Source organism: Capsicum annuum, chromosome 4 (genome assembly GCF_002878395.1).
Source record: "Capsicum annuum cultivar UCD-10X-F1 chromosome 4, UCD10Xv1.1, whole genome shotgun sequence".
NCBI lineage: Eukaryota > Viridiplantae > Streptophyta > Magnoliopsida > Solanales > Solanaceae > Capsicum > Capsicum annuum.
The window spans coordinates 124,348,772-124,420,860 of NC_061114.1; the positions used below are offsets into that span (position 1 = coordinate 124,348,772).

Sequence of the window (72,089 nt, forward strand, 5' to 3'; positions counted from 1 at the left end):
TCTTAACTGAAACACTCATGAGGATGAGAAAAATAACTTTTAATTTGAGGAACTTATAACACACTAGTGAGCTCCTCTCAAGCCCCTTGTTTCACTTTTGAAGTTCCTAATAGTAATTTTGATAGCAATATCTTGGGAGGAAATCAAAACTATCTAATCATGTTATCTCAAGAATAAGTCACAGATGGAGAATTTTAGAGTAAAAAATGAATCGACAGAAGTTTTTGAGAGAACAACTTTACAGCACGATCTAGAGTATGAAAGAAAAAAAAGTTTTCTTAAATGTCCAAATAGCCTCTAAAATAAAAGTACAGATGTCTTCGTACCATTCTGCAAGACTCTATTAGAAACGGCTTTACAGACAACCCTAGGACACTTGAACTCTGTGCTTTGATACCAAGTTTGTAACGACTTGAGACTACCCCCTAGTCATCACACGGTGCTTAGGACCACAAGTAATCCTAAGAGAACCCTTATAATGGCATTACTCATGAGTAATTGAATAAAATAAATAAGTTTGAAAGAATAATGTGGAATATAAATCTTTATCTGAACATCTTCAAAACAAACTATTAAAATAATTACTACTCTAATTATATAAAACAAGACTGGAATCCAATACATCAACTCTACTGACTGTTTATAAAGCCTTTACTAGTATTGACTATAGGTTGTCGGGACATAACCCCCAACTATCCCAAATCAATATGACTAAATAAATAAAATAATATACTACTCAAACTAAAGTTGACTCGAGTCTTTGAATCAAAAGAACACATCATATGTTGACTGAAAGTTGCAAGCTGTCTGATTATAATGTGTGCGCTACAACTGGTACCTACATTATGAGACAATGTAGCACATAGACGTATATATGGATCAGTACTTTTGGAATATACTGAGCATGTGGGGGGTGAATGCATAAGTGAAACAATAACTAAAAATATTCATAAACTTTAAAATAATGCATACTAAGTGCAAATGACTCACCTTATCTTGAATAAAACATGTACTGCAAAATAATAAAGCATGAGTATATAGAGCGAAGATAATCTTTGTGAGTCATGATACTTAGTTATAAAAGCTATACTTTTAATCTTTCAATTGGGAGTTACTTCTAACGTACATAAACCACGTGAGTTGTTATGGAGTCCAACGTCTTACCCGCATTGGGGAGAGTTATTCAAACCTTGTCATCGAAATAGAACCTTATCATAAGTGATCACTAACTTATCCCACTATGAGCACTTAAAACCTATGGAGGCTCGTAGTAGTGAGGCATGAGACCTTGGAATTATACCTAACTAGGTGCTAAATACTACTCCCATACTTATCGCTCAGAACTTTAGAAAATCCACCTTAAAATTGCACAAGGGTTTATAATGAAAACCATTTATACTTCTTTTCCTTTAAATCTCAAACTATATGAACAATGTGGATTCCTTATCTTAGCTTAGGATCAAAAGATCAATTTCTTTCTTGAATCTTGGTAAATAATCATCAAAGAGGCTTAAAATTATAATCTTCTTGAAATATCAATACTAAATCTTAGGGCTTAAAACCCATGCTTTAAACTTACGCAAATTCATAGTAAAATATCATGCTCAATATACTTGTTAAAATACTTCAACAATATCAAGATACTGAAATCAAGAATCACAATATCAGGCTTAAAACTCAATTGGAAAATCTGTAAAATCATATCACACGTATAAAGATGTGAAAATAGACATGCAATTCAACATTTAAATCACTTGTAACATCATGATATTTAAATAATCAAAATTCATGTAAATTCAATTTTAAAAACTAGTTTTGGGCACAAGGATGAAAGGAGTATCCTTGTTCATAACCCCACATACCTTAATAGGTTGATTTGGTGTAGAAAATTTGACTTTGAAATCCTAGGAGATGATCTTGAAAGTTTTCTTGAGATTCTTGAATTATGGAACTAAATTCTTGGTTTCTTTCTTAAAGAGGATGAATTGGATTCTTGTATTCTTGGGGATAAATCCTAATCTTGAAACTTTTTCTTGGGAATTCTTGGATTGAAAGGCTTGAATTCTTACGTTAAAGAAAAACCCTAATTTCTCCTTGATCTTGAGAGTGGAGAGGATTATGAGTGATTATAAACTGATATTTTATCAGTTAATAGTGTTTAATGCTTTATTTACGTCATGGGAGGTGAGGTAAAAGATCAAAATACCCCTCCAAATCCAAATAGGAATTGTAGAATTTCATGAGTGATGACTTGGGCTGATAAGTCATCACTTAGGTGACAACCCGTCACCCTAGGTCATCAAATGGAAGATGGAATTGATGTTTTTCTGCCTAAGGCTGATGACTTGGGCTGATAAATCGTCACATAGGTGACAGCCCGTCAGCTCAGGTCGTCACTTTATTGACAGGCTGACATGCTGGAATAAATTGAGCATAACTTTCTTCTCCGATATTGGATTAAGGTGAAACCAAGTGAGTTGGAAAGAAGACTCAATGACCTTTTATTTGATATATAGTAGGACCTATAACTCTTGATATACCAGAAGTCATGGTTGATGGAAGTTTACCTAAGCAGAGACATTCACTAAAACTTAATCGATAGAAAAATTCTCAACTCGTCTCTGGGTTAGGAGATATTTGCGACCTCAATTCATATCCAAAGGTATTCCCACACTAGATAATTGATTATCATATATATATATATATATATATATATTAACAAGGAATAATTGGGTTTGGGTTTATATGCATAGGAGCAATGATTTGAATTCTAGCCCTAAAAATGCAGGGTGTTACAATAGTACCGTGATTTTCAAAGGAGTTATGCGTGTAGCTGATGACAAGTTCTTACGGTTGACAATTTATTCCATAATAGTTGATGATTGAGTTCACAAAATCATCATATAATACATCCCCTTAGACTGTCATCGCTATCGTCTCTAACATTTAACCCTCTTTTCAATGCCAAATATATCAATTATTTTTCTCAATCTATTCACCATAACAATCCACCTCTATTATTATTGTTGATCCCTCCTTTAGTGGAACCTAAAGACATTTGTTAAAAAAGTTAATAATGACATTATGATAAAATTAATAATGATTGTATTGTATATACAACAACATAAAACATTATATACACTACATTGCCATTTCAATGTTGCAATAGATGAGACATCTGTTGGATTAAGCTTTAGATTTTTTTTCCCAGAATAGGAACATGCATCCCAATAGATGAGTCATATATTGCAATAGGTAATTAATTTGTTGCAATAAATGAGTGATCTCTTACAACAGATGTTTCACCTATTAGGATTCATGTTATAGTACTATCGAACCTAAAGTCGATTCAATAAATGAGTCATCTATTGGACCACGTGACTCATTTGTAACAACAGCTGACTCACCTATTGGGATTTATACTACAATACTATATAAGCTGAAGTAGATTCCAATAGATAAGTCATCTGTTGTAATAGATAACTAATCTATTGCAATAGATTACTTACTTATTACAACAGATAACACATTTATTGGAATCAACTTCAGGTTCTATAGTTCTATAACATGAATCCTAACAGGTGAGTCATCTGTTGCAATAGATAACTCATTTATTGGAACAAATTACTTACTTGTTGCAATATATGACTTATAACATAAATCCAACAGATGTATCATTTGTTCAACAAATGACTAATATGTCGTAACAATGACTCACATGTTGCAACAGATGACTCATCTATTGGATTCATGTTCAGGTCCTATCCATTATCGAAAAAATAGAAGTAGCAGTATACCCATAGAGAGATTCAACTAAATTATAATTTAACTTACCAAAATCAGCTATGAAGTAATGCCCAAGTGATATACGAACAAAATATGACCAAAAAATTTGGGCAAGTAGTAGCATTAGCAGTAAAACCAACAATGGTCAATAAGAAGAAGATGATGATGATGAGACAAAGAAGAATTGATAATGAAGAAGATGATGATGGTAATGAAGAATGAGATGATGAATAAAGCAAGCAAAGAAGCAGCAAGCAACAATAAAGTGAAGAGAGAAAAAAATAATAAATGCAAAGAGAGAGAAATGCTTATTTTTTCCCTCATTTTCTAGTTATATTAGGGGTTACATTGGATCAAAGTGTAAATTAAAAAACTTATGGTCCATTTTCAACTTTCCTAATCCATATCAAATAATTGTCACCTACACTCAATTATTAAAACTCGAGTCACCTACATCTCATTTTCAAACTCTTTTGTCACCTTTAAATCAAACCCCCTAGTCACGGACTACCCTGCGATGATGATGATAATGACTGCAATTGGTATCGCTGCTTCATTATGAAATTCAAGAAGAAAAACAAGTCTGAACATAATTAAAATATGAGAAACAATGGGAGTTAGAAACAATAAGACAAGGGCAAACTTTCTCACAACTCATCACATCAGTGGTTATTGGATGCAATAACTGTATGTCCTGAATAAATAAGGGGTATAATTGAAAAAATGGTCATTTGCTCACAATGGTGTACGAGTTATCTAGGGATATTCTTCACAAATTTGATGAGCATTGCACAGATTATGTGCTCTGATCCATTAGGAAGAGGCTTATTATTGACGTTTGTCCTTACACGGCTACATTAATGTTGAATAATATTCCTAAGCAAATTAGTGATTTAGAACACTCTTGAATCCGAAACCCTAAGTTTTTTGAATTTGCAAGAATCGGTTATGGAATTGACTAAAATGAGAAGTGCTGCCATATATGATGCCATTACATGGAGTGGGGCCATATTATGAAAAGGACTATCATATACAGAGTAATTTAACCATGTCATAGAATATTTTATGTTATATCATTTGTACTTTCGGTACATAAAATTTGTATATTACAACACCAACTTCAACTTGAGTTCAAGTATAAACAAGAACACAATGAAGTATATCAAATACCCTCAACACAATATCAAAATGACCTTTGCAAGAGGTGCATTTTATTTTGCAGAAATTAAGATGAACAGAAAATAGCCAAGTCGTCCGAATTCACGGATTTTCCTTAAGAAAGTAATCCCCCTCACTGTACTCGAGGTTGTGGAATTTTTCCTCCCAGGATAAAATGGCTAACATACCAACAGTAATGGTACCTCAAATGGTTGGAATATCTTGGAACTCACAGAACTTTTTGAGTGATCACACAGAATATTTTTGACACAAGAAGAGAGTTTTTAATCTAAAAATTTTGTATCAAAACCTGTGAAGGAAAGCAAGTTTATATAGCCTAGCAGATGCCTCTTTGAAAAGGTGGCATTGGTTCACTTAAATGGTGTGATGTTTCTGAAAATGCATGTCTGCAGCATTTTTATTGAAGCAGTATACCATTTTACCAAACAGTGCACCTGTTCAAAATAGTGCATCACTTCATTGAAAAATTACATCTGTTCAGTCAAAATAGAAATAGTATATTAGTTCAGTGTATGCATCAGTTCAGTTGAAAAAAAACAGTGCATCAGTTCAAAAACAGCGCATCAGTTCAGTCGAAATAGTACATCAATTCTGTCGAAACATTGCATCTGTTACTGTTACTACATGCATATAAATGAAGTATTGATTAGATTTTCTCAAATAAACTTTGTCCAAAAATATTGATCCCATCGATCGATCATTTGACAAATCTAAATCCAAATCCAAATCCAAATCCGAAACCAAAGCCGAGCGAGTGACAACGACGATGGTGCGAGAAATCTCTTATTCTTGCCTCACTTATCATGTGGAGTAAGCATTCATCATTATAAACACTCCAAAGTTCTCTTATCCCACCAATATGGGAGAATTAGTGAACTTTCCAATTTTGGGAGTAAACCTTCCAAATTGGTATCTCCTCTTCTCCACTATTTTTTTCTCCATTTTCCATTCATACTTCTATGAACCCAAAAATCCCTCACATAAATAGGGAATGGCTATTTTTTGTAAAACTTTTATGGAAAAGTATGTGATCATCAAGCAAAGACTGATTCCATCTGGATAAGTAGGCTTCCCTTTGAACTTTCCATAGTGAACATGCATCGGATGCACTCGGTCAATTGGTAGATTTGATATCTTTGAACCGTCGAGCTTTAATGTATACCTAGAAAACACATGTCACACAACTAGCATTTTAATGTTTATGGTTTTTACGGTTTTGTTCTTTTCATCCATGTACACGTCCCAGTTTTCATGAGAGCTTAGAGAATAGGCCTTTACTAACATTCTCCTTAAAGCAGCTTCCACTTCACCCTCACATAGGTAATTTCTAAATATTAAATCCTGTAGATTAAACTATTTGGTCAAATTTACCAAATTTAGATAATCATTAAAAGACTTTTCACCTGAAGTCTTATCCTTATTTACTAAATATTGTCTACATTATGAGAATGGGTTGGGTATTTGACAATGTTGAACCTGTCAGACACAACTTTGTTTGATCTCCTTGAACCTAGCTCTTGGGATCTCCAGTCTGCTAGGTAGAGTTACTGCCATGCTGACTTGTTCTAGGCCTTAAACCCATTCCCTTGGATGTCCTTTTCTACTCCTTCTCTAGCTAGGCCTTTTGTAAGTGGATCGACACATTATCCTTTGACTTTACATAGTCTATAGTGATAATTCCACTAGAGAGAAGTTCTCTAATGGTATTATGTCTTCATCTTATATGATGAGATTTACCGTTATACACCATGATCCCTGCCCTACCTATTGTCGCTTGGCTATCACAATGTATACATACTAGTGCCACTGGCTTGGGCTAATACAGAATATCTTCCAAGAAATTCTGAAGTCATTCTGCTTCTTCACCAGCTTTATCTAATGCGATAAATTCAGATTCCATTATAGAGCGAGCGATACAAGTCTGTTTGGATAATTTCCAAGAGACTGCTCCTCTACCGATAGTAAATACATATCCACTTATGGAATTTACTTCGTTCGATCCAGTGATCCAATTTGCATCACTATATTCTTCAAGTACTGTAGGATATTTATTATAATACAAAGCACAATTTTGAGTGTATTTAAGATACCCCAAAACTCTTTTCATTGCTATCTAATGAGTTTTGTTGGGATTACTCATGTACCGACTCAATTTACTAATAGCACATTCTATGTATGGTCATGTATAGTTCATTATATACATTAAACATCCCAATACTCTTGCGTACTCCAATTGTGAGTCACTTTCACCTTCATTCTTTCGAAGTGCAAAGCTCGCATCCAATGGAGTCTTGGCAATACCAAATTCCATATACTTGAACTTGTCAAGTACATTTTTGATATAATGATACTGTGACAATGCCAACCCTTGTGAAGTTTAATGGATTTTTATACCTAAGATTACATCTGCAACTCCAAGGTCTTTCATATCAAACTTGCTCTCGAGCATTCGTTTGTTGTATTTATGTCAGAAATATCTCTACTGAAGATCAACATATCATCCACATATAAACATACAATGACTTATTGATTTGGAGTGTCTTTAATATAAACACATTTATCACATTTATTTATTTTGAATCTATTTGCCAACATGGTTTGGTCAAACTTCGCATGCCATTATTTTGGTGCTTGCTTTAGTCTATATAATGACTTGATAATTTTACACACCTTGTTTTTTTCCCTGGAACCACAAAACCCTCAGGTTATTCTATGTAAATTTCTTTCTCTAATTCTCCATTTAGGAAAGTGGTTTTAACATCCATTTAATGGATTTCAAGACCATATACCGCAGCCAAGGTAATTAACATTTGAATTGATGTTATCCTTGTTACTGGCGAGTATGTATCAAAGTAATCAAGGCCTTCTTTTTGTTTGAAGCCTTTTACTACAAGTCTTGCCTTGTATTTGTCAATAGTACCATCCGTTTTATCTTCCGTTTAAAGATCCATTTAGAACCTAAAGGTTTATTTTCGGGAGGAAGATCAACCAATTCTCATGTATGGTTTCTTAAGATTGAATCAATCTCACTATTGACTACCTCTTTCTAAAAGGATGAATTTGAAGATGTCATCGCTTTCTTAAATATTTGAGGCTCATTTTCTAAGAGAAATCTTACAAAATCTGATCCAAATGATGTAGACGTTCTTTGACGTGTACTACATCTTGGATTTTCTTCATTATGTTCATTCTCAACTGGTTCATTACGAGGTCATTTAGACCCCCCACTAGACTATTCGTGTCTAGTTTTATACGGATAAATGTTTTCAAAGAATTCAGCATTGTCTGATTCAATTACCATATTTTCATTAATATTTGGATGTTTGGATTTATGAACCAAAAAATCAAAATGCTTTACTGCTTTTAGCATATCCTATAAAAACACAGTCTACCATCTTAGGTCCTATCTTAACCCTTTTAGGCACAAGAACTTGGATCTTTGCTAGACACCCCCACACTTTGAAATATTTCAAATTAGGTTTTCTTTCTTTCCCCTTTTCATAAGGAATTGATTGTGTCTTACTATGGGGAACTCTATTGAGTATACGGTTGGCCATAAGGATAGCCTCCCCCCACAAGTTTTGCAGTAAACCAGAACTTATAAGTAAGGCATTCATCATTATTATTTAGCAAGTAGACATAACAATATCTAGTGCAATCATCAATATTGATTTTTTTCTTTTTGTAATTCCATTATATTGAGGTGAATCTGGGGCTGTAGTTTGATGGATTATTCCATTCTCTACACATATTTTTGCAAAGGTAGATACATATTCTCCGCCCTTATCACTTCTTATCATTTTAATATTTTTGTCTAACTGATTTTCAACTTCAGTTTTATATTGTCTAAACACATCTATTGCTTCATCCTTATTATTTAGCAAGTAGACATAACAATATCTAGTGCAATCATCAATAAAAGTTATGAAATACTTTTTCCCACCACGTGATGGTATTGACTTTATATCACAAATGTCAGTGTGTATTAAGTCTAAGGGATTGGAATTCCCTTCAACGGACTTATAAGGATGCTTTGCATACTTCGATTCCACACACGTTTGACACTTTGATTTATTGCACTCAAAGTTTGGCAAAACTTCTAAGTTAATCAATTTTCATAATGTTTTATAATTAACATGATCTAAAAGTTCATGCCATAAATCATAAGACTCAAGTAAATAAGAAGAATTTGAACTTTTACTTATTTCAACAGTCATTACATTCATCTTATAAAGGCCTTCGGTCAGATAGCCTTTTCCTACATACATTTCTCCTTTGCTAATTACAAGTTTCCCATAAACGGTTACACATTTGAATCTGTTCTTGTCTAGAAGTGAAACAAAAATTAAATTCCTACGTAACTCCAAAACATACAAGACATTGTTAAGTGTCAAGACCTTTTCGGAAGTTATCTTTAAGCAAATTTTTCCTTATCCTTCTACCTTAGCCATAGCGGAGTTAGCCATGTAGATTATTTTTCTACTCGAGCTAGAGTGAATGACGAAAATAACTCCTTGTTGGCACATACATGGCGGGTGGCACCAGAATCCATCCATCATTTGCGAGGATTCCCCGTCAAGTTGCATTCTAAGATCATAGCACACAGATCATCGCATTATTTATTGGATTCAATCATATTTGTTTGATCCTTCTTCTTGCCTTTCTTTCGGGCACAAAAATCTGTGGACTTGTGGCTAATCTTACCACAGTTGAAGCATTTTCCCTTGAACTTTTTCTTGGGTTGATTGCTTCCTTTTTCAGCTTTCTTTCTTTTCTTGGAATTATTTTGGTCATCTTCTACAATATGTGCTCCATTAATTGTAGAATTCCCCTTTAACCTTCTCTCAACTATTATCCTCTTCAATACGAAGTCGGACAATAAGATCTTCAACAGTCATCTTCTTACGTTTATGCTTTAAGTAGTTTTTGAAGTCTTTCCACAAAGGTGGTAGCTTCTCAACTATCGCTGCTACTTGGAAAGCATCATTTACAATTAAACCTACAAAACAGTTTATGTGATTATTAAGAAGATTTTAAATTTGTTTAACTATGGTATTTTTCAAAGATATACCGTCTTCTAGGAGATCATGTATGATGACTTACAACTCCTGTACTTGAGAGATACCAGATTTGCTATCTATCATTTTGAAGTCCAGGAACCGTGCAACAAGGAATTTCTTAATTCCCGCATCCTCCATCTTATATTTTTGTTCAAGCGCCACCTATAGTTCCTTTGATGTCTTAGTTCCACTATAAACATTGTAGAGGTCATCTTGGAGACCACTCAGAATATAATTCTTGGAAAGGAAGTTCGAATGTTTCCAAGCTTCTATAATAATGAAGTGGTCTTTATTCAAGGTTTCCTAGGGCACCTCAATAGCGTCTTCGCTAGTGAATCGTTGCAGACATAAAGTGGTGAGGTAAAAGAACATCTTTTGCTACCACCTCTTGAAATCAATGCCAAAAAATTTTCTGGGCTTCTCTGCCGATTTCATTGTTGGCAGAGAATTTGTGCGACTTGATGTGGCAATATTAGTTGCCCCCACAGGCGGTGTCGCATCCATCATTTGACTTTTAGTTGCCATTTTTCTGTCACCACAAGACAAAAAATACTTAGTATTTTCAGAATACTACTTATAAAAATTAAAAAAAAAATTATCCTTTGTTTCTAGTTAACAATGAAGTTTTTATAGCTTCCAATTGTCAACCGAATGATCTTTAACTTGTGACGAAGTTTTATGACTTCAAATCACTAGTTAAGTTCAGGCAAAGAGAAAGTTAAAACTTTAATCTCCAAAAACAAGCAATACAAATTTGTAATAGTACTTATTTCCTTAAGATTGTTATATCATTTGTACTTTGGGTACACAGAATCTATCTATTACAACACCAAATTCAACTTGAGTTCAAGTATAAACAAGAACACAATGAAGTATATCAAATACCCTCAACACAAGATCAAAATGACCTTTCCAAGAGGTGTATTTTATTTTACAGAAATTAAGATAAATAGAAAATAGCCAAGTCGTCCGCATTCACGGATTTTCCTTAAGGAAATAATCCCCCTCACTATACTCGAGGTTGTGGAATTTTTCCTCCCAGGATAAAATAACTAACAGACCAAAAGTACCGGTACCTCAAACGGTTGGAATATCTTCGAACTCACAGAACGTTTTAAGTGATCACACGAAATATTTTTAACATAAGAAAAGATTTTTAATCTAAAAATTTTGTATCAAAACCAGTAAAGGAAATCAGGTTTATATAGCCTAGCAGATGCCTCTTCGGAAAGGTGGCATTGGATCACTTAAATGGTGTGATATTTCTGAAAATGCATGTCTGCATCATTTTTGCTGAAGCAGTATACCATTTAACTAAATAGTGCACCTGTTCGAAATGGTGTATCACTTCATTGAAGAATTGCATCTGTTCATTCAAAACAGAAACAATATATCAATTCAGTGTATGCATCAGTTCAGTCGAAAAGAAACAGTACATCAGTTCAGAAATGGCGCATCAGTTCAGTAGAAACAGTGCATTAGTTCTGTCAAAACATTGCATCTGTTACTGTTACTGCATGCATATAAATGGAGTATTTATCAAATTTTTTCAAATAAAGTTTGTCCAAAAATATTGATCTCATCGATCAATCGTTTTCCAAATTCAAATCCAAATCCAAATCTAAATCTAAATCTAAATCCGAAGCCGAGCAAACGACGATGACGGCGACGACGCGAGGCATCTCTTATTTCTTGCCTCACTTATCATGTGGAGTAAGTATTCATCATTATAAACACTCCAAAGTTCCCTTATCCCACCAATATGGGAGAATTAGAGAACTTTCTAATTTTGGGAGTACACCTTCCAAATTGGTGTCTCCTCTTCTCCACTATTTTTTTCTCTATTTTCCATTCACACTTCTATGAACCCAACATTTCAGATGATCTTGAGTTGCATCAATGAATCAAAAAAAAACTTGGAAGAGGTGAATATGGTTGAGCCAACAAAGGCTCCTTATACTTTTAAAGCCACGTCGACGTTCAATTTTGATCATAAATACGTGTATGATTTTGATCAATGGGATATATTGTGGGACTCTGATAACATAGATCAAATAATATAGTGAACCCGAGGTTAAGGATCAACAACACATACGTGAACCAGTTAACTTTACTTTATTCTATTATTATTATATTCTTTTTCAAGTTCTATAAATCTTTTCTTGTACATGATTGATTATTTGTTAAGTCCTTCCCTTCCTTCAAGATGCCTCTTTATTAAATATCTCTACTTTTATCATATGTTATAGTATTAGTTTTAAGTCATTAGCCTTCAGTCAGAAGTTAATAAAACACAACAAATACCAATGTATTAGAGCAAGGAGTTATTGAGAAAATAACAATACCAACAAATAGTTTTGCATAAATATGAGAGAAATTTGTCTTTAGCTCCAAATACTAACATCTACAGCATTTCTATTCTCTTATGATGGATAGTGTGGTTAATCCAAGATGTGATTAAATAAATCCTGCTAAGCACTAGAGGAAACAAGCAATAAAAGATTTATGACAGAAAAGAAAATAAAAAATAAATAAGGGGACAAAGAATGATACGGGTGCAAAGAGCTCAAGACCATTCACAAGGAGCCAAGCTCGGGAGTTACGAAATATTCAAGGAATGTTCATGAAGATGGACGTGTGTGATTTTTTTATGAGTCTATCGTGATTGTGTTATGAGTCTATCCAAGGGATTACATATGTTGAAGTGTGAAGAAGAGCTTTAAATACTCCAAGGTCATCCCTTCTTTACATTCCAAGGCCACCCCTTTTTGTTAAGGGTGTTATGGTCATTTCATTTTGTACTAATACTATAAATAGTCTCTTATTAGGTCATTTTCTCTTTAGCTTATTATTTATATTGAATAACATCTTCTCTCTTTTGAGATTAAGTACCAAAACCGAAACTAGGACAAGTGTAGATTCACTTATGTTAATCTTTTGGCTTAGAAATGTGGGTTCTTAAGGTGAATTGCTTCCCTCTTGGGTTCACGTAAGAACTCGGTGTTGTTTATATGAGTCTTAGGAGTTTTAATGTTTGATACACTCTTAGGTTCTTAGTGCTAGTTGAATCTTATATCAAGTTACCTATCCTTTTACTTTCTTGCATTAGTTTGATGATTTTGTTCTTGTTATCTTGAAATTAGGTTGTCTTTGTTTCCTTAGTATAGTTTTCTATTATTATTATTGTGTGTTTGTAGTAGATCTCGTATCATTTGGTATCAATAGAAAGGTTTGATTTTGTTCCAACAAAATCAATCTTTGGATTGTTACTTACAAAATCAACAAAACATAGTTGTTCCCCTTGGCCTAAACTTTGAACCTAGATCTAGGAGATTTTTGTGTGTTTTGTTTGTTTCTAGTGTTATACCCTTCTTCACTAACACTAATAGATTCTAGATCTATATTTTGAGCTAATTCTGAGTTGTTCTCAAATTTTGGAAGGTTGTTGTTGAGGATTTGAGCTTGAACATGTGTTGTTGATGTTTGGTTGTTCAACGTGAACCTAGATCTTCAAATTACACTCACTTCTAAGGTAATATGCTTAGGGTGCAAGTTTGAATGTTCTTAGTGTTCTTCACCTTCTTCATATCTTGTTAAAGAAGAATCTTTAAAAGTGGTTGTTTGATCTAAAAAAGTGGAGAAAGAGGGTGTAGTCCTTGTTTGTCTTAAAACATATCCCAAGACCATCCAAAAAAAGAAAGGAGTCAAAAGGACTTCAAACGGAATAGTCCTTGTTTGTCTTAAAACATATTCCAAGGTCATCCAATAGAAGAAAGGAGACAAAAGGGCTTCAAAAAAGCATTTTACCAAAAGGTAGAAATGAAAGTACAAGGTGGTGACCACAACAAAGTCAAACTCTTTTGAGTTTGAAAAAGGCTCCAAGTCTTATTGTTTTTCCCTCCCAAAGCCGATTCCCACTCTTCCAAATTGAAGATTGATCAAATACAAATTGGAGACAAGAAAAAAATTTTCAAACTTTCAACAACCTTCAATGTTCAATCCAAGGCTGCCATGTCATCAACCTTCAAAGATTACCTTAGGCTCAAATTTTGGATTCTTGGTTTCTTTTCCTTGTTTCTTTGGTTTCATATCTTGATCCTAGTACTAATTGACAACTAGTAATCACCTACTAGGTTGTGAATTAATTTTGAATATTTTTTCTTCGTGTTTGCATTCTTTGTGTACTTTCATCATTTTTGATTTATTGTAGTTTTTTGGCTAAAGTTCGAACAAGATTTATTTGACACTTTCAAACGAAGATCTATTCCGGACAAGAGTAGAACTCAGCCCTCAACGTCTCACGGATTACAAGACAACTTTCAACACTTGTGAAGCCAAGTGTGAGGTAACCAAAGGTGTGAGAGTGTGGTGAGGATAATTTTTTAGCTAACTTGTTTGTTGTTTTGTAGGTGTCTTCTTAGGTACAATGGCAACCAAAGGAACAACTTCTCAAACCGTGGGCAACAATGATATTAGTACTATCTTGGCCTCTATTGAATCTCTCAGCCGAAGTATGGAAAAGAAACAAACTGATATGACTTCGGTGAAGGGGAATGTATTATCACTGAAAAGGGAAGTGTCAACAATGAGTAGGAGGTTGGATCAATTGGAGAGTCAAAGGAACTCCCATCCTTCTACTCCTCAACACTACCATGTTTCTTCAAGTGAACATGATCAAAACACCTCCACTACCATTACCCTTGAAACCTTCCATAAAATGTTCAATCTACCAAGACCACCACAAAATGCCACAAAATCGATATCTCAATAAAATATTTCATCCTCAACCCCATCAAGTCCAACAAGGACTTGGAAGCCAAATTCCACCACCAAACCTAAATCCTTGAATCCAAACTCCACTTAACCAAAGGCCTCATCCTCCACCAAATCTAATTCCATCATTCCAAGCTCCACTTAATCAAAACCCAAGCTCCACTTAATCAAAACCAACTCATTGATGTAGAGGAATAGGGAAGAGAGGAACAACACGAGGGGTATAGAGCTTATGATGATGCCTACATGATGGAAAAAAAGATGAGAGGTAGAAGTATGGATCAAAGGGGATACCGAGGGCATGGAGGAAGAGCTGGTCAATGGAACCAACAAGGAAACCGCCACCAAGATAGAGATTTGGGTATCAATTCCATCAAAGTTAGTCTTCCAATTTTCAAAGGTGAGAGTGATCCCGAAGTGTATCTTGCATGGGAGTTCACTTATGATAAGCTCTTCCAAGTTAATGATCTCTCCGAAGAAAGGAAGAGTAGCTTTGTTATAGCTCACTTTGAAGGATATGACAACACATAGTGGGAGTATGTCAAAAGGTTTGGAAATAAACTGAATGAGGTACAGCCCCCTCCATGGTATTAGTTGAAGTACCTTATGAGGCAAAGGTACTTACCGGAGAGTTATAGACATGAGCTTCTTGCCAAGTTGTACAATTTGAGGTAAGGTAGCAAGAGTGTCATTGCTTACTATGATGAGTTCCAACAATTAATGTTGAAGCTTGATCACTGAGGAGAGAAAGTGAGTCATAAAATCATATGCTTCAAGGTCGGGTTGAACAAAGACACCTCTACATGCAGACTCTTCACAAGTTTGACACTATAGATGGTATTTTGCCAGAGGCATTAGAGATTGAAAGGGAGATCAATTTGAGGTCGACTTACAAGTCTAAGGGTCATCAATAATCCTCGGGTTGGTCTAAGAGCAAAGATGTGGCTCAAGCTACCTCGGGTTGGCATAAGAAAAAAGATTAACCACTATGCAACCCGAGACCAAGGCAGTCCACAAATATCCTCTATAAAATGAAGGTAATAAGTATCCTACTCCTAATCTTAAGGGGTTCCAATGCTTTAAGTGTCAAGGGTGAAGGCATAAGGAAAATTAATGTCCAAACTAAAGAAATATAATCCTTAGGGAAGGGACATTGTACTATCTTGGAGAGGGAGTGGGGATTGAAACGGATGAGAATGAGGTCGAGCCTCAAGATAGAGAGCAGGTCGAGGATGATATGCAAGAAGAAGGTGATGAAGAGGACACTTGGCCGCAAGATGGTGAGTGTCAAGTTCCAAAATTTGTGGTAAGATAAATCATAGTAAGTATGGCTTTAGATGATCTAAGTCAAAGGGAGAATCTATTACATACTAAGTGTTCTATCAAAGGAGGTATGTGCACAATGGTTATTGATAGTGGTAGCTGTACTAATGTTGCTAGTGTGACTATGGTTAATTTTTTGAAACTACCCACTACTACACGCACAAATCCTTACAAACTTCAATAGTTGAATGATTGTGGAGAATTAAAGGTAACTTGGCAATGTGTGATTCGGTTCAAGGTAGGAAATTACCAAGATGAGGTGCTTTGTGATATGATCCCTATGCAAGCTTGTCACTTATTGTTAGGTAGACCTTAGCAATATGATCAGTCTACCAAGCATAATAGGAGAACTAACCTGAACTCTCTTAAACTCAATGGCTGAAAGTTTCTCCTCTCTTACCATCTCAAGTGAATGAAGTACATCAACAATTGAAGGAGTTGAAGGGGAAGGGGGAAATGCCGAGAAGAGAGGGGAAATCAAGAGTAGAAAAGGTGAAGGAAGGGAGGAAGTGAATAGAACAAAGGGAAAAGAGACTATGGTGATGTTGTCTAGGAAGAGGGACCTCTTTAAGGAGCATGATGACGCAACACCCATGCTTCTCCTATGCTTTTAATACTAACCCCTCTACTTCTTCTATTTCCCATTCTAATTCTCTTGTGTTGCAGGATTTTGAAGATGTATTCCCAAAGGAACTTCTGTAAGGGTTACCCCCACTTTGGGGCATTGAACATAAAATAGACTTTGTGCTAGGCTCACAATTTCCTAACAAACCCGCTTATCAAAGTAACCCCACGGATATCAAAGAACTTCAAAGGCAAGTTGAGGAACTCCTCAACGGGGGACACATCAAGGAGAGTATGAGTCCGTATGCAGTTCCAGTGTTGTTGATGCCAAAGAAAGATGGAACATGGCGTATATGTGTGGACTGTCGATCTATCAACAAGATCACAGAAAGTATCGACATCCTATTCCTCGACTGAATGGTTTTTGTGTGTTTTCAAAAATTGATCTTAGGAATGGCTATCACCAAATTAGAATGCAATCGGGTGATGAATGGAAGACCGCCTTCAAGACTAAGTTTGGTCTCTATGAATGGATGGTCATGCCATTCGGCCTTACTAATGCTCCTAGTACTTTCATGCGGTTAGTGAATCATATGATGAAAGCGTTTATTGAAAAGATTGTTGTGATGCATTTTGATGATGTCTTGGTTTATAGAAAATCCCTTGAAGAGCATGTTTTACATTTGCAAAGTGTATTTGAAGTCCTTAGAAAGGAAAAGTTGTATGCTAACCTTGAGAAGTGTTCTTTTGGTGTGAATGAAGTTGTGTTCTTGAGATTTGTTGTAAGTTCAAGAGGAGTCGAGGTGGATGAATCCAAGGTAGACGTTATACAGAATTGGCCAACTCCAAAATTCATTCGTGAAATCCTAAGCTTCCCTAAGTTGGCTAGTTTTTATAGGTGGTTTGTCAAAGGGTTTAGTACCATTGCCGCTCCCTTGACCGAGGTCATCCGAAAGAACCAACCTTTCAAGTGAGGTGATGAGCAAGCTAAGGCCTTTGAAACCTTGAAAGCTATGTTTATTTCCACCCTTTTGTTGCAATTACCCAACTTTGATAAGATGTTTGAAGTTGAATGTGATGCAAGTAGGAATAGGTGTCGTCTTAATGCAAGATCTTAAACCTATTGCCTATTTTAGTGAGAAGCTCAAGGGCGCAACTCTAAATTATTCCACTTGTGATCTAAAGTTATACGCCTTGATTAGATCTTTGGATAATTGGCAACATTACTTGTGGTTCTTAGAGCTTGTATAATCTTATATCAAGTTACCTATCCTTTTTACTTTCTTGCATTAGTTTGATGATTTTGTTCTTGTTATCTTGAAATCGGGTTGCTTTTGTTTCCTTAGTATAGTTTTCTATTATTATTGTGTGTTTGTAGTAGATCTCGTATCAGAGAAGAAGCTTGCATGGATGCTAGAAACACAAAGCTCTAAATATGACACTGTCGTCGACTGTACCTCTATAACAAGTTGTGTCTGCAATTGTACAAGCACACTAGCTAAATCATGTGAAAGTACACATTTTACAGCAAACATCCCTTAAGTATTGATTGAGTGAGTAAAATAAACTAAACAAGAAAATCTCATATTGGCATAATTTGTATCTTCTTCATTTTTCGCAGTTGTCGTATGATGCAAGCATCTAAGAACCTCCATGGCGAAAGAGAAGAACTGATCTATACAGAGCAGCAACATGCAGGAAACAGATGAACATGATAATCAGATCATCTAGCAAACCTATTATACCCAAAAACCCTGCAAAAAGAGCAGTCATAAACTGAACAACGTGGCATTAATCATTATCAGAGAGAAAATTCAGCCATTACCTTCTGGGATAAGGTCTACAGGGCTAAGGACGTATATACCACTTAAAAACACCTGCAAATTAAATAAATAACACTTTAGACAATCTATGTATGAAATAGTGTGGGGAAAAGGTGATCGTTTACACTTCCATCCTCCGCATAGGGTTCGATAAATTCATGCACATTTACCCCCAATTAGAAGCTTTAACTGTGCCAAGTTGCTTAGGATAATTGAATTCAAGCCGACTACTATAAAAGGTTCCATTTTAGTCTAACACTCCGGGAAGAATACACGGAAAGGGGCTCTATTTTTCATAAGATCCAAATTGACTGTCGACTCCTAAGAAGAATGGTCAACATAAACATCAAACAGTACTAACTGTTCTAGTGTTTAATAAAGTGGCAATTTATGAATTTTATTATCAAGATATATCAGTAGTCTGCCAGCTTTCAGAACCTTATGTAAACCAGATCTATCACCTTAAGATTTGTAGTACACACCATCTAGGAAATTTCATGCATTTTACAAGAATAGGTTTGTTGTCTACTATGATTAACAACCATTTCAGCTTAATCTAATTTGAAAGACAACTGAAATCACATATACCTCATGGGTTGCACATATACTCCCTCAATGTCTCCAACTAGTATCTAACATCATCATCATTCTGTAATGAAGTGGCATGCAGACAGCAGAGATGTGCGAAACCCACTCTCTGCCAGAATGCTTGAAGGAAAGCAAATGATTACCCTCCTCTCTAACCCCAGTGTAATTCTATCATCACATTCCAGATGATAACGTACAATATACAGGGCCTTGCTATATCTTAGATCATGACAAAAATAATAAAAATTCTATGCATCTTGCTGTTAACTGAGAAGCTCGTAAAGTTTTGAGTAAGAAAATAAGTTGAGATCAAATGGAACTGCTCTACATGGATAGACCAGCTACCAATCTAGTTAAGGAAACTAAAGGTAATGAAGTATAGTGTATAACAAAGAAGAGAACTGGAATAGCAATCCAATAGATGGTGCATAATTGGGTACTTAACTGCCAAATAAACACGTGCCCTGATGACAAACGGAAGAGATCTTTGAGGATCTGTCATATCTCGCAGTAATCTCCGGAGGAGAAAGGGAAGATCTTGCATTCTCTGTCAAAACAAAGATCATATATTATTTTTTAAATGAATTCAACATTTGTGGTCAGTTTACGTGTCAATATGTACAAAAGGACTAACAAATGTTAATTCTTATGAGAAAGGTAAACTACATGGGCTATAAACACACATATTTCAGGCAAGTTATGAGTGAAAAGAAGTGCTAGAAAAAAAGAAAAAACCCTTAATGGAGAATGGCTCTCTTCCTTATATATATATATATATACCGCATATTTCAGGAAAGTTGTAGAGTGTAAATTAGAATCTTAATGGACCCTAAATCTGTAGCTAACTACAACCAAATCAAAAAATTAATACTCCTTAGATCTCCTCTACTGGTTCCTGCAGACTGTAAGGATGCGAATAGCGACCAGTGCATTATCTTTTTGCCCTTGCTTGTGTAACAAGCCCACATACATTTTTTTTTCGATAACCGTGGTGTCCAGGACAGCTTGCGTGCAAGACCACATACATAAGCACATAGCTTTAAGCATATAGTACTACAAATCTGAGCTCAGCAGTGACCAGAGCATTATTCTTCAAGGAGATAAAAATGGCTATGCTTTAAGCACAAAGCACTGCAAATCTGAGCTCAGCAGTGACCAGAGCATTATTCTCCGAAGAAGACAAAATGGCTATGCTTTAAGAACATGGCACTGCAAATTTGTTGCACGCATAAATAGAGCTAGACCAGAACATAAATAAATTATTAGCCGGGTACACTAGTAGTCTGGTACAATGATCTAACCTGTGTTGCTCGTACCCTTCAACAATGTTAGCAGGTGCGTGTCAAATTCTCCAAAAAATAGTGTAATTTTGGAGAATCCGGCACGGATACGGCATCAAAAGTGAAGAGTACGTGCAACTTAGGATCCAACAGAAACTCACACTGAAAACCAGTTTCCAACCAAGTACTCCTAAACTTTCAACCTGTACCTGCTTCAAGTTGTTCAAGAATCAACCAACAATTTTAGCTACAGTTTCATGATTGCAGTAAACCCAAGAGAGCAATCCCCTGCCAAATATGAAAATGAACAAAAAGAGAATGGAAAAAATCCTAAATAGAACAGTAGTTGCTGATAAAGAGTATAGCAGTGAATCATGCCAAAGGAAAGAAATACATGGGTAACAAATGAAATACCTGGAGAAGGCCATTGGCATGTTGGCCAAAATGGCGGTTATATTGTTCAACTCTTCGTAAAACCTCCGGAACTCCAAGATCTTGATGCAACCTTGATGCAGACTCACTAGGAACCAACAAGGTAATCGGGCGGCGGCATAATGGACATTTACATGCTTGAAGGGCGGATCCATGATCCCAAACTTGTAGAATACAGCTAGCTGGAAAGGAGGGAGCCAAGGTAGAATTTCATATGCTCAAAATGTGTGATGTAACTACAATCTCCATTGCTAGAATGAATAAGGTAGCACATTCCAAATGAAAACTTTTACTCGACACTAGTGCATGATGCTTTCAATTCTCGGCATACTTAATTAAGCTTGTTTTGAACATTTTAGTTGCACAAAAGTCCTTTAGGCAAAGTATCATTAGTCTAATTACCTGATAACCTTATTGTGAAGAGTCCACATCGGAAAACGGATGGGTAATTGGTCTTCTTATATGGACTTGGGCAATCCTCTCGTCATGAGCTAGCATTAAGGGTTGAGTTAGGTCCAAGATTCATTCTTTACATTGTATCAGAGCCAGGCCCATCCCAAATTTTTGTTCAACGATGTTGGACCTCCATATTATATTGTCCACGCTCCAGTGAAAAAGGTCAACACGTGCGGGGCAATGTTAGGAGTCCCACATCAGAAAAAGATGGGAAATTTGTCTCTTTATATGGACTTGAGCAATCTTCCCCTTATGAGCTAACTTTTGGGGTTGAGTTAGATCCAAGATCCATTCTTTACACTAATCACAGACTAGAAAATACCATTCCAAGCTAAATGTAGTTTTATAAAGACCAGCCTATTGATTCAATAACACACCAAGAGTAAGGTCTCATTTGTTTGCATTTAAAGGAAGTCTGAATCTGAATCATTAAGACTATAATCCATTAAGTGTGTTTGTTTTTCTTTAAATTCTATCACTTAATAGCTCTTAACCAATCTGATTATATATCTATCCCTCAGATATATATCTAAAAGAAAGTCTGAAGGTCATTTAGCATTTTTTTAATTATGATTTGTGGTGTTTTACAAGAAGTTGACATTTTCTTTGACAAACCGACAACGGTCTCTTTGATCTCATTAATGTAGCATCCTTTTTTTCCGGTTAACCATTAATGCAGCATTTCATATTCTTAAATAGACACATTATTTATAGTTTAGATATATTACATATTTTATATTATACCAAGTTAGTGATCCTTATTATGTTATATTAATATTTTCTCAAATGTATTATTGATGTAATATTTTATTCTTGTATTGCTCAAATTTTGTTTGTGGGATTATATTCGTTATGTTGTTATTGTTGTTGTATTGTTTAAATTTAATATTTAATAACTTTTTCAGCATATTCGAATTTTAAGAAAATAAACAAATCTTAATTGCTCACTGTTAAAATTATCAAATACAATCATCATGCTGCCAACTATTACACCACCACCATTTCAAATCATATCCACTATCACTAGCGAACATAAATATTTTATTTATTAAAATGATATTTTTCTAACATTTAATTATTATTTTATTTGAACTACGTATTTATTATATTCATAAATAAATTATGCACATTCAAATGTTGAAATACAAACAGTCTTGGTCAAATACAGTATTCAGATTGAGACAACATCTGAATCATCCAGATGTTTATACTTATTCAGACCTCTTAATCTTAATAAAAACAAATGCAACCTCAGCCCTAAACTGCATAAGGAAATATTACCGATTCCTTTCCTATTTTTTACAAAGAGAACATTGATAAAAAGAGACATCAGAATTCTCAGACCATCTTCACACTTCACAGACCCTAATTCTTTACAAACTCTGATCGGCTACTGGACTTAAGCAATTCCTAAAGCCCATCCGCGTTTTGCCTTTCATAAATAATATTTTACTACTTGATTAAAAGAAATTCCGCAAAGGTCTTCAATAGATGTGAATATAGGTTACAAAACATACTTTTCAACCAGAGCATAACAATTGACAAAACAAAAACAAAGGAAAAGGAGGACGAAAAAGCCAAACATAGTGTCAAACTATTTTAGGCCAAGAACTACAAGCTATAATTGGGTAAGATTTAGAAACTTGATGATCATTTATAGGTTGAAGTATTTTAAGGGGTAGTTAAACTATATAATCATCTATCCGAAACAACCTCTCTACCTTCAAGGTAGGGGGTAAGGTTTGCATACACACTACCCTCTCCAGACCCCACCTGTGGGAAGTGGGATTACACTGGGCTTTTTGTTGTTGTTGTTTTTGTTTTGTACGAGACACATTAGAGAAGAAAACCAACCATTTCAAATATATATTTTGTAAGCAGCAAATACTCTATGCAGATACATAAATAAAACAAAGATTTGTAGTTTTAGTCATCTAGTGTCCTGCTAAAATAGCCAATCAGTCTTTTCCTGCTCATCTTCGAATGCCGGTTATAGTAAATAATGTTCAAAATGTTGAAAACTAACAGTTATTCACTCAATCCAGAAAACTTGACCCATTTGTTATTAAAAAAATCCAGAAATTCTACTTCCACCGTGATTTTCTCAAGTAATGGCTGGATTTAAAATCTAGAAATTTTGCTCAGATCTGATGATTTTTAAAAACTAAATTCAAAGATTGGTAAGTTTTGACACTTGTATCTCCAATCAAGTCTCAATTATTTGGGAGAAGAGGAGTCTGTCTTTCATGCCCCATGCATTACTTTAGCTTATTATCTTTTAAGTAGGATAAGGCAGTTTAATGCATTTAAAATTTTTGTAACTGGATAAACCAGAAGTATCCCCTAATCACATGTCCTCCCCAGTCTCCACTGACATAGCCCAACCCAAGAATCTAGATTTTGATGCAACCCCATTAATCCATGAAATGTGCTACAACTTTAACATCCAATTCTGTTTCTACTTTATTGCCCATTTTAGTCAATGGCAAGAAATACACTGTGCCACTGGCAAAATTTCCTAACTTGGATGTCAAGAAGTCTCACATCCAAAAGATGAAGGTGGTAGAGATGAGAATGCTTCGGTGGATGTGTGGGTGTACTAGAAAAGATAGGATTAGAAATGAGGTTATTCAAAATAAGATGGGTGTGGCTTCGGTGGAAGCCAAGATAAGGGAAGCTAAGTTGAGGTGGTTCGGTCATGTGATGCGAGGGAGCACGGATGCCCCAATGCGGAGTGTGAGAGGTTGGCTAGGGATGGTTTCAAACGAGGTAGAGGTAGACCGAAGAAATATTAGAGGGAGGTGATTAGACATGACAGGGAGCAGCTTCAGCTTACCGAGGATATGATCCTGGATAGGAAGTTGTGGAGGAGGCGAATTAGAGTAGAAGGTTAGTCAGAGTTAGGAGGTTGGTTGTTTTGAGTGTATACTTGAAGTATCTTGCTTTAGGTATTATTGATGGTGTTATTTTCCATTGTATCTTGTTTTATTGCTATTCCTTATCTTATCTTAGATTGTTTTATTTTATTCTTATCTTATCTTGCTTTAGGTTGTTTTATTGTTTTATTTTGAGCAGGTGGTCTATCGGAAACAACCTTTCTATCTCACTTTGAGGAAGTGGTATGGACTGCGTACACTTACCCTTCTCAGATCCCACTTGGTGGGAATATACTGGGTATTATGTTGTTGTTGATATTAAATGGTTGGTTATGGTTTTTCATAGTTTTAATTATGCCCTATGTGCATTAATGGTCGTTGTGGATAATTGGATTGCATGGGAATGGCTTAATGGTAATTGGAATTAGTTTTGGTTATACAATGCCCCCAATGTGTTTGACAAAATGCATATAATAATGTTTTCATTGCGTTGAGTATTTCTAATGGAACTCTTGCTTGTTTTAAAACTTGATAAAGGAATTATGCATGGTTTAAATGATTTGGAAAGGTAAATGGCTAAATGGTTATGCTTGTGGGGTACATGGAATCCCCAAGTGGTTTAATATGGTAAATGAAAGGGCACTTGGAAGTCTCCTTAAACCTATATAAGGTTGGCTATGGATAGTACGTGCAAGTATAGTCGGTATGACGATACCACCACTAAATGGTCTTGGTTAATAAATGGTAAATGGATTAATTGGTTGGTTGGTAATGGTTTTAATTGGACAATAATGGCAGAATATATAGCAAAGCCGTGGAAGGTGGAGGTCCTGAGGGTACCAAAACTGGAAACTCATATTTGCCGATGTGAGGTTGGTCTTGGTGACCGTGTGCATGATGTCACACTATATTTTGGGGGATGTACTAGTCATCCCAGGTTTTCTTCCCTGGTCGTGCGGCTTCACGCAATCAGCAGGCGAAGCTGAACCTATATAGCCCGTGGATGGTTTAGGACGGCAAAGCTACACAGCCAGGTAAAGGTTTTAAAGGCATGCTAAACCCGATCCCTTTCCCGGCATGGTTATATATATATATATATAATCTAATAAAAGGGAATGGGGTAGGAGAAGCAGGCACGTCTCCGTCAACATGTCTGCTTCTTCTGCTTGTTTCTCCTATTTGTTTCGTGAGTTGCTTTCTTTGTAATTTTATTATAAAATCTCTAATTAATTATTATAAATTTATTTATGTATTAGAAAATTAATAATATTTAATAAAAAAGTAAAATAGATATTTATGACACGTCTACTTCAGCTACTTCACCAAGTATTTTTGTATAGTAATTTTGTTATATCGCTTCTAATTAGACATGTTTGTTTCGTTGTTTCAATCGTGATTTTACTATGTCACTCCTAATTAATTATTATGACCATTTAAAATTTTGCACAAGTATTTTTTACAATAACTTTGCTATATCACTACTAATTAGTTGTGAGTCATTAAGACATGTCTGCTACGCTGCTTCAATTATAACTTTATTATATCACTCATAATTAATTATTATGGTCATCTAAGCATTTGAAAATTACATAAAAAATATTATAAATTACAATAGTAAACAATTTAAAATATCTAAGAAAATAATTTGTTATATATTTTTTAAAAAAATATATTATAAAATACTATAAATCACAATAATTAAAATAAAGGCCTGTGCATTAGTAACTAGTATATATATAACCAATAAAATGGAGCTGTTCGCAAACAGGGTGTGGATGCTGAATATTTATTCACTTAATCAGTGAAATAATCATCATCATACCAATAGTATAGATCATCATCTCTATCCACATACGAATAGTCATGGATAGACTATTGTTCCTGAACAAGATAATCGATAATTTTTTCAAGAATTTTTTCTTGTAAATCTTTATTTAATTTTGTTACCTTTAAAATAGTAATTAATGTTTTTTCATTTAAGAAAATAGTATAATAACCATTAGGCAGTATAAAGAATGTATTTCTTTAGTGAAATTTTGAGTCTATTGTACTCTCTAAATTGTCTTTTCCTTTCAGAATTGTCTCTCTCGAGGGCTTTGAATAACAAAATATTTAACTTGTTGATTTTTGATTTGCTAATTTTGGAGTTATTTGAAATATTTTTCCAACGTTTGAGAAACTTTCTCAGATTATAACTCCAATTTGTTATAGCTTCCTCAAACCTTTTGATAATTATTTTGGCTTCCCAAAATTCTTTTCTAAGATTTATTAATTTTGGTTGTATAATTTTTATAATGATAAATATAAACAATTCATGATTTTTTATTCCCTTTAGGTACTTCGTAACATATATTATGTATGCATTTATAAAGTAGATATGAAAACAAAGTTTTCCAATGCTAATATGTTCATGAAATAATAGAGTTTATGTATATACCTTTCGACTATCTTTAAATTGGTTGTATTAACACTGCAGTGTTTCTCTTTCCGGATATGAAGAACTATTTACCTATTGCGACTCACTGTCTCAGGCTACTGTGCCGTTCTTCTTCCGTCGAGGCTGAAGATCCCAACCTTCATTTATCACCAACATAAAAATTGACAAAGTTATATAAAACCAACTTTTGTTTCATGAAAATATTCCAACATAAGAAAAATCTTTAATAAGATCTTTCTTTATACCTACACACAAACTATAATTACTTTTCCCTGACGGGAGAAGTGCTTTACTTACTCATATAGAAGATACCTAGCATTTTCTAAGAAAAAAATATTCAGTGAAATGTAGTCTGTCTTCTATGAGTTTTCTCTCTCCTTTTATAGGTACGAGGAGGGGTAGAATTACAATATTTATTTTTCTTAGGATCATCCTTCAGAAATCTTTTATTTATCTTTTGGTCCCTCATCATCTTAGTAGGATAAGATAAGAGATAAGATTCTTCTTTCCGTTGATTAGCTGCTTTTTTACCATGGGGTCCATTTCTCTTCATCTTTTTGTCGTCTGGTACCGACAATTATGTTGACGCAATTGTTTTACGTCTTTTCTTTCATTGCTGGCTTTATCTTTATAGTTGTGGATTACATTTCTTCAAACATTGATGAGCTTTCGCTATCATTCTTCTAAAGATGTCCATGTTCCAAGAATTTGCATGCCATATTCAATGTTGCTAGAGTGGCTGGAAATTGATGTGTTTCGAATTCAGCAATTTTATCCCTTAGAACTACTGATCTTGATTTTCCTTTGGTCATAAGGATCCAGTGTGTATCTCTATTTAGTACCTTGTAATTTTCTTCATACTTATTTTTAAGGATGTGATATACGGCTTTCATCCCTAAAGCTCTCCTGGTTTGGATTCATTTTTTGCTGAAATATGGAATCTTTTTATCAACTCCTGTGGCGCTGATATTAAATTCTCTTAATTTTTCCACCGTTATGTAGTTAAAAGTGAGAAAATATAATTGATCATCTTGAGATTCCATAGCTATGTTGTAGACTCTGCAATAGACTGCTTCCTCTTCGGCGTAATTTCTTATTGAACTAGTCAGATGTATTCGTAGTCCTTCCAGTTCAGATAAATCTCATTTTGAATAAACACGATCTAAATAACCGAATTCAAATAATTTGGCTGTGAAATCAGCCGATCCTCCTGGAAATATAGAAATCCTTGGATATAAGCTCTTTATTTCGATAACTCCAGAAGTTTCTAGGAGATTGTATATGCTTTTTGTGAAAGTCATGTATTCTTCTTCCTTCTGATGATGAATTTTTCCTACCTGAAAAGAAATAAATTGTTTTCCTGAGGAAAAGTTAGTCTTTTTTCTGATTTCTCAGAGATTGTTTCAGTTTTTACTGATGTTACTACTTCAGAGAATTTTTTGTGTTTGTGCTCGGCTTTTAGCTTTGTCCATAGACTCGGCCATCGGCATATCCGTGCTTACCAATGAAATGTTTTTGGCACTAGGTGCTAGTGGAACATCTCCTACCACTTTGTTAGCTCGGCTTTTGGCTTTGTCTAAGGACTCGGCCATCGGCATATCCGGGCTGCTTACCATCGAGATGTTTTTGGCACTAGGTGCTAGTGGGACATCTCCTGCCACTTTGTTAGGGATGACTTGTCGTCCTTTTGGTCTGGTTTACAGATGCTCGCATAGGAGTTGGAATTCTGCCATGTTCTCAGCTTGATCAGTGTTAAGCCGACTTAATTCAAATTGTAATTTCCTTGCCTTTTCAGACAAAGTTACTAGTTCGTCTTGAATTTCAAATAGCATGTTGTTTTTTTCATTTATGGTATCATCAATTTTATTCATCTTCTGCCATATTCGGCTGACCAGTACTTGAGTTCTATCGTCCCTATTGGACGTTTGTTGAAAGAAAATCTGGAAAAACATTATCAGATCCTTTAATATTTTCGATTTTGAAAGTATAAAATGACAATAATACCTACCATCTATGTAACCTTCTATATTGTGGCTCTGAAGGTAGTTTATTGAATATCAGTCATGATATTTGTGTATTGTCTGTTTTGACGACAAATGGTTTTGGTAATAAAAACGTAGAAAACTTTCGTATTCCCTTATTACCGCTAATAATTCCTTTTCATTTGTGGAATAGTTTAATTTAGCTTCGTTAAATATTTCACTAGTATATATACAGATTTCATTTAAATCTGTTTGTAATAATGCTCCCCAATGATAGTCGAAAGCATCAATTTGTAAGACCAAATTATCTTCTGGTTCTAGTAATCTAAGCTTTGGTAACTTAGCACATTCTTCCTTTAATTTTTGAACACAAAGGGTATGTTCATTAGTCCATCTAAGTCAATTTGACTTTCGAATGAGTTTTAGCAAAAGACTTCTCTTTTTTGCAAGATTCGAAATAAATTCTCCCGCATAATTCAAACATCCAAGAAACTTTTGTATTTCTTGTTTTGTTGTTAGTTTATCAGGAAATTCTGTTATTTTCTTTGAAATATGAGATTGTAATTCTATTCTATTCTTTGAAATTATCATTCCTAAGAATTTTATTTTATTTTTGTTTATTTCTGCTTTCTTTTGACTTAAAACAATTTTATTTTTAACAAAAATATTTGAAAATTCCTTCAAATGTGTTAGATATTCTTGATAGCTTTCTGAACAGACCAAAATATCATCTATATAGATGATTAGGAAATTCTTTTCAGAAAATATTCTATCCATTTTTCTTTGAAAAATTTATGGTGCATTCTTTAATCCAAAAGGCATTACTAACCATTCATAATGCCCATTAGGAGTACTGAACACTGTTAGAGGGACTGATTCCTCTGATAGTTTAATTTGCCAAAATCCGCTTTTGCAATCAAATTTTGAAAAGTAGTTTTTTCCTTTAGCAAGGTTAATTAAATTATTTTTATTTGGAATAAAATATCCATCAAAAACACAATTTTTATTTAGCTCTTTATAGCTTATGACCATTCGAGTTTTTCCTCTTTTTTGTTCTGCGTGGTTCCTTACCATAAATGCAAGACTACTATATGAACTCCTACTTGCTCTTATTAATTTAAGATTAAGGAGTTCTTGTATCTGAATTTTAAATTCAGTTTTATCTTCTTCATTATAAAGCATTGGTTTAACTCTTATGGTGATACCAGGATCTTTAAGAGTAAAACTACTTTTTCATGGTTATTATTTCATTTTTCTAATGGATTTTCTCCATAAGAAAATTGTAAATCTTGTTTTATTTTTTCTAGGTTGAGACATTTACAAGAATAGTTTTTAGAGTTATCTAAAAATTTCTTTTTAAAGATTTCCTTTTCTTTTATCAAAATATATGAGTTGTGTTTCCTTAGAATTTTTATAAATTGATTACATGGGGTTTTAAAACTGACCATGTATATTGTTTGATGACAGTTTTGAAACTGTTGTATAAAATCATTTCCTAATAACAAATCAGTTTCAAGCTTGTCGTATGCAAAAACATGTATTATAGAAACAATTTTAGATCCCAAAATTATTTCTACATTTTTTTTTCATGTGTTAGTTTTTCTTTATCACCTGTAATACCAATAACAAAGGTATTAGTATTATTAATATCCCAATTTTTTATTAGAAAGGATTTTGCTAAACTGGCTTCAGCCCCATTATCTATCTGACTACAAGAAGTCAGTTTTGTTTCGTAGGCTGTAAATTCTACGAATACTGATACTCTAAAAGAGGTTTCTTTAGGCATTAGATTTTAGGAAGAAAACAAGTTTCATTTCCTAAGGTTATTTGGATTCCTTCTTTTTGGATATTGTATTGATCCAAGCTATTGAGAAATGTTCCTCCTAAAATTATATTGTAATCATTTTCATGACTACTAATATAGCAAGGAACTCTCATTCTAATTGTTCCAAGTTGTAATGGTAATTCTACCAGTTTTAAACATTCGTAACTATTTCCTTCAAATGTTTTGTAAATATAAGGTTCACCTTTAAAGCTTACTAATCCATCTAGGATATTTTCCTTGACATGATTTGCTGATGATCCTAACTATATTAGGATTGTTTGCTTGTTCCAATCGATTCTGTTAAAGAATCTTCCTGAAACTTCTGTAACATTATTAGAGCTTTCGCTATCAAATCTCATGGAATTACCTTTTTCGTATGGAGTTTCTCCCATATTCTATAGAGTCTTGTATTTGAAGTTGTGGAGCGCCCTATTTCTATAGCTTTTCCCACATGAATTTCATATCTGTAGGAATATTTGGTTGTTGAATTTCTGCTTCAACTATTCTGGCTATTCCTGTGCATTCTTGGTCAATTTCGACTAGGCTTTTATTTTTTTAAACATTTCCATAGTTTGAATTGGTAACCGTATACAGAGCTTGATAATATATGCTCATAATATGATTACCTGGTTTAAATAAATCCTTTCTTTTTACTTGAAAGTGCCAACTTGGAGCTTCGTTAAAATTTACATCTTTTAATGATATACAATACCTGTGATAAAAGGTGAATAATAATTTCGTATAAGCCAAGTTTCCTTCAACAATACCTAAATTACCTTCTCTAGTATTAATAAATCTTTCATCTGAAAGGTTAATTACTATTGGCCAATCTATTCCTTCTTTGAAAGTGGATTTAACCATTATTTGGATTCCTCCAAGATGAACATAATTCATCTTTTTTCTATTCCATTCTGGAATTTTTCCTAAAATTTGGTCGATCATAGGCTTTGTTAATAAGTCAAGCTTATGTCTTCCTAATCGTCTATATAGATGATATTTTGGTCTGTTCAGAAAGCTATCAAGAATATCTAACACATTTGAAGGAATTTTCAAATATTTTTGTTAAAAATGAAATTGTTTTAAGTCAAAAGAAAGCAAAAATAAGTAAAAATGAAATAGAATTCTTAAGAATGATAATTTCAAAGAATGGAATAGAATTACAATCTCATATTTCAAAGAAAATAACAGAATTTCTTGATTAACTAACAAAACAAGAAATACAAAAGTTTTTTGGATGTTCGAATTATGTAGGAGAATTTATTCCGGATCTTGCAAAAAAGAGAAGTCTTTTGCAAAAACTCATTCGTAAGTCAAATTGACTTGAATGGACTAATGAACATACCTTTTGTGTTCAAAAATTAAAGGAAGAATGTGCTAAGCTACCAAAGCTTAGATTACCAGAACCAGAAGATAATTTGGTCTTACAAACTGATGTTTCCGACTTATCATTGGGGAGCATTATTACTAACAGATTTCAATGAAATCTGTAGATATACTAGTGGAACACTTAACGAAGCTAATGTTAACTATTCCACAAATGAAAAGGAATTATTAGCGGTAATAAAGGGAATACGAAAGTTTTCTACGTTTTTATTACCAAAACCATTTGTCGTCAAAACAGACAATACACAAATATCAGGATTGATATTCAATAAACTACTTTCAGAGCCACAATACAAAAGGTTACACAGATGTCAGGTATTATTGTCATTTTATACTTTTAAAATCGAAAATATTAAAGGATCTGACAATGTTTTTGCAGATTTTCTTTCAAGCAACAACAACAACAACAAACCCAGTGTATTCCCACCTAGTGGGGTCTGGGGGGTAAGATGTACGCAGTCCATACCTCTACCTCTGAAGAAGTAGAAAGGCTGTTTCCGATAGACCCCCGGCTCAAGACACGAGATACCACACAAACACATAGTAAAGCACAGCACAAGATTACATAACATAAATACGACACCCATAAGTAATATAAAACAGAGGAAAGCACACAGATTTATAATAAAACATGGAACACGGACTCCTAACAAGAAAAAAAACCCCACCAAGTAATTCCCTACACTAGCGACTCAAACTGGCCCTAGTCCTCTGCCCTAATTCGCGTCCTCCAGACCTTCCTATCTAGGGTCATGTCCTCGGTGAGCTGTAACTGCTCCATGTCCCGCCTAATCACCTCACCCCAGTACCTCTTCGGCCTACCCCTACCCCGCCTAAAACCATCCAACGCTAGCCTCTCACATCTACGGACCGGGGCATCCATGCCCCTCCTCTTCACGTGTCCGAACCACCTCAATCGGGCTTCCCGCATCTTGCACTCCACTGGAGTCACACCAACCTTCTCCCGGATGGTCTCATTCCGAACTCTATCCCCTCTAGTCAGCCCACACATCCAGCGCAACATCCGCATTTCTGCCACCCTCATCTTTTGGATGTGCGAGTTCTTAACTGGTCAACACTCCGCTCCATACAACATGGCCGGACGGACTACCGCCCTGTAGAATTTGCCTTTAAGCTTGGGCGGCACCTTCTTATCACACAGCACCTTCTTTCAAGAAACGTACAATATGGACGATAGAACTCAAGTACTGGTCAACCGAATATGGCAGAAGATGAATAACATCGATGATGCCATAAATGAAAAAACAACAAGCTATTCGAAATTCGAGATGAACCAGTAACTTTGTCTGAAAAGGCAAAGAAATTACAATTTAAATTAAGTCGATTTAACACTGATCAAGCTGAGAACATGGCAGAATTCCAACTCCTATGCGAGCATCTGGAAACCAGACCAAAGGAACGACAAGTCATCCCTAACAAAGTGGCAGGAGATGTCCCACTAGCACCTAGTGCCAAAAACATCTCGATGGTAAGCACCTGGATATGCCGATGGCCGAGTCCTCAGACAAAGCCAAAAGCCGAGCTAACAAATTGGTAGGAGATATCCCACTAGCACCTAGTGCCAAAAACATCTCATCGATAAGCACGGATATGCCGATGGCCGAGTTAATGGACAAAGCTAAAGTCGAGCACAAATACAGAGAAAATTCTCTAAAGTAGTAACATCAGTAAAAACTGAAACAATCTCTGAGAAATCAGAAAAAAGGACTAACTTTTCCTCAGGAAAACAGTTTATTTCTTCTCAGGAAGAAAAAATTCATCCGAAGAAAGAAGAATACATGACTTTCACAAAAAGTATATACAATCTCCCAGAAACCTGTGGAGAAACTTTTGGAGTTATCGAAACAAAGAGCTTATATCCAAGGATTTCTATATTTCCAGGAGGATCGGCTGATTTCACAGCTAAATTATTTGAATTCGGTTATTTCGACCGTGTAAATTCAAAACGAGATTTATCTGAACTGGAAGGACTACCAATACATCTAACTAATTCGATAAGAAATTACACCGAAGAGGAAGCAGTCTATTGCAGATTCTACAGCATAGCTATGGAATCTCAATATAATCAATTATATTTTCCCACTTTTAACTACATAACGGTGGAAAAATTAATAGACTTTAATATCGGCACCATAGGAGTTGATAAGAAGATTCCATATTTCAATAAAAAAATGAATCCAAACCAGGAGAGCTTTAGGGATGAAGGCCGTCTATCACATCCTTAAAAATAAGTATGAAGAAAATTATAAGGTACTAAATAGAGATACACACTAGATCCTTATGACCAAAGGAAAATCAAGATCAATAGTCCTAAGGGATAACATTGCTGAATTCGAAACACATCAATTTTCAGTCACTCCAGCAACATGGAATGTGGCATGCAAATTCTTAGAACATGGACATCTCAAGAAGAATGATGGCGAAAGATCATCAATGTTCGAAAAAATGTAATCCACAACTGTAAAGATAAAGCCAGCAATGAAAGAAAAGAGGTAAAGCAAAAGCAATTACGTCAACATAATTGTCGGTACCAGACAAAAAGATAAAGAGGAATGGACCCCACGGTCCAAAAAGCAGCCAATTAACGAAAAGAAGAATCTTTTCTCTTATCTTATCCTGCCAAGATGATAAGGGACCAAAAGATAAATAAAAGATTTTTGAAGGATGATCTTAAGTAAAATAAATATTGTAATTCTACCCCTCCTTGTACCTATAAAATGAGAGATAGAAAACTCATAGAGGACAGACTACATTTCACTGAATACTTTTTTCTTAGAAAATGCTAGGTATCTTCTATATAAGTAAGTAAAAGCACTTCTCTCATCAGGAAAAAGTAATTATAGTTTGTGTATAGGTATAAAGAAAGATCTTATTAAAGATTTTTCTTATGTTGGAATATTTTCATGAAACAAAAGTTTGTTTTATATAAATTTGTCAATTTTTATGTTGGTGACAAATGAAGGTTGGGATCTTCAGCCTTGACGGAGAAAGAACGGCACAGTGGCCTGAGACAGTGAGTCGCAATAGGCTAAACAGTTCTTCATAGCCGGAAGGAGAAACACTGCAGTGTTAATACAACTAATTTAAAGAGAGTCGAAAGGTATATACATAAACTCTATCATTTCATGAACATATTAGCATAGGAAAAATTTATTTTCATATCTACTTTATACATGCATACATAATCTATGTTACGAAGTACCTATAGGGAATCAAAAATCATGAATTGTTTATATTTATCATTATGAAAATTATACAACCAAAATTAATAAATCTTAGAAAAGAATTTTGGGAAGCCAAAATAATTATCAAAAGGTTTGATGAAGCTATAACAAATTGGAGTTATAATCTGAGAAACTTTTCTCAAATGATCAAACGTTGGGAAAATATTTCAAATAACTCCAAAATTAGCAAATCAAAAATCAACAAGTTAAATTTTTTGTTATTCAAAGCCCTCGAGAGAGACAATTCTGAAAGGAAAAGAATATTTAGAAAGTACAATACACTCAAAATTTCAATAAAGAAATACATTCTTTATACTGTCTAATGGGTTTTTATACTATTTTCTTTAATGAAAAAACATTAATTACTATTTTAATGGTAATAAATTAAACAAAGATTTACAAGAAAAAATTCTTGAAAAATTTATTTATTATCTTGTTCAAGAACAATGGTCTATCCATGACTATTCGTATGTGGATAGTGATGATGATCCATACTATTGGTATGATGATGGTTATTTTACTGATTAAGTGAATAAAAATTCTGCATGCACACCCTGTTTACGAACAGCTCCAATTTATTGGTACATATATATGTATATATATGTATATATATATATATATATATATATATATTTATGCATTTATATATGGTTGTGTGCATATGGATGGTTTTATAAATGGCATTATTTTATCTTTATCCTGAGATCATGTTAGCATTCACCCGCTAACCCGTCTACTGGCGGTTGTATACCCACGCTATGCAGGAACTGGTCATTCTACTACTCCTACATAGTGAATGGCTCAAGGACAACATTTGGACTGAAGTGGTGAGTTTCCATCCTTTCGAAAGACTTCATTTTATGTTATGGATATTTCTAGACACTTTGATTTTATTTTGGATATTGGTTTTGACCATGGTTTGGGGCCATCTCCCAATCGGATTTTATTACTCTTTTTGGTTAGAGGCTTTGTGGCACTGCTATAGGTTGGAATGGACGAGATCGATATTGGTGTCAGCCTTGGCATTTGAATAAGCTGGAGGGCTGACATCTTTGGACGATATTGTTGGTTGTTCCATTGTATTTTATTTTGAAATTAATTATATTATGTTTTGGAACATCTATGGTTATGGCCTAGTTTATGGCCCTTGTTTCGGTATCGGTTTGGTATGGTTGGATTGTTGGTATGGGATGGTTGGACTAAATTGGGTCGGTCACAGTTGTGATCTTATCCCAGAGTCTTCACGCGAGTTTTTGTACTATCTTGCTCCTTGCTCGAAATTCAGCCAACTCAGGGCAGAAGGCTGGAGGTTGGGTTGGGTGACGGGGGCGGTCTTCGGTCCCGGTCGGACTTGGGATGCCTATTACGACAAGGCCCCCAGTCGGGTTGCGTCAAGTTGGTATCAGAGCCTAGGTTCATGGTCAATTGTGAGTCCACAAAGTTGTGTCGAATAGTCTATTTTAAGGGTGTGTAGGTGCCACACTCATAAAGGAGAGGCTACAAGGCATTTAGGAATGTCTCACTTTCTTGGTATTCTATTCTAAAGCTTAGAGTCTCAGTCCTGGAATCTTCTCTAATCCTTGTTTGTTCGTCTTTTAGATCATGCTTCGTAGATCTGAAACACAAGGAAATTCTTCTATCCCATCTGAGGGTAATGCTGAACGGGTGCATCCTACTTTTGAGGTTCATCTTTGATCTCACAATCCTATCCTGATAGCTCTGGAGTTCCACCGGTTGCTACTAGTCCTCCTCAAGGCGAGGTGACTAATGTGGATTTCCGTTAGTCTATTCATGTTATTGCTCAGATGGTCGCTGCTCAGGTTGAGCAGGGTGGGATGTATGCTTTGCCTGTTGACACCACAAGGGTTAGCCAATTTATGAAGATGGGATGGGTCCTCCCACTTTTTTTTGGAGTGAAGATGGAGGAGGATCCACAGGGCTTCTTGGATGAAATGGAAAAAATATTTCGGGTGATTCAGGCTACCAATGTGGAGAGGGTAAACTTTGTAGTTTATCAACTCAAAGATGTTGCATATCAGTGATATGAAGAGTGGGACAGGGATAGAGGTAATGTGGAAGAATCGGTCTCGTAGAATACTTTCTCTAAGGCCTTCATGGATCGTTTCTTTCGCCAAGAGTTGCGGGAAGCAAAGATGGAATAGTTTGTGAACCTCAAGGAAGGGAGGATGTCTGTCAAGGAATATGCCCTGAAGTTCCACAAATTGTTAAGGGATGCTCCTGATTTAGTTGCTGACATTCGGGAAAGAATGAGGAAGTTCGCTTCTGGGTTGAATCGGGATCTGATTTTGGAGAGCAAGACTGCCTTGCTGATTAAAGATATGGACATCTCTAGATTGACTGTTCATATGCAGCAAGTGGAGGATGAAAAGAGGAAGCAGATGGAGTTTGGGGATAGACAGGGCAAAAGGAGCAGATTTTCTAACCAGGGAGGTGCTCAGTCTCAGGGTAGTCGGGATGGTGGCAGATGGCAGAAAAGAAGTGGGGGAGTTCTGGTTCCTACTCTTTTGCTAACGCTCCTTACAAGTCGGGCGACATGCGTCATCAAGGTGGTAACAATTTCCGGGCACAGGGTGTTTAATCTCAAGCAAGCGAAGGTCAATCAGTTTCTTCATGGCTTCCTTATCGGTTTTGTGGTCGTTCTCATCGAGGTTATTGCGATGAAGAAAGGGACAAATGCTTCAAATGTGGCCAGGCAAGCCATCGGCTTAGGGGGTATTCATTGTGCATCTAAAGGTACTAGTTCGGCTGACATGAAAGGAAGTTCTACATGGTGAATGAGATGGTTTGAGGTAACTTGTCATTCATTGGCATCTGTGACTTGAGACATACTGATTTAAGTGATATGTTAACATGTGAAATTTTATCATACAAGTACAAGAACAATTTTTGATAAGTTCCTTTTCAAGTACATGAACTTGAAAAGGAAGAAAACGATCATGATTCTGGTCTTCAATCTATCTGTCCATTTTTGCAGAGCAAATTTCTTTAGAAAACTGTTATGAGCTGCCTCAGTAGTTTCAATTAGTCGTCTCTTTTCCCTCCTTTTTGAGGCAAAAGACTTCTTAATTTGCTTTATCCTTGATCCAGATCATTGGACAGACTCATTGAAATCAATTAATTTGGAACCCACCTTTTACGGTTATATGACCTCAGCATGGATGGATTTGTACCTGGCTTATGTTAAAATGGTATTCCACTCAAGAAATCTCTATGTTCAAAACCACAAGCCAGCATTCTACTTGGCTGACTTATGGAAATAGGATAGTCTAATGCATCGGACATGAATATGTAAATTCTTAGCAAATATCCAATTATCTTGGAAGATCTGCCAAACCATACTTCTGTTAGACATGCATGTGTCAAATGAAACTGCTTAGCGAACATGACACAAAAGGAAAAGCACTAATAGGAGACTACACGGAGTAGACTCGACGCCCCATTTAGCAGCTGTGAAGTAAACCATTGTTTCAACACCATATCTTAACCAATAATTATTCATCAGACTAACTTTACAGCCATCCAACAACTCTAGGTTAGCTGCTCATTGATAAACACAATACTCACATTCATTTTTTTAAAACTTAATATTTATTTCAAATTCTGTCTTTTCTAGAAAGTATTTATTAATAAAACAGGTCAGTCGTACAAAATGGGTACACTAGCAAAAAGACAAAGACAGGCTCATGAATACACATCATATGCTTTAAGCACAGGGCACACGTAACTTGTAACGACTTAAATTTTTGGTGATTTTTGTGAAATATTCATTTCTGTATTATTGGACCATTTTACCCCTCCTCGTGGTTGTCTTGTAGTATTTTTGGGGTGCAGGGATGTTTGGAACGGTTCCTAATGCATTTCGGTGTGAAATATGTGAAATTGTCGTTTTTGATGGCGTGAAAAGTCTTATAGTTGACTTCGGTCAACATTTATTGATCTGTGTGTCGGATGGCAAAACGGATTGCAATAGCAGGTCTAGAACGTTAATTTTAAGTTGGTAACATGGTTGGTTTGGTTTTATGGCTTTTATATCTCATTTCGACCCTTGGTTTAGAAAGTTGTGAAATTGGATTTTGGGGGTCAACTCTGTAAAAACAACGTCTTTTCAAAAATCTAATATCGCCTTTGAGCCCAGAGCATCGAATTTGATAGGGTAGCATAGTCCGTTTGCGTTCTCGGGATTTCGGATGAATCCCGAGGAGACCGCAGAGACTTGAAATTCTCCCAGCTCAGCTACTGGTGTGACCTCTAAGGCGGCCCTTTGGGCGCTTTAGCGGAGGACGCTTAGGCGGCCCTTCGGCACTAAAGAGGCCCTGGCCGCCTAGCAAGTACCGCTAACGCGGTAACTTGGGCGCTTTAGCGCTCGGCCCAAGGTCCGTTTTAGCGAACTGTCACCCTGGCATAGGTGTTGCTTAGCAGTATCTGGGCACTTTAGCGGCACCTGGTATATTTAAATACCCTTTTTTCACCACTTTTGAGACTTGGAGCTTAGAGTTTCGAGCTTTTGAGCAATTTCTTCCATTTCAAGCTTGGGTAAGTCCAAAACATCTATTTCAACTATTTTCCTCAACTTTATCATTTAAATTTTGTTTAAACATGGATTTAAAAGTGGAATTTGGGGATTTTGGCCTAAAAGACTTAAAAAAATATATTTCTTCTATTTAAACCCCAATTTCAACCCGTTTTCTATGAATTCCTTTAATCATGGGAAAAATATTTTTGGACAAAAATTCCGATTTTACACCTCTTTTTCGAAAGACCCGTTTGGGGGTCCGTTTTGACCCAAATTTTAAAGTGGTCAATATGCGTATCAATGGCTTTCTTTTGACACACAGATTCTATATTTAAATGTTTTAGTTGGTTTTAAGTCCGTTCGTGGGAAAAGCTCTGTGTCAAAGGCTTTTTGGATCAATTTTCAGCATTCAAGGTAGGTTATAGTTTAACTTTCTTCAGACTGGGTTAGGTAGTTAATAATAATGTAAAAGCATGCTATGGGTATGGGGTTGTATCATGGAAAATGCATTAACATGATTTATGTGTCTGTGTGTGGGCCTATATGGTTGATATTTGGTGGTTATTGAGATATTATTTGTTATGTGTGATTGTGTTAGGTCTTAGATAATGTTGTTGGCCTGGTATGGATAGATAATTAATTATGTTTGGTTGTACTCTTTTTAGTGAGAAAAGCCTAAATTTCAGTATTTGTGTGGTATCAATGACATTTTTCTTGTACATTTCACTTGATGGTCTCTGAATTATATTGGATCATGGATGGTTAGTGGATTTGAGTGGATTTTTGGCTCACTTGGTTGGTATATTGGTTTGATATTTGATATTCTTATTTTGGTTGGTTGTGAACATTACATCCTCATATCATATTCATTCATGAAACATTGGTACCACCGTGAAAATACTGAACTGGCTTTTCTGACAAAAAATGTGACATCTTTAAGAACCCTCTACCGATGTATGTGCTGGAGAAGAGATATGGATAATGGTATTGGATATTGATTGTATACGAGTTGACGAACCCTCCATGGTCCTACGTTGGGAAACTTTAGCTCCATAGGTGTATACGAAGGTTGTGCGACAACCTCGTGCATCACATCATTATCTTCATTGCACCTTATATATATTGTGCTTATAATGTGATTGTATTTCTGTCTTTGACTTGATATCTATTCGTTTGTTCTATCTTTCGATATTTGTAATTGATGTACGTGTATGTGTGTCCCTATTTCCTCTACATGTAATTGTTATATGTGTATATATTAGAATTGTTAGTGGAGACGGTGTGGGTTACAGTTTGAGACATTTTTCTGATTATAGGTGATGTGCCCATAATTTGTGTTTATATGCTTTATTTTCTACTTTACTTAGTCGGCCTATGACTAAGTAATTGAAGAACAAGTGGACCGCACTCATCTCTACTACGCCCTTTCAGTGCAGATTCGGGTACGACGAATAGTTGATTCGGGCGATACTTGGAGCCCAATCGAGGTAGAGATTGATCTATGCATCCAGAGTTGACTTCTACCTTCCTTATTTAGACTATGTCTAACTTGTATTCAGAGACAGAGAGTTGCTCCTGTTTAGATATCTTATGTATTTTTGACCTCGAGTTATACTAGTTAGTTCTTACACTGTGACACCAAGTTTTGAGATTGGGTTGGTATCTTGATCATATTTCCGCTCTTACTATATTCATATATGGCTCGGCTCCATTCTAGGAGTCTTGCCTAGGTTTTGGTATTGTTTTTCTCATTTTATATTAGTTTGGGTGATAGGCTTACTTGTCGAGGCTTTCCGCGACAAGCGCCACCACGACCCTTGGTTTTTGGGTCGTGACATAACTTGATACTAGGTATAACATTCGTTTATATCCATTTATGAGTTGAGATGCCCAAGATTGTTTTTCATATGTACCACGCATTAAAATATCAAAATAGACACACAGATAGAAAATGCTTTCTCAATCAAAACCCAATACAACAATCTGAATTTTGCATAACCAAACAGCTTAATTTCCCAATATAAGCAAGCAGGCTTTCTCACCAATTCCATTGTCAATCAAGAAAAAGATTGAAAATGAATTTGTCAATCAAAACCCACGACAACAACATGCAATCTTTCCATGACACAATACAACAATGTCACTCTCGATTGCTCTGTCAAGAAAAGAAATTCTTCAACTCTAATTTCAGCTACAGAATAGCAACCCAATAAAAAGAATTAATTAATAGTAAAAGAGATTTTAAGAAAAATAAAAACTGACCACAAAACCAATGGGAACAATTAGCTTGACAAGGAATATGGAAACTGCCATGGCATATAGAACAAACATCATTCTCTGGTGGTCCGTCCATTTCTTCTTTTATATACATACAATCACTGCCTTTGCCCTTCCTCTTTCTTTATAAGTAATTTTGTTGAATAAGCATAAAACAATTTCAATGGATCCTAACTGGGCTTTCTTTTTTCTTAACAAGTGAGGATTTGTTCAAGTCCGAAGAGAAACTTTAATTCGAATTTTCCCCTCATGTTTTAGAAAATACAATTTGCTCCCTTTGGTTTTAAGCTCAAAGCAGCGAAAATGAGGTTGAAGAACCACTTCAGAGTTGAAACAATTAAAAGGGACACATAATTAAAAATCAATTAAGTAAATTTAGAACTTAATTATAATTTGTAAAATATTGGGAACAAATATTACAATATTAAAATTTATTTTACCTTTCGTTTCTTCATCTATTCTTTTTTTTTTCCTTCTCCCCTTCTTCATCTTCTTTGTTGCTTTTCTTTGTCATTTTTGTTATGTATTTTTTTCTATGCCTTATTTTCTTGTTATTTTTTATTTTTTTTTTCTGAGTTTTTTATTAAAAAAAATTTTGAAATATATTCAAATTTTGACAAAACTTGTTGTAACATGCATTAATTTTGAGGAAATTCTATTACCCCCTTCCATCCCTACTATTTTAATGCAGAATATACACTTTTATATGCTGACGTGGTAGAGAGAAAAGAATATACTTTCTTTAAGAGAGTGAGAAGTTATATTCTGATTTTTTAATTTATTTTTATTTTTCTCTCATCATCAAAAAAGCCACAAACTTCATCTCTTCTAAGAATGGCTACCACTACAACCATCATTTTTATCCGCACAAAGCTTTAGAAATCCTCCACGCCATCACGATGTCAATCAACACACACAAATCGTAGACAACAATTTCTAATAGACCCACGAGAATTATTATAATCACTTGCAAATGTTGTGATCTGGTTTCTCTCAAATTCGAAGCTCAAACTTCATTAATGGCGTTTTACAGATCCTTTCTTCAAGTTTCAAGCAATCAATTTAGTAGATAAACTTAATTTAAGCTCCAATAATATTTCTCAACTTATTTTAATAATTGGTCATTATATCCCTACAAATATGAAAATGCAATCTCTCTTCTTCATCTCCTTTGCTCTGAAAATTTGATACAAAATCACCCTTAATCTTCTCAAAATTGCCCTAATTTTAGATATGAACTCATCTCAACTTTTTCATTCTTTTGATATATTATCCGCTCAAAAGAAGCTCCTTTATGGCAAATCAAAATTTGAACTCAAGTTTTTTAACAAACTTTAATGATGGTTTTCAGTCGGTGCTTCAGTTTTGAACCTTCAAACAATAATCAACTCAGCTGCTCCCAAATCAAGAATATAAATTCAAAAATAAGATCCAAGACATGCATCAATCAATTTGGACGTTTTAGCCTATAATGAAGTTTTTGGAATAATAAATAAAAAGGGAAAGGAGAAGAAGAAAGAAAGAAAGAAAGACTACAATGGAGTTAAACACCTAAAATAGAGTTTTTGGAATAATAAATTGAAAAGGGAAAGAAAAAAAGAAGGATCAAAAAGAAAAAGAAAAATATTATATTTACACACGCCAGATTGAGTGTATACTACTAGGGGTGGCAATTTCAGTTCATATTTGTGAAAAGAGTTCATTTAACTCATATTTAGTGAATTGGATCACTCATATTTCAAATGGGTAAATATGAACTTCAACATATTTTAAAAGCTCATACAAATATGGACAAAATAGGTAAAATATGGATACCCATTTAAACAGAGAGATCACCTACCTATGCTTAACGTTTCACTTTTTTTCTTTTCTAGTTTCTTTTCTTCTTTTTTTTTCTTTCTTTTTTTCCTTTAAATTACTTTTTTTCTTTTTCAATTTTTTACTCATTCCTTATAAATTTTTTTTCTTTCTCATTTTTTTCATCTTTTTTTTTATTTTTTTTTTTTTTTTTTTTTTGTTTTTTTTTTTTTGCTTTCCCCTTTCTCATTCTTATTTCATCATTCGTATTCGCTTGAGACCTACATGAGTTAGTAAATATAAGCTTCTAATTATCCCATTTAGCCTATATAATTCATAACATCTCTTATCAATTAAATATAATTCATAGTCTCACTCCTTTATTATTATTTTTTCTATCTTTATTTCTCTTTCTTTTTTTTTCTTTCTTTTTTCCTTTAATTTACTATTTTTTTCTTTCTTTTTTCCTTTAATTTAATTTTTTTTCTTTTTCATTTTTTCCACTTATTTTTTACTCGTTTCTTACACTTTTTTTCCTTCTTTTTCATCATTTTTTTCTTTTTCAATTTTATTTCTTTGCATTTATTTTGTTGTATTTCTGTCTCCCCCTTTTTCATTCTTGGTTTGTCATTTTTGTCATTTTTCTTAGTCTTTTATATTCTTTTCCTTATCTTTTTTTTGTCATTGCATTTATATTTTTTTACTTTAAATTTATTTGTATCATACTATATATGTTAAATAAATTTATTATTTGTATTTGAATAGTTTAGTTGTCAATATGTGCAATTTATAATTTATTTTTATATACAAATAAATATATAAATTAAAATCAACATGGGTTGTGGTGCAGTGGATGGGGATGCTCCACTCTTAACCAAAGGTCAAGGGTACGACCCTGGTTATGGAGAAAACTCTTTTGGGAGCGCTGCCACCTTAATGGGCCCTGCAACGCCTGATCTAGATTAGTTGGGGCTCCAATGCAGGCACCGGATACCGGATGAAAAAACAAAAAAAATATATGAATTAATTGAATTTTCTTGAGACTAAAATATATATGGCTGAGGGTCCACATAGCCCTCGAATTATAAATGTTGGGCGAATATAAATCAATATGCGCTTATGGTATTTTCGTTATCATAAAAAAAAAGGAAACTAAAAATAGAAAAAAAATAAAAAAGTAGAAAGAGAGGTAGAAGTTAGAGATAGAAGAGAGAAAAAATGTAAAGAAAGAATTGAAGAAAAAAATATTAAAAAAATAATAATGAAAAAGGAGAAAAGGAAAAAGAAAAAAGATGATGGTAAAAACAAATATACTGACTGGTTACGATATTTTAGTCATCATCCATAATTTGTACTCGACTTAACCATGTTCTTCGAAAATAAAAAAATATAAAACATAAACTACAACCAAAAAAGAAAAAAATGAGAAAGAAGTAAAAACAAAAAAAAAAGAAAAAAAGGAAAAAAAGGAGACTAAAAAGGAAAAGGAAAAAAAAAAGAAACAAAGGGCAGAGGGTAGAGATAGAAGAGAGAAAAAAAAATGACAAAAAAAAATGAAAAAAGAAGAAAAAAAAGAAAACTAGAGGCTACGTATAGAAGAGAGACAAAAAAACTTAAAAAATGAAAAAAAGTCAAGTTGACATGATATAGAAGTTTTAAGTTTTTGACTTGGGAGTTAAAGTGGGTTGAAACCATTTTTACCCAATTCATATTTGACCAAATCTATATTTATCCATATTTATATGGGCAGATTGCAATTCAAATCATTTTTGCTCGATCCATATTTAACCCGTCCAAATTCAATTCAATCCACCCGTTTGTCACCCCTATATACTACTACAAAAACATAACCATTGTATTACCATATAGTAGGGTCTGGGGAGGATAAAGTGTATGCAGACCATACCACAACCTCAAGTGAAGTAGAGGTTGTTTCCGATAGATCCCGACTCAGGATAGATAACATTATAACAAACACAAAAACATAAAACATATAAGCTAATACAATACACAAAATAAACTAACACTGCTAGCTACTACAAAAAATAATACAACCACAAGATAATACTTTACACTATCTATTAAAAAATCATAAACATCACTCAAACATCCCGAACAGAGAACTCCAAACGCAAACAAAGTACTCTTTCCTACTGTTACAGACGTACTCCTACCCCCTAACCCTCTACCCTAATCCGCGACCTCAACACCTATCAATCAAGGGTCATGTCCTTCGTAAGTTGTACCTGCTCTATAACAAGCCTAATCACCTTCCTCCAATATTTCTGCGGCTACCTCTACCCCCTAAAACCATCCATAGTCATCCTCTCACACCTCTTACTTGAGCATCTAAGCCCCTCCTCATCACGTGCCTAAACCAATGTAACCTCACTTGTCCCAACTTGTCTTCTATCGAAGCCACTCCTACCTTCTCCCAAATCATCTCATTCCTAACCCTATCTCTTCTGGTAAGGCCACACATCCATCACAACATCCTCATCTCTGCCACCTTCAACTTTTGGATATGGGAGTTCTTAATTGGCCAATACTCTACTCCATACAACATGGCTGATGTTCCGACTTTTGATGAAACATTATGCATCTTTTTCTTAGGAAAATTGCATGTTTTCAAGCAACCAAGGTTGCATATAATGCTGGATTTTAGTGTTTCAAGGTAAGGAAATAGATGAAGGAAAAGACTTAGGAAAATAGCAGAAAAACACTGATAGTGGTCAAAATAGTGGACCACCATTTTTGTTGTGGACCATCAAACTAACCATCGGACGTAAAACAGAATTCAGGATTTTAGAACACTCAGCAAAGGTCAAAATAGTGGACCACCATTTTTGCGGTGGACCACTAATTTGACCACCAAATTCAAGATTTTAGAAGACCCACTGGTGGTCAAAATGGTGGACCACCAACCTGACCACCAGACCCAAATAGAATTCAGGATTTCCGAACACTCAGCGATGGTCAAAATAGTGGACCACTAGTTTTGCGGTGGACCACTAATTTGACCACCAGATTTAGGATTTTAAAAGACCTACTGGTGGTCAAAATAATGGACCACCCGTTTTGCGGTGGACCGCCAACCTGACCACCAAACCCAAATAGAATGCAGTATTTCAAAACACTCAGTGAAGGTCAAAATGGTGGACCACCAGTTTTGTGGTGGACCACCAATTTGGACGTATTTTTTTTCTGAATTCAAATTTAAATCCTTTTTTCCTGGGAACATATAAATACCCAGTTTTAGGTTTTATTAGATATTTTTTATCACTCATTTTTTATTGGGGTTTTCCATACTGAAAATACATTGTTACATAGTTTTTCTCTAAGATTCATTGGAGATTTGTGGATCTAGATTCATTTATTATATTTTCTATTGAAGATTGAAGAACAACAATTGTGACTTTTGTAAGTAAACTTTGAATTAATTTATGAATAACACAATGGTTTCTTCTCTTTCTTGGGTAGAAATGTGTGGCTAAGCTCCCATAACTAGGGTTATGGGACCCTTGATGTGAATAGCTGATTGGGGGTTGTGAATCTAGTAGATTCCCATGATTAATTGATATTTCATAAACCCTTCTTCACTTTAATGATGTTTCTTGGTTGTAAACTTGAAAAGTGAGCCCAAGAACAACACTTGTTCGAATAGAAAAGTGTTTGTTGGGAAAAGAAAAAGTTTACATAAATCTAAAGGCCTTAACCTTTGGATAGAAGGTCTGCCTTAACCGGATCAACCTATGTGAGAATATAGTTGAATAAATAATATGTTCCTTAAGTTTGAAAGAATTAAGGGATAAGCTACTCATTTATGTTGAGAAAGTAATGGGTAAACCATAGAATTTAATTAATCTTGCAATTAGAATTGTTCATTGGGAATTCAAAATAGTTCACAACCCTAGCTGCTTAAGCATCTTGGTAACCATAAATCTAGTTTGACTTCTCTTATTGAATTATTATTAGCAATGTAACCTACAGTTGGATTACTTTCTGTGATAAATATTTGAATATAATTGATAAATCAAAATCCCCCTCTATTCTGGAACCTTCGATCAACAGTCTAGTAACAACTATAATACTTAGTGAACACAATATTCCCTGTGGGATTCGACACCCAACCCAGTTAGGTTCTATATTTGACAGGGACTACTTACACTTTCTAATGAGAGTTGTAATTTGGACGTATGAAATTTTGGCACCGTTGCCAGGGAATACAGTTGTAAATTAAGTTTGTGCTTGTTAATTGACCTTTGATCAAGTTTCCCAAATTTTACCTTTGTTTGTTGTTTTTGATTTGTGAAGGGTAGTTATTGTGTATGCCAAGTTCACAGAGATCGGGTGCACCGTTATTACTAGTACATCCGAAACCACAGTTAATTGGCGGAATGACAGACCCTTAGGAAGCTAAAAGACTAGCTGCCATGGTTAGAGCCCAGATTGATCAACAGAATGACGGTCAACCTGTATGTCATCCTAATCCTGATGGTGATGATTTGGGGGATGAGGACTTATTAGATCCTGCTAACCCAAAGCGTGTAGAGAATGTAGTTGCGCCGGAGAATCGGAATGTAATCAGAAATCATTCTTTTAGAGCAAGGTAAGATCATCAGCCTGTGCAGTTTAATCTTAATGATGATGATGATGGAATGGATGGAGAAGGTGCTACTAGAGCTATTATTCCTTAACCTCTAGCACCAGGAGCTAAGTTTAATATTACCAGTACAATAATTCAACTCTTTCATCTCAAGGGGTTGTTTGGTAGACTCCAGGGGGATGATCCTAATATGCATTTAGTAAATTTTGTCACTATTTATAATTCCTTTGATAACCCAAGAGTAAGATAGAATGCTATCTGACTACACTTATTTCCATTATCTCTGTCTGGAGAGGAAACACTGTGGCTCAATGGACTAACTCCCGATTTAATAACCAACTAGAGGCAGTTAAAAGAGGCTTTCTTAGAAAGGTTCTTTCCACCTTCCAAGAGGGTACAGTTGAGGGATGAAATCAGTAACTTTCGGCAGCTCCTCACTAAAGCTCTTTGTGAGATCTGAGAGAGGTTTAAAAATAAGCTGATGCAATGCCCAAATCATAATATGACTGATATTCATTTAATGGAGACTCTCTATAGGGTCTTGAACTCTATTTCAAAGCCAGTCGTGGATAATACTGCAGGAGGATCATTTATTGATCTCACTTTTCTAGAGGCCTCAGAGATACTTGATCGGATGACCAAACAAAGTAGAGCTTGGCATACCAGGGATTCTATGGTAGCAAGCCCTACTGTGTTTGGTGGTATGACTTCAGAACAATGCAAGAAGGAGGAGGACCATGACCAATACATGGCATACTTGAAGATGCAAATGGATTTATTGACAAAGCATTTATTACCTGGAAAAACTGAGAAAGTAAAAGGAGTAAGATCCCAAGGCAGAGCTGACTCTAATTCAGAAGAAGAGGCAAACTATCTAAACAACCAGGGGGTTTCTATGGCAATAACCAATGGAACCAAGGTCGGAACTACTACGACAAAGCTGGTTATAAAGATAGGGACCAAGGAGTTAGAATAATAATAATGACAGAAGTGGATTGTATGTACCTCCTGGAAGTCGTAATAATGTTGCCACCAGTTCAGGCGAAATATCCATGGAGGACATGATGAAGAAACTATTGAAGGGAGATGAGGCAACAAATATAGGGGTGATGACGATGAGGAGTGACTTATCTTCCATACGTCAATTAGTAAATTTATACTTAATTTCTATCAAACAACTGGATTAATAGATGAGCCAATTATCCGCAATATTCAACCAAATAAAGAGTGGCACTCTACCAAGTGATACAGTTTAGAATTCTAGGATTGGCGGATCGTGTATGGCTATCACCACTAAAAGCGGTAACATATTATCTAGTCCATGTCTGGAAAAATCTTCTCATAATAATAAGGTCAAAATAGATTGGGAGATAGTTAATGAATCTCTAGTGGTGCCTGTAGAGTTGGGAGATTTAGAAAAAAAGAGTTTAGAAGTGGAACAACCACCTAAGCTGAAGCATATTAGTGATATAGAGTAAGGCATAAGAAAGAAGGTAGAAGTTGCTCCAATTGAAATCCCAAGGCCACCACCCCCATTTCCACAATGATTAAAGAATAAAGAAGATGATGGAAAGTTTAGCAAGTTCATGGCTATGTTAAAGCAGTTGCCAGTAAATGTGCCCTTAATTAAAGCACTGGAATAGATGCCCGAATATGCTAAGTTTATGAAAGACCTATTGACAAAGAAAAGGACTATGACTATAAAACAGTAGACAATCTTCATCATTGTAGCGTTATTGCTACAAGATCTATTGTGCAGAAAAAAATTGATCCGGGAGCATTTACCGTCCCATGTATGATTAGATCGCTAAATTTTGAAAGGGGCCTTTGTGATCTTGGGGCAAGTATAAATATGATGTCGTTGGCAGTTTTCAAGAAATTGGGTTTGGAAGATTCTACGCCTACCAATATGCGACTTCTAATGGCAGATAGATTGGTGAAAGGGCCGATTGGGATTCTACATAATGTGCTTATAAAAGTGGCTGATTTTATATTTTCTGTCGACTTTGTAATTCTTAATTGTGAAATGGACTTTGAAGTACCCATAATTTTAGGCAGGCCTTTCTTAGCAACTAGGAGAATATTAGTTGACCTGGAGTTGAATGAGTTGAAATTTAGGCTAAACATGAAAGAGGTTAGTTTTGAAGTATATAAATCTATAAAATAATAAAAAGAGATGAGGGTCTTCTCGATTGTTGATGTTTTCTACCAAGATGAGCGAAATATACCAGTAAAGGATAGGTCTACTGTGGAGACCATGGCTGGTGTGGTTGAACTTGAAAGCATGGGTGTTAGTACTTCCAAAGTGGCTGGACTAGGAATAAAGCATTTTCTTAATTCTATAAGTGAAATAAAGAGGTATAAACAAGGTATCTTGATGAATTCTGAGTAGTCAAGATGATTGAGTCATGCCGCAACGTTAAATCAAGTGCTACTAGGGAGGCAACCCAAGGTATTTTGTTATTTGTATTCGTCTTATGTGTTTGACATCAGATCTTCGAACCTATGGTGCCACAGGTATGTTTCTAACTCTTTTGTTTTGGTTTGATGTATTGGGGACAGTGCATGATTTTAAGTTGAGGGTGTATGAGGCTGCTTGTGGGTGTTGATGTCCTCTTGAGGTTTTTATTATCGCATCTTTTTTCCCCAGAGTCTTGTTCCTAGTAGAGCCGAAATGTTTAGGCATATTATGTTTTGTTTTGTGATGTTTTGTGGTTAATTGGGAGAAAAATAAGTATCTAGGGCAGTTGACATATTTTTGTTAATTTTAGGGACAAATGATAAATACCTCTCTAGTTATCTATTTTGTACCTGTGTGATATACATCTATATACAACTATTGTGAATCTTTTTATGGCATTAGTATTAGGGACACAATGATCATTTCTAACAATTGCATAATCCGGCTAGGTAGTAGCTTGTGATATATCTTTGTGCCAAGTGTGTGTGAGATATTACCAAGTTTCCTTTTGTGTTTAATCCAGAACTTGCTCGGCTAGTCTTGCCTAGGTTATAGGATAGGGGTTAGGAAAGGATTATAGGCCGTTTTTGATATTAGTCCACTTTTATCCTAAATATCCTTCTATGTGAATGATATCCCTTGATCATGATTTTGAGCCTGTATGCCTGTTTTTCTTGTGGACCTACCACTTTTCTATTTGTATCACAATGAACCTGTTTTGGCCCTAGTCCTTCTTGGACATTGTGAACTTCAACTTAGGAAAATATCCTAAGTTGAGGGTGGCTACCATAGGGGTGCGTGATATAAAGTGAGTATGAAGAAAGGTAAAATGAGAGAAAAGATTGCAAGGCTGAGTGTGATAGAAAAAGAATAAGAAAAGCAATATTGTGATAAAAAGAAAATGAAAGACTAAAAGACCGTACCCAACCCGAAGTTGTGTTAATAAAGAAAGAGAGAAATAAGTCAAAGGTTAATAAGTGAGACTCCAAAAGTTAGTGTAGTTCCAAGTAGGCCTAGTCACTTTAAATATCTTTACATATCATACCAGCCTCAAAACTGTGTTACAAGCTGAAGAAAAGTCCGATAGTGATCCTAAGTTAACTGACTAAAAGCTTAGGCGATGAAAATAAGGGCAAGCTTATGGTATTTGGCATACATTGATTGGAACTTCTTTCTGAGAGTAAGTGTCTCTTAACCATCCCCATTTTGACATGCTTGATTTCATATATAAGTGAGGAGGAACTTTTTCATTGTAAGGACACATGGGTTGTATTGTTGGCTGCTTACTTATTTAGGTAGTGTAACTTGTACATATGCGTGGTTGTTTTTTGCTATTGTGATACCATAGCTTGATTTCTTTGTGTCACATTGTTGACTTTCATTAAAATACATAGTTGGGTTGAAAGTGATTGAACTTGGAGAGGGTAATATGTTTTGAACTAAAATTGATGATTGACTATTATAGGTATCTTATGTTTCTCTTGGTTAAGCATCGTAGTATGGTATTATGTAGTTGCTTGAGGACAAGAAATTGTTTTAAGTTTAGAGTGTTGATGTTTCAGCTTTTGACAAAACATTGTGCATCTTTTTCTTGGTAAAATTGCATGTTTTCAAGCAACCAAGGCTGCATTTAATACTGGATTTTAGTGTTTCAAGGTAAGGAGCTAGATAAAGGAGAAGACTCAGGAAAATGGCAGAAAAACACCAGTGATATCAAAATGGTGGACCACCAAACTGACCACCAGACCTAAAACAGAATTCAGGATTTCAGAACACTCAGCGAAGATCAAAATAGTGGACCACCAGTTTTGTGGTGGACTACCAATTTGACCACTAAATTCAGGATTTCAGAAGACCCACTGGTGGTCAAAATGGTGGACTACCATTTTTGTGGTGGACCACCAACCTGACCACTAGACCCAAACAGAATCAGGTTTTCTGAAAACTCTGCAAAGGTCAAAATGGTGGCCACTAGTTTTGTGGTAGATCACCAACCTGACCACCAGACCCAAATAGAATGCAGGATTTTAGAACACTCAGCGAAGTCAAAAGGGTAGACCACCAATTTGGACGCATTTTTTTTAATTCAAATTTAAATCTTTTTTACATAGGAACATATAAATACCTCGTTTTAGGTTTTATTAGGTATCTTTTATCTCCTATCTTTTATTGGGGTTTTCCATATTAAAAATACATTGTTACATAGTTTTTCTTTAAGATTCATTGGAGATTTGTGCATCTAGATTGCTTTATCATATTTTCTATTAAAGATTGAAGAACAACAATTGTGACTTTTGTAAGTAAACTTTGGATTAATTTATGAATAACATAATGGTTTCTTCTCTTTCTTGGGTAGAAATGTGTGGCTAAGCTCCCATTACTAGGGTTATGGGAGCCTTACTATGAATAGATGATTAGGGGTTGTGAATCTAGTAGATTCCCTTGATTAATTGATATTGCATAAATCCTTCTTCACTTTAATGACTTTTGTTCGATGCAAACTTGAAAAGTGAGCCTAAGAACAGCACTTGTTTGAATAGAAAAGTGTTTGTTGGGAAAAGAAAGGGTTTACATAAATCTAAAGGCCTTAACCTTTGGATAGAGGGTAGATACCTTAACCGGATCAACCCATGTGAGAATATAGTTGAATAAATAATATGTTCCTTAAGTTTGAAAGAATTAAGGGATAAGCTACTCATTTATGTTGAGAAACTAATGGGTAAACCATAGAATTCAATTAATCTTGCATTTAGAATTGTTTATTGGAAATTCAAAATAATTCATAACCCTAGCTGCTTAAGTATCTTGGTAACCACAACTCTAGTTTGACTTCTCTTATTGAATTACTATTAGTAATATAACCTACAGTTGGATTACTTTCTGTGACAAATATTTGAATATAATTGATAAATCAAAATCCCCCTCTATTCTGGAACCTTCGATCAACAGTCTAGTAATAATCACAATACTTAGTGAACACAGTATTCCCTATGGGATTCGACACCTAATCCAATTGGGTTCTATATTTGATAGCGACCGCTTACACTCTCTAACGAGAGTTGTAATTTGGGCGTATCAATAGCCGGTCGGACAACCACTTATAGAATTTACCTTTAATATTTGAAGGCATCTTCTTATCACACAAGACTCCTGAAGTGAGCCTCCATTTCAACCACCCAATACCAATACGTTGTGTGACATCCTTGTCAATCTCACTATTCCCCTGAATCATAGACCTAGATACTAAAAAATCTCTCTCTTCTAAATTACCTGAGAATCCAGCTCTACTACAACATTAACCTTCTGTGACAAATCACTAAACTTATATTCCAAGTACTCTATTTTGCTCCTTCTTAACTGAAATCCCTTAGACTCAAGGGTTTGTCTTCAAATATCCAACTTATCATTAACTCTCCTTCGAGTCTCGCCAATCAGTACCATATTATCAGCATATAACAACACCAAGGCACCTCTCCTAGAATACATTGTGTTAGAACATCCATCACCAAGGTAAATAAAAAAGGGCTAAGAATTGATCCCTAGTTCGACCCCATCAAAATAAGCAAGTGATCTAAATCGCTACCTACCATCCTTACTCGAGTCTTTGCGTCATCATATATGTATTGAATCGACCTAGTGTATGCCACAGACCCCCCTCTAGCCTCCAAGCACCTCTACAGAATCTCCCTAGAGACTTTGTCATATATCTTCTCAAGGTCAATGAACACCATATGCTAGTCCTTCTTCTTCTCTATAAACTACTCCACTAATATCCTCACGAGGTGAATGGCCTCAATAGTCGATCGACCTGGCATGAAACCGAACTGATTCATAGAAATAGTCATGATCTTTCTTTGCCTCAACTCTAGTACCCTTTCTCAAATCTTCATAGTATACTCAACAAATTAATACCCTTATAATTGTTGCAACTCTAAATGTCTACCTTATTATTTATACAATGAAATCATCGTACTCTACCTCTAAGCTTCTGGAATTCTCTCCATCCTAAAAATAATGTTAAATAACCTTGTTAGCCACTGCAAACCTACTCGACTTGTGCTCTTCCAAAATCTACCAAAATCTCATCTGGCCCAGCCACCCTACCCCTACGCATCCTGCGGATAGCCCTAGAGACCTCCTCAACCTTGATACACCTACAATAACTATAATCGTGACACCTCTCATAGTTCTTCAATCTCCCTTGTCGTTCAAAAATTTATCAAAATAGAACTGTCATCTCTTTCTAATGGGGGCATCCTCAACCAACACTGTACCATCCTCTTCATTGATGGACTTTACTTGGTTAATGTCACGAGACCTCTGCTCCTTGAAATTTTCAAGCCTATACAACTTCTTATTCCCGCCCTTGTCCTCTAAAACTGCATAAGCTCCCAAAAGTCCTCTCTATGAGCTATCTTATACTTCTCCTTATTCGCCTGTCTCTTCTCATAATCCTTGCTCTCCACTAACTTAGATAAGCCACCTTCTTACTCAGTGTTGTATTTATTTCATTTTAAATAAGTTTAAGGGGGTAATAGGACCCCTGCAAAGTTAAGGCATGTTACAACAAATTTCGTCAAAGTTTGGGTACATTTCAGACCTTTTTCCCCTTTTTATTCTCTTCATCTTCATCTAGTATTTTCATTTTTTTATTATGTGTTTTCATCATGCTCTACTTCTTTATTTAGATCTGGTTCAAATATTTTTAAAAAACATTAGATAAAAAAGTTGCAGTCGTTGAAAAATAATTGAGAGTTGTTTAAGAAATAAAAAAAATATCATTTAAAAAATTCAAATTTGTTTAAGTAAATGAAAGATATTGTTTAAGAAATTAAGATTTATTTAAATATTTGCTAGCTATTTAAAAGTAGTGATCATGGAGAGAAGAGAAGATGGTTTTTTTTGGGAGTGGGCGAGGGGGTATTATTTAAATAATCAGGAGTTATTTAAGAAAACAAAAGGTGTTGTTTAAATAGACTAAAATTATTTAAACATCTGCTAGTTGTTTAGAAGGGGTTAGGGGAGTGAACGGGGGATGGAGTGGTCGGATAGGGCTGAAGAGGGAAGGAAAAAATATTGGAGTGTTTGTATAAATAAATATAACTTGCAGGTGCTTTGAAAATATGTGTTCATTATCACTAATTAAAATTTTTTCCTTTTACTACATTCTTAAGAGTGAGGGCAGGGTGTAACGACCTGAAAATTTGATGAAACATGTGAAATTTCTGATTTTGTGTGATTTAACTGTTTTACCTCTCTCCGTAGTTATATTATGTTTTTTTTGTGATTTGGTGGTGATTGGCACAATTCTCAATGCATTTGGTGTCTTTTGTGCAATATTGTGATTTTTGGTGGCTTTGAAAGCCTTATTTTGGACTTATGTGGATATCTTTTGATCTGTGTGACGGATGGCTAAATAAACTACGCCAAAAACTCCAGAATATTGACTTTAGGTCATGCCCCGAACCAGGGCCTGGTCGTGATAGGTATCTCAAGTCTCACATGGACTGGCGATCACCCCCTTCACCTAACCTAACCAACATATCAACCATAAGTGTCAGATGAATTCCGAACACATAACAAGATATGCAAAATAAGACTAACAATAACTTATGAAATGTCTAAGCCATTCATTACCACAACACACGAAACCAACATACCCAAGTCCATAGTAATCCACAAAGCTTCTATAATCCAAAGTCAATAAATGTCGGGACATGCCCCCGACACTAGCCAAAATCCAAGTCTAACAAAGTCTATGACATAAAGTAAGAAGATCATGAAATGAATGCCTTTCGAAATATGGAATATCACCACTTCAATGTCAGCTCATGAACCACTCAAACACCTATCACTATGTAGAAAAAAAAAAAGATGCTTCGATCCCTGTATCAGATAGGGATACAGCATCGGGAGATGATTAGTGGTTAGAGAAATAACATGTAACTCAGGGATAGAGGAATAAAATAATGACATCAATAAAATCAAGTCAAATCATCATATACAATCACATGTATACATATGTATATGTAAATTGTGCCGGGGTAGGTAACAAGGCTTAGCATAAACTTTGAAAACATTAACCTGGGCTGTGTAGTATAACCATAATAAAAAAAGACACCCACAGGCCCTAGTGCGTGTAGCCGCACGAACCAGAGAATATCTATATTCGTATATGTCATTATTAGGGACTAGAACCTCCTGGTGTAATCAATGTGACTTAAGCACCAATGTATATAATATGGGGGACTCAAGCCTCCCATTCATATATCTATTCGAGGAACTAGAACCTCCCGATCATATAGACACCCGCACCGGCTAATGCAGTTCCCAATGTTAGTCCTTTGGACTCCACTTTTATGGCACAGCTACACATCCTACTTTAAATCCCAATTTAAAACATCCTTTACACATGCATACAACCATTAGTCCAATCGCTTAACAAAGGCATCCCGTTGGTATCATCATACCAACCCCACTTACAAGCATACAATATGCCATCACCATTATCATTCGACTTTGGGACTCGAACCCATTGTCTATACAAAGTCATCAATTCAATTCAACATTTAGGGACTCGATCCTATTTAGCCATTTAAACCACCAAGGTTACAATTCAATTTAACTTATGGCAAACAAGGCATTTCATGAAACATTTACCAATCATTTACATTATTACTCTCATGCCTTAGTTCAAAACATATTTCAATTCATTTTATGGTCACTAAGACCTTTACAAAATTCTTCATTAACATTTTTATGCCAAGCATTAGTTCAAAACCCAATTCATCATGTGACAACATTCTTCTCATAGGTATTTTCACAAACAGGTTGAGGGCATACCATTATCAAACCATTATACAAGTCAAAAACCATCAAGTTAGGGTTAACCATAACCTATTCATTAAACCATAATTTTCGTACACCCACATGTGCCAAAACCATTACCAAAAACATGTATAAACATAAGTGAAATCATGAGAGAACAACACTTAACATTAGACATTCAAACCCCCAACCATAGATTTCAAAACCTCTATTTATGATTCAAGAACAATGTTAAAACATATGATTTTTATGAACTAACAATGAAGGAAGAGTCGTATGCCTGAATTACGAAGATTCGCAGAGAGATTTTGATCTTTAAGCCTCTAAGTGACCACCTTGATGAAACCCTAGACCAACCTCCTTGAGAGGTTTCTAGAGAGTTTTTTTAGAGTGTTTTGATTTCTAAAGTGAATAACGAGGGACAACTAGTGTTATAAGATGTGGGTCTTAAGGGCTTGGGGTGGGAAATGTCTAAAATATCCTCAGCTTAAAAGTTGTAAATGACTCGCTAGAGGGTCGTACCCCATTATAGGAGTAGTACCTTCCACTCGAACCTTGATCGGAATGTTGGACACTATAATTTATCTAACATACGATTCCTTAGCATGGATCGTACCCTACCATATGATTAGTAACCATTCAAGTCATACCCTAAGTAGAACGTCAAGGATATACACTGAACAACATATGATTTAGCACTATACTTATCATATCATGATCTTAGAAGTCATATGATGCCTTCTTGTTCCAAGAACAGAGCTTCTCCAATGTGAAGCTATCCAACATACGAGTAGGGTCCATGACCCGTACCCACACCATATGAGTGGTATGGTGAGTCGTATGATGCACACAATGCCCAATACTCAGGAAATTTTGCAAGGGCCAAAGTTTGGGGTATTTCACTTTTGGCTATGTAAACCTTTGGCTTGGGTCCCGATACACCCAAGCTCATTTTGTCCTGTTGGTCAAAAAGTTGAAAAATTAAAAATATGAGTGTGGGAAACACATATTTGATCAAAACGACCTAAGATAGAAAATTCGAATTTGCCACATCTGGAACGTTGATTTTAGGGTAGTAACATGTTTGATATGATTTTACGGCTTTTAAATCTTATTTTGACCCTCGATTTGGAAAAATGCAATTTCGAATTTCGAAGGTCAACTTTGTGAAAACGAAGTTTTTTCAAATTTTGATATCTCCATTGAGTCTGGAGCATTGAATTTAGTGTTGTTGCATATATCTCACTCCAAATGAACTCCGGGCACCCCGTCGAAATTCGTATGGACTTGGAAAAATCTGCACTATAGAATAGCCCTTTTTACCCATTTTGCTCATTCTTTCACCTTTCCTCTTTTGAGAGTTAAATCCTAAAATAGTATGAGAACTTAAAAGTGAAGCTTGTGGGAGCTTGGGAAGCTAGATTAGCTTCTATTTCTTGATTCTATTACGGATTTAAGGTGAGATTTTATCCTTTCTTACTCTAGGACTGTTCTGGTATAAATGTATTTTTACACTTTAGCTAAACACTAAAATATATTTTCTGAAAACTATTTTTCATTCACCAACCAAACACTAGAAAATATTTTTCGAAAAATATTTTTCACTCACCAACCAAACATAAGAAAATAAGTAAGAAACCAACTTGTTTTCCATGGAAAATATATAGAAAACATTTTCCTTCGTACTAAACACACCCTAATTCTTGATTAATTTTTTCAAAATCCAAAAATCTTAAGGCTTAATCACCAATTTTACTTGAATCATGTTTTAATTTTATAATTACTAGTTTTTCATTAATTTAACCTTCAAAACAACTCCAATCTTGATTTTAAAATGGATTTCAAAGATTTTATCCGGTAAAGCTCAAAAATGTTTTTCTTCGATTTGAATCTCATTTTGACTCGATTTGACTGGGTTTTCGTCTGTAGATTTCTAAAAATACGGAAAATACATTTCTGAAGTAAAGTTGTGATTTTTCCTTGTTTTTCAAAAATTCGTTTTGGGAGTGTTTTGACCTTAAATTAAAAGTAGTCAATATGAGTATCGTTGGATTTAAATTAATGCGTAGATTCTATATTTCTTGATTAGTTGATTTTGAGATTGTTCGTGAAAAGTAAGGTCGTGGGTTCGAAGTGTAGTAGACCGATTTTGACATTCAAGGAGGTTATATCTTAACTCTTTTAGAAGTATGGGTAGTAAATGGTGGTAAAAAAATATATTTTAAGGTTTAGGGTTTTAACTCTCAAGAGGAAAGGTGAAAGAATAAGCAAAATGGGCCAAAAAAGGCTATTTTATAGTGCAGATTTTTCTAAGTCCAAATGGACTTCGATGGGGTACTCGAAATTCATTTAGAGTCTGATATATGCAAACAACCTATGCAACCATACTAAATTTGATGCTCCATACTCAATGACCATATCATAATTTAACAGAAATGTCATTTTCACAAAGTTGACCCCCAAAACCTGAAAAAACAATTTTCTAAATCGAGGGTCGAAATGAGATTTAAAAGTCATAAAATCACACCAAATATGTTACCACCCTAAATCAACATTCTGGATGCATTGGCAAGTTTGAATTTTCCATCCAAGGTCTTTTCGATCAAATGTGGGTCTTATACCTATATTTTCAATTTTCAAACTTTTTGTCCAACAAGTTGAAATAAGCTCAGATGCATCGGGATACAAACCAAAGGTTTACCTAGCCTAAGGTCAATATTTTGGAGCTGCTGGCATAATCCGTTCAGCCATCCATCACATGGATTAAAAGATATCCACATAAGTCCAAAATCATACTCTTAAAGCCACTAAAAATCATATATTGCACAAAAGACACCAAAATACATCGGGAATCGTGCCAATCACCACATACCCTAAAAATATCACAATGCAACTACGGGGAGGGGTAAAATAGTTAAATCACAGAAAATCACAAATTTCATCTAATTTTCAGGTCATTACATCATCCATCACTAAAAATTTAGTTCATTCTAGAACTAAGGCAAATAAATACTTGTATCAACGAAGAGCTAGGAATAAGAACTACACATATCAGGCTCAACCTCCAAAGTATCCTCATCTACAAGTTGATGTCGCCACTAAACCTTAACCACAGGAATAACTCTAGAGCGTAACCACCTAACATCTCTAGCCAAAATAGAGGTTTGCTCTTCAACAAAGAACAACCGCTTATCTAACTAAACCGAATCCCAACGAATGACATAAGACTCATCAGGAGTGTAAAGGCGAAGAATATAAACTTGAAAAACTTGATGAATAACTAATAAATCTGGAGGTAAAGCAAACTCATAGGCCACATCACCAACAGTCCGAAGAATCTCAAATGGACCAATATACCTAGGGCTAAGCTTACCCCTCCTCCCAAACCTCATCACACCCTTCATGGGTGAAACTCAAAGGAAAATATAATCACCAACACTAAATCTCAAGCCACGAAGCCTACGATCTGAACAACACTTTTGACTACTCTAAGCCACTTGAAGTTTATCCTGAATGATCCAAACTCTGTCCAAAGACTCATGAAACAAGTCCGTACCTCGAGGTATCACCTTTGAAACATCAAACCAACCTACTGGCGAGTGACAATGCCTACCATACAATGCTTCAAAAGGATCCATATCAATACTGGAATGTGATAATGCTGAAGCTACACCTTTACTCTGATTATTATATGGTCGTTGTCAAATATAGTAATCTGACAAAGGTCAGGGTTGAATCCTAATGGAATACATAGAATTGTGGCTCTCATTTTTTGTAATCAAAGGGAAAAACTAGAAAAGTAATTGGGGGATTTGAGTATCAATGTCGAACTAGTATCTAATATCAACTTTGGATGTAATCAGTCGTAGGTGAACTCTAGGATTGTGTCCCCCCTGACTTCTCAACTCCGTAGGCTTATCATGCTTTATTAAACCAACCTGATACCTTGTATGCAAAATTTGATAAGTTATGTACCATTAACAGTCTTTTGGACGAGATGATGGATTTTACCCTTTACCTTTTGAGTCTCAGGATGTCATCTTACTAACCTTTATCTTGATCCCAATTAACTATTATCTTTTGAGCCTCTAGTTATTAGATGGAAACTAACCATCTTACTTAAATAATAACTAGTAGTTTGGATCGACAGTTAAACTTTAAATTACTATTGTAATTGTCTTTTCCTAGTCGCTACTCCTCTTTTGGAGTAAGTAGCAATAATCTAGGTGGGATCCTAATGCTTGCAACCACTAAGATGTCTATTAAAGTGAAGATAATAAAATGCATGCATGGGTATCGGTTCAGAATAATAATTGCACTTCCCCTACTTCGTCAATCCACCGACGTTTCCACAACCCTAGCTCTGGATTTTTAGCCACTCATAGTAATCAACAACATTCATAATTGAAAGCATAAGATAAAATCATAATAATCACAAGTAAAAACCCAAAATTTTAACTAAATTAATCATCCAAAATCAATATAAGAGAATTCCAAGACCAAAATTAAATCTCAGAATCAAAATATATTTGTAAGTATCAAGAGTGAGTAACTTCTACTAAAAAACACATAGGGGGTATTTATAGTACATTAGGAAACCCTAAAAACAAAGCCCGAATGAAAAAGGACAAAAAAGGTCAGCGACCACTTATCTATGTCCATATGTGGCCTGACCTTGGGTGCATGTGCCACATGCGGCCTGGCCTTGGGTACATATGCCACATGCGGCTTGAGGCTGGGTTCATGTCGACATCTACAAGTGCTAGAAAAAATTCATGCAGATTCTGCTCTCTGGATTTTGTACTTTTGGAACTTACCTCACATGCGGTTCACATATATACATGCAGTCCGCATGTTGACATAGGTAAGTGCTGGAAGTTCATTTTCAACTTTTTCACCCTCTGGATCTTCACTTCTAGTACTTACCTTAGTCTCTGACAGACCACATATGCTACATGTGGTTCACATATAGACATAGGTTAATGTCAGGCCTTCCAATACTTGAAACCAAGCTTTAAATCTTTAACTTTCATCACATGCTTTGGTCACGTACATCCGGTAAGTGCTAAAAACTCCCACAAATGATCAAGTAAGTAGCCAAAAACTCCATTTTTCATCTTTTTTCACAAACTTATCATCCAAAACCTAGTTTCCTATAAAATATACCCAAAATACATCATACCTAACAAAACAACCTAAGAAACTTGCATATTTTCATAGTTTTAAGCATCAAAAGTGCTATATTTCTATAGCACATCAGAATGGTAGCAATTATTTTATGCAAACTCAGTTAAAGCCAAATGTTGCTCCCACTGGACACTAAAATCCATCACACAAGTGCGGAGCATATCCTCCAAAACCTTAATAGTTTGCTCTAACTGACCATCAATCTGGGGGTGAAATACTATGCTAAGATTAACCCGAGTACCTAACTCAACCTGAAAAGTCTTTCAAAAGTGAGATGTGAACACCAATCCATGATCTGAGATAATAGAAACGGGCACACTATGAAATCTCACAATCTCACAAATGAAGATATGGGCACACCATGAAGTCTCATAATCCCACGATCTGAGATGATAGACACAGGAACACCATAAAGTTTCAGCACTGAATGAGACACGAACTAGAATAAAATAAGTTGACTTGGTCAATCGATCCATGATGACCCAAACAATATCAAAACACGAGATATACATGGAAAACCAGTCATAAATTCTATGGTGATCCATTCCCACTACCACTCGGGAATAGATAACTCTAAAGAAACCACCATGTCTCATATGTCAACCTTCACGTACTGACAACATAGGCAACGAGCCACAAAATCCACTACATCTTATCTTATACCACCCCACCAGTAGTGTTGTCTGAAATCATGATACATCTTAGTCATACCTAGATGAATGGAATATCTGGTACAATGGGCCTCCCCAAAGATCAACCTAATCCAATCACCCACTCTCGATACACAAACTTAACCCCAAATCCTCAAAACATCATTCAAATCAGGTGAGCCATTCTTAGCCTTACTATTCAACACCTTATCCTAAATCAACCTCAATCCCATATCATCAAATTGATGAGCTCAAATCTGCTCTATCAAAGAAGATCTATCCTCCACAAATGCCAAAATACGTTCAGTTGTTGAAATATCAATCCTAACCATCTGGTTATCTAAAGACTGAACCTTTAAGGCTGAGGTCTCTCCTGGGTTGAAAGATGTACCAAGATACCCATGCTAGTCGACTTCCAGCTCAAGGCATCCACAACTACATTAGCCTTGCCGGATGATAGAGAATGGTCAAGTTATAATCCTTAAGCAACTCAAGCCCATGATGCTACCTCATATTAAGATCTCATTGGGTAAATAAGTACAAAAGGCTACGATGATCTAAGAAGATCTCACAATGGACTCCATACTAGTAGTGCCTCGACAACTTTAAGGCAAACACAATTATGCATACTCTAAATCATGGGTAGGATAATTCCTTTAATAAGTCTTTAACTAACGAGATGCATAAGTAGTCACCTTGCCCTCCTACATCAGCCCAATACCCAACCTAATGCCTGAAGTATCATAAAACACGATAAAACCCATGCCCTTCCTAGTTAAAGTCAATAGAGGACTAAAGTGAACCAGTCCTTGAGCCTTTGAAAGCTCATCTCACAAGCATTAGACCACTAAAAAAAATCTTCTTTTGAGTCAACTTAGTCAAAGGAGTTGTAATAGAAGAGAAAACCTTAACAAAATGTCGATAAAAACCTTCCAAGCTAATAAAACTCTAAATCTCGGTGGGTGAAATGGGTCTATCTCAATCACTAACCAATGCAACCTTGGCTGGATTAACCATGATACCTTTCTTAGTCACTACATGACCCAAGAAATAAATAGACTCCAACCAAAACTCACACTTGGAGAACTTAGCATACAACCTCTCATCCCTTAATCTTTGAAGCATAATTCGCAAATACTTCTTATGCCCAGCCTCATTCTTGAAATACACCAATATATCATCTATAAATACAATAACAAAAGAGCCGAGATATAGTTGAAACACTCGGTTCATCAACTCTATTGGACAATCCAAAAGACATAATCAAGAACTCATATAATAATATCGAGTCTGGAAACCTATCTTCAAAATATCTGATGCTCTAATCCTCAACTCATGATAACTAAACCTTAAATTAATTTTCAAAAACACCGTAGCACCCGAAAGCTGATCAAATAAATCATCAATACGGGGAAGAGGATACTTATTCTTAACTGTAACATTGTTCAACTGCCGATAATCAATACACATATGGATAGACCCATCCTTCTTCTTCATAAATAAGACAGGCATACCTAAGGCGATACACTCAGTCAGATAACTTCCTTATCCAACAACTTCTGCAATTGATCCTTTATTTCCTTCAGCTTGGCTAAGGCCATCCTATACAGAGGAATAAAAATAGACTTGGTTCCCAACTCAACATCAATAGCAAAATTAGTATCATGATCCGGAGGCATACCAGGCAAATTCGTAGGGAACACACCCATAAACTAATGAAAAAACACAAACAGAATCAAAGAAAAGAGCCAAAACAACACTAGTATCACAAATATGAGCTAAATAAGCTAAAAATTCCCTCTCAACCAATATAAGAGCCTGAACATAAGAGATAACCCTCTTAAGACCCAAATGAAGTGCACCTTTCAAGCTACCCTTGGCATACCTGGCAAAGCTAAAGTCACAGTCTTAGAAAAATAATCTAGGACAGCATGATAAAAAAACAACCAATCCATACCCAAAATAGCATCAAAATCAACCATATTTAACACAAGCAGATCTACCAAAGTCTCACGCCCCACAAAAGTCACAAGATCAATACACCTGATCCACCATGAAAGAATCACCTACTAGGGTAGGTACATGACTAGGCATAGCAAGAAGCTCATAGCAGAATCAAAATCTGAAGCAAAATTCATAGACACATAAGAGAAAATAGATCTAGGATCAAATAATACATATATAATTGAAAATAAATGGGGACAATACCTATGATCATAATATCAGAAGCCTCTTCCTCTGATCTGGCTGGTATTGCATAACACTGTCTACGACCACCAACTAGCTAAATAGCCCTACGGACACCACCACGAGCTTCACTATCTCAACTCTCTGATAACACATAAATTACCCCTTCTTAAAAGGATAAAACGGTCACTATCAAACATAGTAACCCAACTAGGTTAGGGTCAATCCTATAGGAAATAGGTAGGAAATTCTTTTCAATCTTTTATAAACCACCAGGCAATGCAGAAAAGTAAAAGAGGAATTTGTTGAAATAGAAAAAGGAGAAGAATTGGTTGCTTTTAGCTATAAACAATCTAAGACGAACACTAGGCTTGTGTTCCCTTGGCTTCTCAACTCAGTTGACTTATCGTGCACTGTTGAACTATCCTTATGCCCTAGCATATAGGATTTGATAAGTTATGTACCATATACTATTTTTTGGACTAGTTGATGGACTTTACTTTTTACCTTTTGAGTCTCAGGATGTCACCTTACTAACCCCAATCTTGGATCCTAGCTAACTATTACTTTTTGAGTCTCAAGTTATTAGATAATAGATAACCATCTTACGTCAATAATACCTATTATCCTGGATTGATAGTTAAACTTTAAATTACTATTGTGATCTTCTTTTCCTAGTCGCTACTCCTCTTATGGAGTAAGTAGCAATAATCAAGGCGAGATCTTATCATTGGCCACTACTAAGAAATCAATAAGAATGATGAAAACCCAATACATGTAAGAATGATGAAAACCTAATACATGCAAGAGTATTTATCTAGAATAACTTGGTACATTCTTTACTTTGTTAATCTGCTAGGGTTCGCATAGCCCTAGCTAAGGGAATTAGCCACTCACAATTATGGGATCTATCATAGAATCCACAAATAAAATTATAAATCAATCTCACAATAGATGAAGGCCAAACTCCCAACCCCGAAGCAACATACTTTGATATCGGCACTGAAGGATTAATAGTACTTTAAGTTTAAGGAGTATCCAAAATAGAGGTTGGTGCAACAAGAGGATCCATACTCTAAACTGGAGGAACACTAAGAATAACCAAAGGAGATCCCTCTAAATGGTTAGCAAATGCACCAACAATCCCTCTAAAACTGGGGTAGACAAACTCTAAGGAAATAGAGTAGAACCTATACCTTTAACCTACTCAACAGAAGCTTAAGGAAGAGTCCTATAGCACTTCTTCTAGACAAGGCCTAACCATAGGCCCGTCTACTCCCTCGAGTCCATCCATGACTCGAGGCTCGCCCTTTTATGAAGGCTTCGTATCTCTACTCTTGCTAGATCTAGTTACCACCATTTGTGCAGAAAGAGTGAAATACAATTCAAAACACAAGGTACGAAAGAACTTTGTATGATAAGGAATAAAATGAGGGAAGTTTCCTAAAGACATCCTAAAGCCTCTCAAAGATAGATACAGATATCTGTGTACTAATCCATGAGACTCTATTACACATCTCGTTCATACACCGATGAGAACAATGAAACCTGTTTGCTCTAATACCAATTTGTCACAGCCTAAAATTAATAGGTTATGATGGTACTTATTGCGGCATACCTAGACAAGTAAGCTTTTCATAAACTGATACACAAAATAAATTGAAATACTCTTAAGGAAAGTCTGCTAGAACAAAAACAAAACACATAAGTATAACAAATGTAAAAAGAAGCATAACAATGCAACCATAACTCCCCAAACTTGGTGTGAATAGTATAAGAACTACTAATATAAACCATAAGTCAAATACATCATAAATACAAACACAAGGTCAACATTTGTCTTTAAATACAAATAAAGACATAACTAGTATAGAAAGATAGAGGTGAACTCTTGATGCATGAATATCCAACCACTACCTCGAGTAATTTGAAGGTGCTCAAAATTAACCAATCTGAGATGCACTCGAGATAGTACCTGTACCCAAAGTATACAGTAGGCATAAGTATGGTCCACTTGTACGTAGTAGGTATCATAGGCTGACCAAGAAAAGTAATAAATAAAGTATACAAATACATACTAAGGGCACATCACCTGCAATTAGAAAATGTCCCATAATGGTAGCCTACACTACTTGCACTAACCATTTTAAAATATTATGATTACAATAACAACATAGTATGGAGAACACAAGTAAACATTATATCACATGCAAGTAGAAACAAAGAAGAATATGTATATACAAGATGGTCAAGTATAAATAATAAGATATAGAGCCAGTTGACATATGTTAAGTCAATATGGCAATCCAATCACAAAAAAGCAAATATAATGTATGGGGGATGATGATGGCGAGACTGTCGCACAGTCTTTGTATATTCCTATAGAGCTAAAGCTTCCTGATGTAGGACCCATGAAGTATTTGTCAACTCGTATACTACCCCGTACAAACCTATAAAGCTAAAACTTCTCAATGTAGGACCCATGAGGATTTCATCAATCCGTATACAACTAATATCCCTACTCTTCTCCACATATCCTTCAGATAGGTCTATAAAATCCAACGTTTACAATGTTTCCAAATTTCCCAGTATTTTCAAAGCGCATAAGACACAAATCAAGTATGACAAATAACAATAACAAGTATATACAAAACATACTATAAATAACAAAAATTATATGTATGATGCCATGAGTATGATAATGTAATGTTCACAACCTATCATAATGAGTATTTTCAAAACCAACCACATGAAGTATTTCCACAACCAATCATAAATAATACATTTTCACAATCACGAGAGCTAATATCCACTCATTTATTCCATCATCCTTGAATTTTCACATGTTTTATATACCAACAAGTATGATTATATCACAATATACTTATGATACTACATTAGGCATTTAACAACACAATACGATAATTCGTATGTATTCACGACTATCAATATCACATAGGACCCCACACAGTCACACATGTCATATAATATCTCAATTTTAATAATTACGTCATATATACGGCCCCATATGGGCAAAACATTTAGATTGTCATTTTCATGATTAATTAAAATCTATAAAAATCTTAGGTCTTAATTTTAAATTTCCATTTCACTTCTTTTCACTTGAATAATATTTAATCATACAATTACTAGTTTTTTTTTTATCAATTTAACCTTAAAAAACTTCAGTTCTTGATTTTAACATGGATTTTAAAGATTTTTTTGACTTGAGTTTTTAGCAGTAGATTCCTAAAAATATGGGAAATGCATTTTTGAAGTAAGTTATGAGTTTTTCCATTTTTTTTGAAAATCTATATTGAGGGTCCGTTTTTACCCTAAACCAAAAGTAGTCAATATGGGTATCTTGGATTTAGTTGATTTCAAAATTATTCATGGAAAGTAAGGTGATGGGTTTCAAGTATCGCGGGCCGATTTTGGCTTTTGAGGTAGTGTAATAACTGTACATTTCTAAGCTAAAACACAAACCATTATTTCTATATGTGAAAACTCCTATCCTATAATTTGTATTTGAGGACATAACTTACCATGAGTATCCTAGTGAGAAGTAGCTATATGTTAAATGTATTTATATGAGTCACTTAAGGTAATGCAAGCTAAGAGTTTTTGAATCCATCAAGTTTTAGTGTTTGATTTTTCAAGGATCATCTTTGAAAGAGAATAACTTGATGAATATGTGGTATTCTTGTATATTTCAACCCACCAAACTTTAGATAATCAGATTATCTTTCCAACGATACTAATTTTACCAAAATTTGACACCCGAGCAAGAAGTTATGGCTTTGTGAAGTGAGTGCATCGCCTAACCAATCGCACATGGCTACTAGAATGGGTGTGCGATAGGTTGTGTGATAAACACCCTCAAGTGTGTGATAAAGTGTGTGACGCATACCTTAGCTTGTGCGATAAGGTGTGCGGCGCACACCCTAGCATATACGATGAGGTGTGCGATGCACACTTAGGGTTCCAACAATGAAAACACTCTATTTTTGAGTTATTTCAAGGACAACTAAGTCTTTTAACACTCCTTAAACGTCCCTAAACTTAACCTTACAAATTTAGTTGTTCCTAATCACATCATGACCCTATTATCAGTTTAAGCACATCATCCAAGAGCACTATAGGAGCAAAACAACTAGGGTTACACAATCAAGATTGAAGGTCCAATCTTTCAACAATTTCATTACCATAAAGGTATATGGATTTTTTCAACAAGAACATTCTTTCGTTCTTGTGCCCAAAGTTGGTTTTCTTTTACGAAGATACATGATTTTAAACTTTTTCCTATGAATTTGAAGTATGAATTTATACCTTATATTGCTTTCATGAGAATGTTGATATGGTTATACATAAAGCTAAACTTTTCAGATTTAAAGTGATTTATATATATGTCTAGGATATAAAGCGTAAATCTTGAAGGTTTTATTGTGATATTGATATATGGGTCTTTGAACCCTATTTGAGATTGTTATTTTTGAGAAATTATGTGTTATAAGCATCTTGAGAATTGAATGAATTAACATGATATAGAAATATTTGACCTTTTTGGTCGTGAAAGAGTTGATTTTGAACCTAAGTGAGAAAAGAAATCCATACCATTTGATTGAATTATGATAAAAGGGGTAGCATATTGGCTCCCAATGCAAAGTATTGAATTGTGTAATGTGTATTGTCTTTTAAAAATTCTGATCTAAGTTCGGGAGCAGTATATAGCACCGAGTGGGGAAGTGTGGTACTTCCCTATAACTACATTCCCCCGTAGGATGTGAGTCTGAGGCTGATATAGTGATTATTAGTGAATGAATGAATTATTAAAGTCCTACTCTGATGGTAAGGATAGGACGGCTCTCCCCAATATTAGTTGGACGTTGGACTCCATATAGCTCACATGATTTATGTCTGTTGTGAGAAACTCCCATAGTGTGTCTCTACTCTATGTAAGATATGTATGTATGGTTTGAAAACTATGATTTCTAAGAAAGTTTTTTGTTTATGAAAGATTGAAATGTATGCTCTAAAGAGAGCTGTTTTAAGACTTGATTACTTTACAAGTTTGAAACCGAGAAGAAAGTGAATTAAGAATTTATTATAATAACTCACTTGTTTTACTTTACATGTATTATTCATCCATGATTATGATGGTTTAATTCAAGCTAAGTGAGTTAATTACATCAGCATGCATGTTTCTTATAAATATTATGATATTTGATTATTTGAAATTGCACACACCCCCATATACTCGGTATATTTTGTATGGTTCTAACCCATATACTCATATGTGGGCTACATTTTCTCATAATATAGGTTCAGGTGCTCAATTCCAGCCTCGATAGTGATTCCTGAGCACGTTGATCTACATCTTCTGTAGTGGTAAGTCCTCATAATTCGAGGACCTGTTATTTAAACTTTTAGTTTCATGATGAGTTGATTAATTTTGTTCCTTTGAGTTTGAGTTAGTTGGGGTCTGTCCCAATGGCTTAAGAGTACATTGAGTGGTATAGGCTTGTCAGGATGGATTTGTTAGAATTGTCAGAGGTTCTGTATTTTGTTACTTTTATAGTACTTATCCACATTTCATTTAGACTTGATACAATGGGTTTTCATGATATTGCTTTCAATATCTTTATTTAAGTAGTTAGATATGTTAGCAGGCTCAAAAGGTTAGCTTGGGTCTATTTATAGCCTTAAGCACTGTATGATGTCTCAGGACCCATTTTTGGGGCATTACAAACTTAGTATCAGAGCCTAAGGTTTAAGGAGTCCTAGGGAGTCTGACAAGCCGCATTAAGTAGAGTCTTGTTCATCAGTGTGTAGCACGCCATATCTATGAGAAAGAGGCTATGAGACGTTTTAGGAAAAAGTTATATTTTTCTTTCAAGTCCATTGTGCTTAAACTTGTCTTTCTCAGATATTGATTCATGCTCTCTTGCTTCAGAAAATGCCTCCTCATCGACCTTGTAGAAACAACAATGATCAGCAACCTTAACCCACTGATCCCTTTAATGCAAATGTATCATACGCTGATTTCCAGGCAGCTTTTCAGGCACTGGCCTAAGCTGTCACCGTTAATGTTCAGGCAAATCAGGCCCCAGTTCCACCTTAGCAGGGAGGTGACTTAGCTACTGCTAGAATTTGTGATTTCATATGGATAAATCTACCGGAGTTCTATGGGTCTAAGGTAGGTGAAGACCTACAGTTATTTTGTGAGGAGGTGAGAAAGATTATATGGGTGATGCACATCTCTGAGGAAGAAAGTATTGAGATGGCATCCTACAGGTTGAAAGACATTGTTTATGACTGGGTTGTTGCATGGAAAAAGGAGAAAGAAGAGGGTGTTTTCCCTATGACTTGGCAGGTATTCCAGGATGTGTTCCTAGATAAGTTCTTTGTTCCTAGATAAGTTCTTTCCATTAGAGATGAGGAAGGCGAGAGTAGAGGAGTTCATGAATTTGAGGCAGGGCTCTATGACTATTAAGGAGTACTACTTGAAGTTCAACCAATTGGCCAAATATGCTCCAACTTGATTCCTGAT

At 35.1% G+C, this 72,089-nt stretch overlaps 1 protein-coding gene across 2 annotated transcripts; it reads right to left on the reverse strand.

Annotated features, from left to right (window-relative positions):
• Positions 1-18,096: 18,096 nt before the first annotated feature.
• LOC107847803 (E3 ubiquitin-protein ligase RNF170) lies at positions 18,097-42,344 on the reverse strand. 2 transcript variants are annotated; one of them, XM_047411974.1, is made up of 5 exons: positions 42,264-42,344; positions 20,791-20,990; positions 19,542-19,643; positions 18,511-18,562; positions 18,097-18,439 (listed from the first exon to the last, which is right to left on the reverse strand). In XM_047411974.1, the coding sequence occupies exons 1-5, from the start codon at positions 42,310-42,312 to the stop codon at positions 18,327-18,329; spliced, it is 516 nt and encodes a 171-aa protein (XP_047267930.1). In that variant the 5' UTR covers positions 42,313-42,344; the 3' UTR covers positions 18,097-18,326. The 2 variants fall into 2 exon arrangements, with proteins under 2 accessions (XP_047267930.1, XP_016547787.1); XM_016692301.2 differs by having other exon boundaries at positions 41,809-42,316.
• Positions 42,345-72,089: the final 29,745 nt, after the last annotated feature.

Bases quoted from the DNA above. Each gene is read 5' to 3' on its own strand.
- LOC107847803 (XM_016692301.2), bottom strand. From the start codon at position 41,917: ATGTATATAAAAGAAGAAATGGACGGACCACCAGAGAATGATGTTTGT. The intron at 19,644-20,790 runs GTATTTCATTTG...TTGTTTTGACAG, and splicing joins ATGCCAATGGCCTTCTCCAG to AGAATGCAAGATCTTCCCTT. The intron at 18,440-18,510 runs GTAATGGCTGAA...CTCTTTTTGCAG, and splicing joins TGTAGACCTTATCCCAGAAG to GGTTTTTGGGTATAATAGGT.